This window comes from Salvelinus alpinus, chromosome 9 (assembly GCF_045679555.1).
Source record: "Salvelinus alpinus chromosome 9, SLU_Salpinus.1, whole genome shotgun sequence".
NCBI classification, from domain to species: Eukaryota; Metazoa; Chordata; class Actinopteri; order Salmoniformes; family Salmonidae; genus Salvelinus; species Salvelinus alpinus.
The window spans coordinates 3,620,373-3,692,461 of NC_092094.1; the positions used below are offsets into that span (position 1 = coordinate 3,620,373).

Here is a 72,089-nt window from a genome sequence, read left to right on the forward strand (position 1 = left end):
AGAACAGAGTAGTGATACTTCAGATAGAACAGAGTAGTGATACTTCAGATAGAGTAGTGATACTTCAGATAGAACAGAGTAGTGATACTTCAGATAGAACAGAGTAGTGATACTTCAGATAGAACAGAGTAGTGATACTTCAGATAGAGTAGTGATACTTCAGATAGAACAGAGTAGTGATACTTCAGATAGAGTAGTGGTACTTCAGATAGAACAGAGTAGTGATACTTCAGATAGAACAGAGTAGTGATACTTCAGATAGAACAGAGTATTGATTCTTCAGATAGAACAGAGTAGTGATACATAAAATAGAACAGAGTAGTGGTACTTCAAATAGAACAGAGTAGTGGTACTTCAGATAGAACAGAGTAGTGATACTTCAGATATAGTAGTGATTCTTCAGATAGAACAGAGTAGTGATACTTCAGATAGAACAGAGTAGTGATACTTCAGATAGAACAGAGTAGTGATTCTTCAAATAGAGTAGTGATACTTCAGATAGAACAGAGTAGTGATACTTCAGATATAGTAGTGATTCTTCAGATATAGTAGTGATACTTCAGATAGAACAGAGTAGTGATACTGCAGATAGAACAGAGTAGTGATACTTCAGATAGAACAGAGTAGTGATTCTTCAGATAGAACAGAGTAGTGATACTTCAGATAGAACAGAGTAGTGATACTTCAGATAGAACAGAGTAGTGACACTGCAGATAGAACAGAGTAGTGATACTGCAGATAGAACAGAGTATTGATTCTTCAGATAGAACAGAGTAGTGATACATAAAATAGAACAGAGTAGTGATACTTCAGATAGAACAGAGTAGTGACACTGCAGATAGAACAGAGTAGTGATACTGCAGATAGAACAGAGTAGTGATACTGCAGATAGAACAGAGTAGTGGTACTTCCGATAGAACAGAGTAGTGATTCTTCAGATATAATAGAGTAGTGATACTTCAGATAGAGTAGTGATACTTCAGATAGAACAGAGTAGTGATACTTCAAATAGAGTAGTGGTACTTCAGATAGAACAGAGTAGTGATACTTCAGAGAGAACAGAGTAGTGATACTTCAGATAGAACAGAGTAGTGATACTTCAGATAGAGTAGTGATACTTCAGATAGAACAGAGTAGTGATACTTCAGATAGAACAGAGTAGTGATACTTCAGATAGAACAGAGTAGTGATTCTTCAGATAGAACAGAGTAGTGATTCTTCAGATAGAACAGAGTAGTGGTACTTCAGATAGAACATAGTAGAGGGTACATCTTATTAAAACTAACTTTGCCAGACGAAGTACAAACACTTCTACAGTAAGCCGAACAAGGGGCATAGGTTTTTGAAAGTTGCATTTTAATAAAATAAGCAAGCACAAGTTTCTAAAGTTCCACATTTTAAATATCAGTCATTTAATCTGTTAGCTAAATAACAGCTCTTCGATGCAGGGTACCAACAACAATTGCTCCCCGGACGTCTGTTAAGGCCACCACCTCTTTGGTTCCGCAAAATGTGCAGAAGACACTTTTTGGTTGAATCCATTCAGTTTTGCTATTGACTAGGTATCCCCTTCCCTTGCACACCATTTTTCATCATCCATCACAAAATACCATAAAAAATATCTACTATTGGAGGGAAACACACCATTATAACATTGGTGTAAATTACTTAAGTAAAAGTACTTTAAAGTACTATAGTATTTTGGGGGGGGTATCTGTACTTTACTTTAGTATTCATATTTTTTGCAACTTTTGCTTTTACTTCTCTACATTCCGAAATAAAATATTGTACTTTTTACTGCGTACATTTTCACCCAAAAGTACTCATTACATTTTGACAGGAAAATTGTCCAATTCGCACACTTATCAAGAGAACATCCCTGGTCATCCCTACTGCATCTGATCTGGCAGACTCACTATCCACAAATGCTTCATTTGTAAATGATGTCTGAGTTTTGGAGAGTGCCCCTGGCTATCCTTAAATATATCAAAAATACAATAACAAAAATAATTGTGCTGTCTGGTTTGCTTAATATAAGGTATTTGATAAGATGTTCTCTTTTACTTTAACTTTTGTTACTTAAGTACATTTTAGCAATTACATTTACTTTTGATACTTAAGTATTTTAAAACCCAAATACTTTTAGACTTTTACTCAAGCAGTATTTTACAGGGTAACTTTTACTTTTACTTGAGTCATTTTCTGTTGATGTATCTTTACTTTTACTCAAGTATGACAATTTAGTTATTTTTCTACCACTGCAGAAATCCTACCAGGGTAAACCACCAGAGGGGGACCGCAACGATGATCCACAACCGTGGTCACTTTTATTGTGGGTTGCAACTTGCAGAATCCTTCCAAGGTTGAACCCACCAGAGGGGCACTGTCATGACTCCTGGGTGAGGATCAAAGGCCTCACATCAGGTTGGTAAATAGCTGACAACTACCAGACCCTCTTAACCACAGAAGAGGAGAAGGGGGGGTGGGCCGGTTTTGACACCCTAACACTCGGTTGAAAATTAGGCAGGAGGGGAATCTCTCCCTTTGCTCCTCAGTATTGGGAATTAACTATACCTTTGTTACAGAATGTTTTGCTGCCCAAAAACGTCAACATCCAACAATGAACACTGGGACAATATATTTCAACATTCGAATGGGGGGAATGATGAGAGATGGAATATGGAAAATGTATATTTTGTGATTAAGACGTTATAACGGAAACATTGTAACTTGAAGAGCTTTCACACTGTGTATATTAGGTTTACATCCTTTACGTTGTGTAGGAAATATCAAGGATGAAGAGAATATCTTTTTTAACTTGTTTGTGATAGGGAGCAGCATTTTCACGTTTGGATGAAAAGCGTGCCCAGAGTAAACTGCCTGCTACTCAGTTCCAGTTGCTAATATATGCATATCATTAGTAGATTTGGATAGAAAACACTGTGAAGTTTCTAAAAGTGTTTGAATGATGTCTGTGAGTATAACAGAACTCATATGGCAGGTGAAAACCTGAGAAAAATCCAACCAGGAAGTGGGAAATCTGAAGATTGTAGTTTTTCAACTCTTTGCCGTCATGGATTTTAATCCATGACGGCGGAGTGTTACTAATGGTTTTCTTTGAGACTGTGGTCCCAGCTCTCTTCAGGTCATTGACCAGGTCCTGCCGTGTAGTTCTGGGCTGATCCCTCACCTTCCTCATGATCATTGATGCCCCACGAGGTGAAATCTTGCATGGAGCCCCAGACCGAGGGTGATTGACCGTCATCTTGAACTTCTTCCATTTTCTAATAACTGCGCCAACAGTTGTTTCCTTCTCACCAAGCTGCTTGCCTATTGTCCTGTAGCCCATCCCAGCCTTGTGCAGGTCTACAATTTTATCCCTGATGTCCTTACACAGCTCTCTGGTCTTGGCCATTGTGGAGAGGTTGGAATCTGTTTGATTGAGTGTGTGGACAGGTGTCTTTTATACAGGTAACGAGTTCAAACAGGTGCAGTTAATACAGGTAATGAGTGGAGAACAGGAGGGCTTCTTAAAGAAAAAGTAACAGGTCTGTGAGAGCCGGAATTCTTACTGGTTGGTAGGTGATCAAATACTTATGTCATGCAATAAAATGCAAATTAATTACTTAAAAATCATACAATGTGATTTTCTGGATTTTTGTTTTAGATTCCGTCTCTCATAGTTGAAGTGTACCTATGATAAAAATTACAGACCTCTACATGCTTTGTAAGTAGGAAAACCTGCAAAATCGGCAGTGTATCAAATACTTGTTCTCCCCACTGTATATATTCTTGAGTTTCATTCGGGACATGGTAACTCGTTAACTTCTAACGAGTCAGAAACCCGGATCCGGGAGCACCCCCCACCCCCCACCAGTAAAAAAGCTGAATAGCATAGCTAGCATAGCGTCACAAGTAAATAGTAGCATCTAAATATCATTCAATCACAAGTCCAAGATACCAGATGAAAGATCCACTTCTTGTGAATCCAGCAATCATTTCTGATTTTTAAAATGTTTTACAGGGAAGACACAATATGTAAATCTATTAGCTAACCACGTTAGCAAAAGACACCATTTTTCTTTGTCCACCATTTTTTCTCTCCACCAGTAGCTATCACCAATTCGGCCAAATAAAGATATTGATAGGCACTAACCAAGAAAAAACCTCATCAGATGACAGTCTGATAACATATTTATTGTATAGGATAGTTTTTGTTAGAAAAATGTGCATATTTCAGGTAGAAATCATAGTTTACAATTGCACCCACCATCACAACTCGACTAGAATAAATACAGAGAGCAACGTGTATTACCAATTTACTCATCATAAAACATTTCATAAAAATAGACAAAGCATAGCAATGGAAAGACACAGACCTTGTGAATTCAGACAATATTTCAGATTTTCTAAGCGTTTTACAGCGAAAACACAATAAATCGTTATATTAGCATACCACATGTGCAAACGTTACCCCAGCATGAATCAAAGGCAAGGGGAGCGATAACGTTATGATCACCAAAATATATTAATTTTTTCACTAACCTTCTCAGAATTCTTCCGATGACACTCCTGTAACATCATATTACAAAATACATATAGAGTTTGTTCGAAAATGTGCATATTTAGCCACAAAAAAACGTGGTTATACAATGAGAATACTAGCAAAACTGCCCTGAAAATGTCGGGTGCTATATTTGAGAGTGATCTAGTCTAATCGATAGCTAATCATAAACTTGACAAAAAAATACAGGGTTGACAGGAATCGAAAGACAAATTAGTTCTTAATGCAATCGCTGACTTACATTTGTAAAATTATCCTTACTGTGCAATACCGGGTCCGCCAAGCGAAGCTACACATAACAAAATGGCGACATATGCGTTTAAATTTTTTCTACAGAACAGCGATTTATCATCATAAATAGTTCTTACTGTGAGCTGTTCTTCCATCAGTATCTTGGGCAATGTATCCTTTCTTGGGTCTAATCTTCTTTTGGTCGAAAGCTGTCCTCTTGTCCGTCGAAATGCCCACTAACGTTCGACCGGGACCCCGAAACGTGCCCGGTGCTTCAATGTGCATCACAAAGCAATGCCTCAAAATCGCACTAAACGGATATAAATTGCTATAAAACGGTTTAAATTAACTACCTTATGATGTTTTTAACACCTATAACGAGTAAAAACATGACCGGCGATATATAAGTGGCTAAACCAACGCTTGGAAAGAGAGAGAGTCCGACGTCCATCTTGCGTGAGGCGCAGCAGGAAAAGAACGGTACATCCGGTCTTTTCTGTTTTATACTGGCCCTGATTGCGCAATCGACTCCATTCAAATTGTCACCTCTTACTGACATCTAGAGGAAGGCATGGGCAGTGTTTGTATCCTCATAGGATTTACAGGGACTTTAAAACTGACCTGGGACCAGAGGCCAAAATGTCTGAAATCTCACTCCATATCAGGAAAAGTGCTGTAGAATGAGTTCTGTTTCACTCAGAGACATAATTCAAACGGCTATAGAAACTAGAGAGTGTTTTCTATCCAATAATATCTATAATATGCATATTGTACGAGCAAGAATTGAGTATGAGGCAGTTTAATTTGGAGACGATAAATGCTAATGTTGAAACAGCACCCCCTATATTGAGAAAAGGTTAAACAACTTCTCCCGTGTTGCTACAAATTCCGAATGAGTTAATTGTTGCATGATTAATTTAATTTAGTAACAATTAAACAGGACCATTTGGTAATTATTTGATAAATAACAGTCATCACATTAATGAGAGTCGAGTCACGACATGCGTTACAAATAAAAAAATATTATATTCAAATTCAATATCCTAATAGAAATGCAAAATTGGCCTCCCAAGTGGCACAGCATCGCAGTGCTCGAGGCATCACTACAGGCCCGAGTTCGATCCCAGGATGTGTCGCAGCGACCAGGAGACCCATGAGGTGGCACACAATTGGCCCAGCGTCGTCCGGGTTAGGGGAGGTATGGCTGCAGCCCGACACCGGTACACCTATGACAACATCCAGCTCAAGTGCAGGGCGCGAAATTCAAAATCATTTTTTTTTTTAAATATTTAACTTTCACACATTAACAAGTCCAATACAGCATTTGAAAGATAAACATCTTGTCAATCCAGACAACATGTCCGATTTTTTAAATGTTTTACAGAGAAAACACTACATATATTTATGTTAGCTCACCACCAAATAAAAAAGAGGACAGACATTTTTCACAGCACAAGTAGGATGCAAGTAGCATGCACAAGCCAACCTAACTAACCTAGAACCAACCTAAATAACCTAGAAAAAACTACCTCAGATGACAGTCCTATAACATGTTACACAATAAATCTATGTTTTGTTCAAAAAATTTGCATATTTTAGCTATAAATCAGTTTTACATTACTGCTACCATCATAGCTACAGTCAGAAATCGCACGGGAGTAGCCAGAGAAAATACAGACACCAACGTCAACTACTAATTACACATCATAAAACATTTCAGAAAAATATATGGTGGATAGCTAATGAAAGACAAAGATCTTGTGAATACAGCCAATATTTCCGATTTTTGAAGTGTTTTACAGCGAAAACACAATATATCGTTATATTAGCTTACTACAATAGCTAGCACACAGCAGCATTGATTCTAGTCAAACGGTAGCCATAGCACAGTTCGACAGATATATGAAAAAGCATCCCAAATTGGGTCCTTATCTTTGTTGATCTTCCATCAGAATGTTCTCCAAGGGGTCCTTTGTTCAGAACCGTCTTTATTTGGATCCAGAACGAACGATTTCCCTCTTGAATTAGCAAGCACACTGGCCGTGCGGCACTAACCTCTCCTTCTTGACAAAATTCTTGCGTCGCATCACGTCTATAGTCCAGAATAAATTTCAATAATATAATTAAACTATATTGAAAAAACATACTTTAGGATGATATTGTGACATGTATCAAATAAAATCGAAGCCAGAGATCATATTCACCTTTAACGAGGGTTTTCCAGGAGCCGAGTCCAGGTCCTACTTCGCGCCCAGAAAAAAAAATAAAGTGCGCAACTCTCACTCCAAGAGGTTGTGTTCAATCCCAGGACAAGATAATCAAGTCATTTCTGCTCTCACTTCCGCATGACACCCAGGGGAAGGCGTATGACGTGTTTCTACAGTCCTAAGTGACATGCCCTTTTATAGACAAGCTCTAGAAGAGAGACATCGATTTTGGAAATCTCACTTCCGGATAGGAAATGGGCTGTAAAAAGAGTTCTGTTCCACTTAGAGAAATAATTCAAACGGTTTTAGAAACTAGAGACTGTTTTCTATCCAATAGTAATAATAATATGCATATTGTACGAGCAAGAATTGAGTAAGAGGCCGTTTGAAAATGGGCACCTTTTTCCAGTTTTTCAATACGCCCCCTGCAGCCATAACAAGTTAACCTGCTGGGATGTCCTTGTCCCATCGTGCTCTAGCGACTCCTTGCGGCTGGCCGGGCGCATGCACTGTGATATCAGTCGCCAGTTGTAAAGTGTTTCCTCTGACACATTTATGGAATTCAAATACAATTTCTGTTGACACTAAAACTGCTCCATACTCCTACCTTAATCTACCTTGATCCTGTATCTCCCTGGTCCTGGACCATTGTCACTGTCTTCTCTACCTTGATCCTGTCTCTCCCTGGTCCTGGACCCTTTTCACTGTCTTCTCTACCTTGATCTTGTCTCTCCCTGGAGCTGGACCATTGTCACTGTCTTCTCTACCTTGGTCTTGTATCTCCCTGGTCCTGTACCATTCTTATTGTCTTCTCTACCTTGATCCTGTATCTCCCTGGTCCTGGACCATTCTCATTGTCTTTTCAACCTTCATCCTGGTCCTGAACTCTTCTCACTGTCTTTTCTACCTTGATCTTGTCTCTTCCCGGAGCTGGAACATTGTCACTGTCTTCTCTACCTTGGTCTTGTATCTCCCTGGTCCTGGACCATTCTCGTTGTCTTCTCTACCTTGATCCTGTATCTCCCTGGTCCTGGACCATTCTGATTGTCTTTTCAACCTTGATCCTGGTCCTGAACCCTTCTCTCTGTCTTTTCTACCTTGATCCTGTCTCTCCCTGGTCCTGGACCCTTCTCACTGTCTTCTCTACCTTGATCTTGTCTCTCCCTGTAGCTGGAACATTGTCACTGTCTTCTCTACCTTGATCCTGTCTCTCCCTGCTCCTGGACCATTCTCACAGTCTTCTCTACCTTGATCCTGTCTCTCCCTGGTCCTGGACCAGTGTCACTGTGTTCTCTACCTTGATCCTATATCTCCCTGGTCCTGGACCATTCTCACAGTCTTCTCTACCTTGATCCTGTCTCTCCCTAGTCCTGGACCATTATCACTGTCTTCTCTATCTTGATCCTGTCTCTCCCTGGTCCTGGACCATTATCACAGTCTTCTCTACCTTGATCCTGTCTCTCCGTGGTCCTGAACCGTTCTCACTGTCTACTGTGAGAGCAATATTGCAAGATGATGTTATAATACTGTAATTGCATAAAAGGGTTGTTTAATGCAACAGAATAGAGGGTTCTTATAACTCTAATGTGTCTGTGTGAACTGAACGTGGGCCTCTGGGAGATTTAACACTGACAGGAGATTTACGATATCTTTGGGTGATACCGCAATCCATAGCATGAGTTAATGTTTCTGTACTGGGGTACCAGGGGGAGATGGCTCCAGTATGGAGTTGGGGGCCAGACCCTGGTTTCTACACAATGAGGAAAGTATTTATAGCAGATACTGTTTGCTGTGAATTATTAGTAACCTTGTGACCCATTCCATACATTTGTTGTTTGTCATGAATATCCAGGAGGATGGACTTTGCTATAAAATGCTGTGGCAGTGATCACCTCCAGGGGTGAAATAAAATGCTGTGGCTCAAACCAGCTGGTTGAGTTCTCAGTGATCACCTCCAGGGGTGATTACAGACCAGCTCCATTACTGCAGTAATAAATAATAAAGTTTGATTGTTTTTAAGAAATCTAAAAGTCTCTTCTTTTGATTACAATAATTCCACCACACTTCTCTACCTTGATCTTGTATCTCCCTGGTCCTGGACCATTCTCACTGTCTTCTCTACCTTGATCCTGTCTCTCCCTGGTCCTGGACACTTCTCACTATCTTCTCTACCATGATCCTGTCTCTCCCTGGTCCTGGACCATTCTCACTGTCTTCTCTACCTTGATGCTGTCTCTCCCTGCTCCTGGACCCTTCTCACTATCTTCTCTACCTTGATCCTGTCTCTCCCTGGTCCTGGACCCTTCTCACTGCCTCCACTCTCAGATGTTGCACCTCCATGGCCTGTATGATTGTCTCACACTCACCATACACCCACCATACACCAAACTGTGAACACCCAGACAACTCGACAACACCGTATACTACCCTGCTTGTTCAGGCACGCTTCTCAACACCTTATACCTCCCTATTTTCTTGGCTTCATCCCTCTGCACCATGTCCTTATAGAACACCAGCAAGCTCCCATCTCTCTGCTCCATGTCCTTACAGAACACCAACAAGCTCCCATCTCTCTGCTCCATGTCCTTACAGAACACCACCAAGCTCCCATCTCTCTGCTCCATGTCCTTACCGAACACCAACAAGCTCCCATCTCTCTGCTCCATATCCTTACAGAACACCACCAAGCTCCCATCTCTCTGCTCCATGTCCTTACAGAACACCACCAAGCTCCCATCTCTCTGCTCCATGTCCTTACAGAACACCAACAAGCTCCCATCTCTCTGCTCCATGTCCTTACAGAACACCAACAAGCTCCCATCTCTCTGCTCCATGTCCTTACAGAACACCACCAAGCTCCCATCTCTTAACACTCTAGCATCAACCACTTCCCAATAATTATTTTTTATCAGGCGTCAACCTAATTGGATTCATAGTTCCAACTACCTCAACAAACTTCAGAGTCGGACATTCGTAACAGGGTCAACAGCTCAGCTCGCCTCCGTTAAATCAAATGTTCAACTTGCTATAAACTTTCTCTCCGGCTAAAAATTCCATCTAAATGTCAATAATCAAACAAATATTTAGGTGAAAATTTGCTACATCTTGAAATGACAGACACATTCATGGAGATAGAATTAGCTACATCTTGAAATGACAGACACATTCATGGAGATAGAATTAGCTACATCTTGAAATGACAGACACATTCATGGAGATAGAATTGGCTAAACAAAAGACAGATTTATGTTATTTCTATCAGTGAGAGGATCTCTTGAAATGACAAATAGGTAGCCAGTTTGTTACGTTCAATAACATCCGTTTAGAAAACAGCTCATGGTAAGTTGTCAGTGAGTGACTGCATAAAAATTGTGTACCGTAATTGTTTTTCTAATAATATACTACCCGCTGGGCACACACTGGTTAATTCAACATAGTTTCCACGTCATTTTAATGAAAGTACCCTGAACCAATGTTGAATAGATGTTGAACTAACATATGTGCCCAGTAAGTGTGGTTCTTGTGACATTTTGACATCAATGTATTAGTATAGGTAATCAATGTATTAGTATAGGTAATCAATGTATTAGTATAGGTAATCAATGTATTAGTATAGGTAATCAATATATTAGTATAGGTAATCAATGTTGCAGATTTCAGGGACTAATCTGTTATCGCTACATATATTTCTGGACTTGTAAATTGATAATACCTATTGATTCTTGAAGAATATAACTTAGAAATGCTTAATGAGCTGAGTTCAACTGTCGTAGCCCATCACAACCCAAAATATAAGATTGTTTCATTCCATTGTTTGTAAACCACATAATTGTTAATAAACACTGTATAGCCTCAAAACATGATTAAAAGTATCATTTTGATATCATGGACGGTCAGTCCTTGCATCCATGGCCCTGTCTATGAACTTGAGAGTTGCTACATTTCTCCAGCCCCATCCTTCAGCTTTTTGCCAAAACAGTGGCAGGGTGCCCACTTTGTTATTGTTTGAATTGCAGATTGACCCTTTTCATAGTAACAGTTATGTAATGAATATGTTCTTTATTAAAGACTGTGTACTTTTTACCTAGTCACACATTGATGCACTTGACAATATGAAATAAATCAAGAAAGATAATGACTTCATGCTTCTTCATCAGTTTAATACGTTTGCATAATGTCTATGATCGTGTAGACAGAAAGGACATACAGTTCATGAAAGTAGACATTATGATAATGAGACAGACCCTATTGGTTCCCTTTAGATAAAACGATTTAATATTCCATGCAGTTAATGTAAATAAGAACATTTCAAAAGACTTAATTCTTCAAGGCCTAATCTAAGTGGTTCTTCTTGTCAGAGTCATGACACTCAGAGTCATGACAGCCGCACTTATCAATGTAAATGTAGGACTGCATGATCTTCTTCCCGCCATGGCAGATCATCTCCACCTTCCTCTCACTGGTAGACATCTCCTGACAGCAGGAGCAGGAGTGCATCAAGGTGTTTTTCTCTGCAGAGTACCTAGCAAACAGGACACACAAACAACACTGTTAGAAACAGTACCACATTTATTCTGCCGTAGGTCAACTCCCATTGAATTCTCACCCTTCAATCCAATTCCCCACTTACAAATTTCTGCAAGACCCAAATGCATGTTGAGTTTGTTTCTGTGTGCTTTTTTGGCATGTGTGTTGTGTTCTTATTTAGAGTTTGTACTCACATAGAAGATGTTCCACAGGATCCCCCGCAGGCTGAGATTTCCACCGGCACAGTAGACTTGCAGTTATTCACCTCTAGGTAGGTGGTGGTGTTCTTCACATCACAGTGACTGCGTAAAGCACCTGTGTAGGTAGACAGAGTTAAGGAGGACATTTTAAAGTGTTGAGTTTCTTATGTTCATAAGAGGTCAGGTTCATAAGAGGTCAGGTTCATAAGAGGTTAGGTTCATAAGAGGTTAGGTTCATAAGAGGTTAGGTTCATAAGAGGTTAGGTTCATAAGAGGTTAGGTTCATAAGAGGTCAGGTTCATAAGAGGTCATGTTCATAAGAGGTCAGGTTCATAAGAGGTTAGGTTCATAAGAGGTTAGGTTCATAAGAGGTCAGGTTCATAAGAGGTTAGGTTCATAAGAGGTCAGGTTCATAAGAGGTTAGGTTCATAAGAGGTCAGGTTCATAAGAGGTCATGTTCATAAGAGGTCATGTTCATAAGAGGTCAGGTTCATAAGAGGTCAGGTTCATAAGAGGTCAGGTTCATAAGAGGTCAGGTTCATAAGAGGTCTGGTTCATAAGAGGTTAGGTTCATAAGAGGTCAGGTTCATAAGAGGTCAGGTTCATAAGAGGTTATGTTCATAAGAGGTCAGGTTCATAAGAGGTTATGTTCATAAGAGGTCAGGTTCATAAGAGGTTATGTTCATAAGAGGTCAGGTTCATAAGAGGTTATGTTCATAAGAGGTCAGGTTCATAAGAGGTCAGGTTCATAAGAGGTCAGGTTCATAAGAGGTCAGGTTCATAACAGGTCAGGTTCATAAGAGGTCAGGTTCATAAGAGGTCAGGTTCATAAGAGGTTAGGTTCATAAGAGGTTATGTTCATAAGAGGTCAGGTTCATAAGAGGTTATGTTCATAAGAGGTCAGGTTCATAAGAGGTTATGTTCATAAGAGGTCAGGTTCATAAGAGGTCAGGTTCATAACAGGTCAGGTTCATAAGAGGTCAGGTTCATAAGAGGTCAGGTTCATAAGAGGTTAGGTTCATAAGAGGTTATGTTCATAAGAGGTCAGGTTCATAAGAGGTCAGGTTCATAAGAGGTCAGGTTCATAACAGGTTATGTTCATAAGAGGTCAGGTTCATAAGAGGTCAGGTTCATAAGAGGTCAGGTTCAAAATAGGTCATGTTTGACTAGTAGATCTGATGTATAAACAAAAAATACAACTTTACACAAATCATGAATATTTAGAAATGAATCAGTCTGTTGTTTTAACTTACATGTTGTGCAACATCCATTTGCATCAGTTTTCTCAGTTCCCTGTCAAAAAGAATAGTGTACAGCTCAATTTGGATATGACTAGTTACAGTCTATTGAGCTAGAGAACACAGTATAGATGTTATAATGGAAAACTATGATCATCTATGAATATGTTACTCGGGTGTAAATTCAATATAAACTACAAGTTACTATCAAATGAAGCAACCAGTATATTTAGGTATAGTTACTTTACTTCAAACAAACACATTCAAGCAGTTTCCTCATCTACTTACAGGGACGCAGTCCTCTGGACGGAACACTGGGCATTTCAATTTGGATTCCACAACGATGAACTGGTTGTTTGTCTTTGTGCATTCATACTTCACACAGCGGTCACTAGGGGGCGACCAAAGCTTCCCAAGCTGTCAAGTAGAAAAAAATGAACCTTGGTAAATTAATACTGTACGTTATAAAAACTTCAATAAATAAGCATTGATAAATCATTTATAAACCTTTCAGAAATAAGTACTTTGTTATTTGAAAATGTAAACAAGAATTACAATTCTTAAGCATTTACACCTTTAACATTTATGATAATTTATGATGAAGTTATGAACATTTGTAAGCATTTATATGTTCTCGTTAGTGATGTCATTCGTCCCTTTGAGATATCACAAAGATATCTGATATTAAAAATAATCTAATTTGGTTGCATTATCTCATCAATGTCACCTGAATGATGTGAGATGTGGCATCTGGGAGAACTAGAACACAGTCCTTCTGGACACACGTTCCACAACATTTCTCAGGGACGACTTCATACTCATAACCCTGGAGAAGAGTCAACATGGTGACATCATTAGTGGATTTCCTTCATATATACCTGGATTATTATACTGTATAGCCAACCATGTAAAATGTTTCACTTATGTTTAACCGAGTTTGCCATTATCCTGAGTACAGTACCGTTGGGCAGGTGGTGATACAGTTGATTTGGCCACACTCAACAACATATAGCTTGGAGACTGGATCCTTATTAGGGCCACACTTGCACTCCTCACAGGTGCCTTTGGGAACATTTTCACCAAGCTGGAGAGTGCAAGCAAGAGTTAGTATCATGTACTGAAGCAAAAATTAAGCTTGGGGCCACAGTGGCTCTCAGGATTACTTAAAGGGGCAATCTGGGATTGGTACATCAATATTTAGGTTTATTTTATACAAAATGTACAAATTATTTACCATAATAGTGCTCTGAGTTATATCAAAAAAGTGTTACTTCTCACCGTGTATTCGGTATTATTGTGGACACAAACAGGTTTGGGCACTGAGAGAAGACACAATACAAGGGTCAGGCAATGGTTGAGACATAACAGTTGTTGAACGGTTAAGTTAGTCACAATTCCTGCACCATGTTACCATCACGATATCACGAATGACATTATGTCACAGTGTTATGGCACATTTATGAACCCTTTATAAAGCATGTTATAGATGCTTTGTAACACATTTATGTAGTGCTTATGAAGGCTTTATGAAGTAGCTAGAGTGAAGACCTGTTTGGTGCTAACATTCCATACCTTGTACTCCTTGTCATATGCCAAACATTTAGCACAAACAGACTTGTACCCAGGTAACCTGGTGGAACGTTAAAGTGCCTCTATCCGGTCTAAACTCAAATCCTGTCTCTACTCACCACATGTATTTATCTGACAGCAGTCCACCGTCTTGTTGACCAACACCTCACCGTACTTCTTACAGGTAACAATTTCTTGGGGCGGACATTTCACTGGTTCACACTGGACACTCAGTGTGTCACCATTACACGTGCACTTCTGGCAGTTACTGTACCAAGTCTGACCAAACTGTGTTGGGACAAAACAAACACTGTTAGCAGAGACTTCAAACTTATTAAGACAAGGACTGGCCACCCCTCAGAGCCTGGTTCCTCTCTTGGTTTATTCCTAGGTTCCTTCCTTCTAGGGAGATGTTCCTAGCTACTGTCTTTCTGCCTCTGCATTGCCTGCTCTTTGAGGTTTTAAGCTGAGTATCTGTAAAGCACTTTGTGACCACTGCTGATGAAAAAAGGGCTTTACCAAATACATTTGATTGATTGATAATAACAATAGGGCTCCAGCCTCTTCAGGGCTTGGACCACTTACAAACCCCAATGAAACTAGTAAACAGCTTAAAATAATTGGGGTTCTATACAGAACCTTTTTGTGGGCCGTAATGTGAAGTGAGCTGTTGAACCATTTCTTCTGACAGATTCATTGTGGTATACATCTACATTATTACCTGTTTGGGTTTTCCATCAGGTCCTGTGCATCCTTGAAGGAGAAAATAAGATCTTAAGTCATATAACGGTGTTACTTTGAGACACAATTAAACAATGTATTCCTCAAACGGTCACATCCTTACCACAGTCACGAACACAGGTGTCAGAGAATGTGTTGAACAAGATGGTACCCTCAGGGCAGAAACAGCCCTCCATGAATGAGTCACATACAACGGCAAGGCTCCTTTGTGCTCCCTGACATGAATGCACATATTTTTCATTGTATCTATGATAAGAAAAAACAATTCATTACAGACTAGAAACGTTGGAATATAATGGAAACCTTTAAGAAAGCATGTACATTAGGTAGTGGTGTAAAATAATGAGATGGGAATGAGATGGGAATGAGATGAGATGAAAATGTGGTGGGAATGAGATGGGAATGAGATGAGAATGAGACTAGAATGAGATGAGATGAAAATGAGGTGGGAATGAGATGAGAATGAGATGAGAATGAGATGAGATGAAAATGAAAATGAGGTGGGAATGAGATGGGAATGAGATGAATGAGATGATGAGATGGGAATGAGATGAGAATGAGATGACAATGAGATGGGAATGACATGAGAATGAGATGGGAATGAGATGAAATGAAAATGAGGTGGGAATGAGATGGGAATGAGATGGGAATGAGATGAGATGGGAATGAGATGAGAATGAGATTGGAATGAGATGGGATGGGAATGAGATGAGATGGGAATGAGATGCGATGAGAATGAGATGGGAATGAGATGCGATGGGAATGAGATGGGAATGAGATGAGATGGGAATGAGAATGAGATGGGAATGAGATGCGATGGGATTGAGATGGGAATGAGATGAGATTGGAATAAGAATGAGATGGGAATGAGAATGATATGGGAATGAGATGAGATGGGAATGAGATAGGAATGAGATGAGATGGGAATGAGATGGATGAATGAGATAAGATGAGAATCAGATGGGAATGAGATGAGATTGGAATGATATGAGAATGAGATGGGAATGAGATAAGATGGGAATGCAATGAGATGGGACTGAGATGTGATGGAATGAGATGGGAATGAGATGAGATTGGAATGAGATGGGAATGAGAATGATATGGGAATGAGATGAGATGGGAATGAGATAAGATGAGAATCAGATGGGAATGAGATGAGATTGGAATGATATGAGAATGAGATGGGAATGAGATAAGATGGGAATGCAATGAGATGGGACTGAGATGTGATGGAATGAGATGGGAATGAGATGAGATTGGAATAAGAATGAGAATGAGAATGAGATGGGAATGAGATGAGATGAGAATCAGATGGGAATGAGATGAGATTGGAATGAGATGAGATGGGAATGAGATGAGAACGAGATGAGAATGAGATAGATACCTTGAATTGCATGTTGGCTGGATAGTAGAGCCACATGCCTTATACACTTTGGTCTTAGGGCATGTCAGTTCTGTAATATGGTCAAGATGGAATGAAAGACAAAACAGTAAGTACACAAATTGTAAAATACAAAATACAATTAAAGTTATTAGAATTATTAAAAATCTTATTAACATCTTGGGTGCATCCCAAATGGGATCCTATTCCCTACTTAGATCACTACTTTTGTCCAGAGCCTGGTCAACAGCAGTGCACTATGTAGGGAACAGGATCCCATTTGGGACACGGAACCTTATTTTATATGGATGTCCTTCCCTACCACATTTTCCTTTAGTTGACTTCCTCCAGTCGATACAGACTCCAGCTGCTGCACACCTCACGGCGTAGGCTTCCAGGCTGGAGCAGCCGATTGAGATATTTGGCATGTGGCAGACATCAAACTTACAGGCCTCGAAGAAGGGTTGTCGTGGGATAACGTCATGGCATTGCTTAAAGACCCTTCCAAAATAAAGAACCCATTTATGTTATTATATATAGGCCCAACCCAAATGGGGCATATAACATGTCACGACAGATTTCCTACAAACATTGATTACTGTATGCCTTACACGCTACTTTATTTGTGAAGCATTTATGAAGTTCTTATGAATATGGCATATTTTATACGGCATAAACAGTCTGTAAGATAAGTTTGGTTCTAAGTTATGGAACAACAACCCATGCCTTTAGCGGAACGTTTACAGACTTTTATGTACACAGTGTCATAGCAACCTCAATCAGATTCCCTTGTCTTTGTAATATAGCTGTCTCTCTGTGTTATTACAAGGTTACATGTCTTACGGGCTAAGTATGATGTCACAGATTGATGTCTTTCCTGACGGGCAGGTTGTAGGCGTAGGGGTAGGTGGGGTAGTAGGTTGCCGTTTACAGTAGGGTTTTTTATCATCAGGAATCTTCCATTCATGAGCCATCCCAGGACATGATGGGTCAATCTGACCATTCGGTAATTTGCAATCGTTTTTCCGGTTATTGTCACAGGTACCTTTATAAAGGTCAAATAAATATGGGAATGAGAAATAAACACAACTTCTTTGATGTCAGAAACAGCTGCTCATAACTTTAAGCCTACCTACAGTATCTTTTCATTGGTTATGCTATCATTGTAACTGTACAGTGAACTCTAATGCCATTGAAATGCAATAACATGCAACAAAATATCATCAAATCATTGCAACTATAATGTTCAGTTTACTCACAGAGTACTACAAGCTGTTCTTCTGATTCATACTTAAAGTGTTTTTGGTCAACATAATGCGAGCATCCCAAATGGGACCCTATTCCCCCTGGTTAAAAGGAGTGCACTACAATGGGACCCTATTCCCCCTGGTTAAAAGGAGTGCACTACAATGGGACCCTACTCCCCCTGGTTAAAAGGAGTGCACTACAATGGGACCCTATTCCCCTTGGTTAAAAGGAGTGCACTACAATGGGACCCTATTCCCCCTGGTTAAAAGGAGTGCACTACATTGGGACCCTATTCCCCCTGGTTAAAAGGAGTGCACTACAGTGGGACACTATTCCCCCTGGTTAAAAGGAGTGCACTACATTGGGACCCTATTCCCCCTGGTTAAAAGGAGTGCACTACATTGGGACCCTATTTCCCCTGGTTAAAAGGAGTGCACTACATTGGGAACAGTGTGCCATTTGGGATACAGTAAAGCCTACATACTTACCACACTGCCCCTCTGTGTTGTTGTGGAATAGGGAGTTTGGCAGGGTTACACTGAACATAAGGGACTTAAACATCACTGTTGCTTTAATGGCAGGGATCTTCAACAGTAACTCTACTCCAGTGCTGGTGATCATGAGGTCTTCATTAGAAAAGGTCGGGAAGATCTGATTTCCATTGATGTAAACCTTGTGAATGATAAGTAAAAACATTACGTAAGGAATGAGAATAGAGAACAGAATAACATTACAATACAGTAGATAAGATTTGAACGGTTTCCAGAACTATATCAAGTCACAAGAAGAGTTGGTAGTCTGTCAATCTTTTGTCAATAAAATGTAATTCTTTGAAATGTCATGGGACTGTTTCAGATACCTTGATGATGGTTTTGAGTTAACGTGATGGCATCCTCAAAGTGGTTAACCAATATGTCATGTTGTTAAATAACTATTTGTAACTAATGTAGTGTAGTATTGCAAATTACACTTGTCGTAGTCGGCAAGATCAGATATTCCTATTAATCAATACCCCCACGTTAACAAAAAGTAAATAATACATTTGAAAATATGAAGCTAGATTATTTTAAGTCTTAAAGTGGTATGAGAATGTCTCTCTCAAATCATGTATGTATCAAAGGTCTGTATCAAAGAATGTCTACATCAAAGTGCACTTTTGTAAGTGTATAAATGTGTACAAAAGCACAGTTATAATTACCACATTTGTTGTCACGTTTAATCTCTTCGGCGTAAGAACAATTGTATAGGACTTGTAATAGACAATCAGAGACTGAGGGCAGGTCGCATGTCCAGACGGATCACAGTTATAGTTGTCGATGATGACACTGAAGTTTTGTCGAGGAACTATTTCTTTAATCAAAACGTAGGTGCAGTTTTCCTGGAAACTGTAATATTGGCCATCAAATGTGACGTAGTGAGGGTCTCCCCATCCATAGCATATACCTGAGAGATAGAACAGAAAAAAGTAGCAAATAGATAGATCACGCATCAATACAAGAGCTTAAAGTCCTACTCCAGTCTCCTTTTCACCTCATTTAACACCTGATTTACTGAACACAACAGGTGGTCTAGGTATCCTCATGAAATGGAACAAGCTGATAACATCACAATGTCACTATCAGATCAGAGGGTGCAACTTTCACTGGGGACAGGGGGGTGGACGGGGGCATGTCGCCCCCACATTCTGAAATTGCATTTTTGTTCCCCCCCAGTTTAATCATTGGAATGTGATACGAAACAAGGCAACACTGTGCTTTAGGACCATGCGGACGCCTCCGAGCGGTCGAGTAGGCTGTTTGGAGTGTTTATCCGACTGGATAAAAATAATTATAATAATTATGTCCCCCCCACTTCTAAAACCAAAGTTGCACACCTGGATCAGACCAACTCCTTGAAGTTTGCAGTTGTGTCCAAAAAACACTATTTTGTTCAAAACATAGTATTTCTTTACCCTTTAGTGTACGGACTTTACTGTATTTATACTTGGGATATCAGTTTCCAACAGGAAATGTTCTAAAATCACTGGAGGACGTCTTAAAAACAAGTACACTTGGAGATAGAAGTATGTGTAGAAGGAGAGAAAATAATTAAAAACATTACGTTTTGAACTTACATTCACATTCGTAGTGATAGCAGCAACCCGATTCGTTATAGACTTTCACTGGTGGGTATCCATTTTCACACACAGGCTTTTCTACAGACTCACAGACCACAAACGTTGTGGTAATTACACCCCTGTGGCAAGTTTGAGTAGTGCAGTTGTCTGGCTTCCAAGTCTCACCATCCTAAAGTTGAAAATGAATGTTTTAGTCCTGAAAGTAAACACACTACGTACTACACAACACTATAACTACACAACACTATAACTACACAACACTATGAACTACACACTATAACTACACAACACTATAACTACACACTATGAACTACACAACACTATGACTACACAACACTATAACTAAGAAACACAATAATTCTGTTAACTTCATTACCTTTCTTGGTGGATTGACATATTCACAGTCCATGTAAGGTGTAGTCGGGGACGATGTAGATGTTCTAGTATGTGTAGCTTCTGTTGTTGTTGAGACAGTTCTGACTGTAGCTGAGACAGTGCTGACTGTAGCTGAGACAGTGCTGACTGTAGCTGAGACAGTGCTGACTGTAGCTGGGGTCGTAGAGGGACATGGTCTGGCTTGTTTCTCAACAATACAACTTGAGTTACAGTAGGAGGTGAAACACCAGCCTGCCCCGTCAGTCTCATTATATATCAAGGAACCTAAACAAAAACATATTATTAGTAATGAATAGATATGACATGAAGTATATGAATGCATTATGTAGTCAGAATTGATCATTTTAATGAAGGAAACTTACTAGCAGGGAAATGTCGATTTTTGTATGTGCAAAAACATAATGTGGTAGGGGTATTGGTAGTGATAGTGGTTGTGGTAATGCTAGGGGTAGTGGTAGTGATAGTGGTTGTGGTAATGCTAGGGGTAGTGGTAGTGGTAGGGGTAGTGGTAGTGATAGGGGTTTGGGTAATACTAGGGGTAGTGGTAGTGGTAGGGGTAGTGGTAGTGATAGGGGTTGGGGTAATGCTAGGGGTAGTGGTATCGATAGGGGTTGTGGTAGTGATAGGGGTAGTGGTATCGATAGGGGTAGTGGTAGTGGTAGTGGTAGGGGTAGTGGTAGGGGTAGGGGTAGTGGTAGTGATAGGGGTTGGGGTAATGCTAGGGGTAGTGGTATCGATAGGGGTTGTGGTAGTGGTAGGGGTTGTGGTAATGCTAGGGGTAGTGGTAGTGATAGGGGTTGGGGTAATGCTAGGGGTAGTGGTAGTGATAGTGGTTGTGGTAATGCTAGGGGTAGTGGTAGTGGTAGGGGTAGTGGTAGTGATAGGGGTTGGGGTAATGCTAGGGGTAGTGGTATCGATAGGGGTTGTGGTAGTGATAGGGGTAGTGGTATCGATAGGGGTTGTGGTAGTGGTAGGGGTTGTGGTAATGCTAGGGGTAGTGGTATCGATAGGGGTTGTGGTAGTGGTAGGGGTTGTGGTAATGCTAGGGGTAGTGGTAGTGATAGGGGTTGGGGTAATGCTAGGGGTTGTGGTATCGATAGGGGTTGTGGTAGTGGTAGGGGTTGTGGTAGTGGTAGGGGTAGTGGCAGTGGTAGTGGTAGGGGTTGTGGTAGTGGTAGGGGTTGTGGTAATGGTAGGGGTAGTGGTAGTGATAGTGGTTGTGGTAATGCTAGGGGTAGTGGTATCGATAGGGGTTGTGGTAGTGGTAGGGGTAGTGGTAGTGATAGTGGTTGTGGTAATGCTAGGGGTAGTGGTATCGATAGGGGTTGTGGTAGTGGTAGGGGTTGTGGTATCGATAGGGGTTGTGGTAGTGATAGTGGTAGGGGTAGTGGTTGTGGTAGGGGTAGTGGTAGTGGTAGTGGTAGGGGTTGTGGTAATGGTAGGGGTTGTTGTTGGGGTAATGATATGAGTTGTTGTTGTGGTAGTGGTAGTGGTTGTGGTTGGGGTAATGATAGTGGTTGTGGTAGTGGTAGGGGTAGTGGTATCGATAGGGGTTGTGGTAGTGGTAGGGGTAGTGGTAGTGGTAGGGGTAGTGGTAGTGATAGGGGTTGTGGTAGGGGTAGTGGTATCGATAGGGGTTGTGGTAGTGGTAGGGGTTGTGGTAGTGGTAGGGGTTGTTGTTGGGTTTGATGTAGTAGTTTCTTTCTGTGTTGTCAAAGTTGAGTTTTGCTTTTGAGTTGCTATTGTTGCTGTTGTGTATGGTGGATATGTGACTACAGTGAAGTCTGTTGTTATGGTAGATGGTTTGGTGGTGGCTGTTTCCTCAGAGGTAGTCCTCATCTGAGTTGTTGTTGTGGGTGTTGTTGATTCAGGACCAGTTGTAACTTCATCTGTTACTTTTGTTGTTATGGATGGAGTTGTTGACATAGTTGTGGTTGTTGGACTTTCTGTTGATGTTGTTGTTGTTGGGATAGTTGTTGTTGTTGGACTTTCTGTTGATGTTGTTGTTGTTGGGGTAGTTGTTGTTGTTGGACTTTCTGTTGATGTTGTTGTTGTTGGGATAGTTGTTGTTGTTGGACTTTCTGTTGATGTTGTTGTTGTTGGGATAGTTGTTGTTGTTGGACTTTCTGTTGATGTTGTTGTTGTTGGACTTTCTGTTGTTGTTGTTGTTGTTGTTGGACTTTCTGTTGATGTTGTTGTTGTTGGAGGGATAGTTGTTGTTGGACTTTCTGTTGTTGTTGTTGGGGTAGTTGTTGTTGGACTTTCTGTTGTTGTTCTTGTTGTTGGGGTAGTTGTTGATGTTGAACTTTCTGTTGTTGTTGTTGGGGTAGTTGTTGATGTTGTAATGGTTGTTGTGGGCCTTTCTGAGGTGGTAGTTGTCTCATTGCTACAAACATCAACACAACATCTGACTCTGATCTCGTAGTTGTAGCATATTGGTGGGGTGCCTTGATCCTTGTTGTGGCATATCAGTCCAACTGAGGGATTGCATTCAACATTTTGACCTAGTTCGGCCAAAGGAACATGGATGTTGTCTTTGGCTCTGCATTCTACATCCTTAGGTTGGCTACAAATATCAATGCCAGATTTCCTTATATTTTCTATGGTTTCATAATCTCCTTCTTCTGGTCCAAATGAAGGATAGTGATTGTCAATCCAGTCTGACCAATCACAGACAGTCTTGGTCAGGCAGTGTGGAGTAGTAGTGGGTGAAGTGGTTGTTGGTGAAGTAGGGGTTGTTGTGGGGGTGGTAGGGGTTGTTGTGGGGGTAGTGGTAGGGGTTGTTGTGGGGGTAGTGGTTGTTGTGGGGGTAGTGGTAGGAGTTGTGGTAGTGGTAGGGTTTGTTGTTGGGGTAGTAGTAGGAGTTGAGAAAACAAATACTGTTGTGGTCGGTGCTTGAGTGGATATCTGTGTTGTTGTAACTCTTGGTGTAGTTGTTGGAGTTGGGGTGGTGGAACAGGGATTCATAATCCGGACAATGGTTCCGTTCTCTTTGCAGATGGCGGTAATACAGGTCCCATCACCGTCAGATGTGTGATATATGGTCGCTCCATACGGGTATGTTCTGCCGTCGTATAAACAATAGCAAGCTGCAATAGGATTTTCACGGGGAACACAAGTTATTATCATGTAATCATCTTGTCATGTTACCTTCTTGGTAATCATGTAGGCTAATGTTTCAGTTTGTAGTGGTTTTCTTTACCTTGGACATCATAGCTGCAACTGGCCTCAGTTGATGAGCAACGACTTGACAAAGAAAGAAGGAGGTTACAGTACTTTTCAAAGTCGAATAAGATATTAAGAGCTGTTTGTTATGAAGTACAAAACAATGTTATATGTTATATTCACAATAAGGTATTAACAGGTCAAATCACAATAAGGTATTAACAGGTCAAATCCCAATAAGGTATTAACAGGTCAAATCCCAATAAGGTATTAACAGGTCAAATCCCAATAAGGTATTAACAGGTCAAATCACAATCTTTGAAAAGCAAAATCAATGAAATGGTTGGTTAACCTCTTTGCAGGTGGACGATTGCCATTGCCTTATCTCACCAGAAATACAGGCTACCTTAAGGCTTATACCAACCATATTAAATCCTATGTAATGTAAATACAGTATCTATGTATATATCAAAATGTTGATCTGAAAACATACCAACTCTGACAGTTCTCCTTGGAAGGTATAACCTCTCCCTTGTTGTAATGAGTTCCATTTCCATCGTAGCAACCACAGTCCACGATACGGACACACTTCATGGTACTTTCTTCCAAATAAGGCGTGGCCGGAGGACATTTTGGATAGCAACCTTTAAGATATAAACAGTCAATTTAATCCAGGACACCTGCGCAGATTAGATCATCCTCATGGTATCTACTTCTAACACCAAAGCTGTAATGGATATGATATTTCTAGATTTGTATTTAGTTTTCAGTATAGATGGACAAGGGAGGGGGGAGTCATTACATATTTTATACTGTACATGTGTTGAACAACTTGGAATGTAAATAGTCTAAATCAAACGGCCAAACTGTTATGAAGGGATATTAGTTACCTTCCAGCGCAGGGATCTGACTGGAGCATGTTCCTGAGGGATTCTTGCAGGTCTTCATACAGGGGTATCCACACGGATTATAATGCCACTCACACTCACCAATAGGGTTGTAGAAATCACAGAACAGAGCTGGTGAAATTAAAAACATGTCACATTTTAACTTAACCAGGGTCCTAAAAGAGGATTGATTGAACAGTTACACATACAAATCATCAATTGGTATTTTGTCCCGATAGCAAAACAATCCCACCTATCCATCAATCAATTGTCCCACTCAAAGCAAATGACTCACGGCAGATATCTGGTGTTCTCCACTTGATACAAGCCCCTGCCTCGTTACAGGCCTGGGCGTAGGCTGCTACAGCTGTACAGAAACACTCGCAGTCTCCCCCAGTGTCACAGGCACACGAGTCCCTCACACAGGCATCATGGAATGGCGTGGGGTCCACCTTATAGGAAGATGTATTAATCCATCATTTATTTATTCAATGCATTGCCCAGCTTGTTGAAGAGACTACAGATGAACTATTGACAATGATTATTATTGGGTTGGATGGTTGACTTTATGTTTTTGATATCTGTTTAGTACTACTTTTGTTGTTGTCTTTTATGGTGACTTTGTGGACATTCACATGATTATTGACAAACCAATTGTATTAGAAAGATTGCCATGTACCATCATGCAACTCTGCTTGTCATTGTGTGACCTTATAGAAAACCTGTTAGCCTCAGACTTGTGCTCCAAAATGATCGGTTGTTATAAATTCCACCATATGACTGTTATTATGACCCTGAAGCTGTGAGGTAAATTAACTATTGTTGAAGCCTTAACCATATTCTTGTACTTATGCACTTCCACTTTGGCGGCGTTTACACAGGCAGTCCAATTCAGATCTTTTACCAATTCTTTTCATATTTAATACCTATCTGATCTTGTTCTTAATGTGTAAACAGCAAATTAAAAACACATGGAATCTGATCTTTACCACTTCCATTGTGGATCTCAATCCTGTTTCAAATCCTATTCTCCATGTGATCTCTTTCTGGATGCTCAGATCTGATGTTTTTTTTTTGCACATGACCTGCCATTACCATGACAACCTTCCATTACCATGACAACCACCCCAAATGTAAAGGACAGGAAATGAGCATTGCATCGGTGTGCTACTTCAGAGCCTACAACAGTGTGAAGGAACCAATCTGATATGGGCCACATGTAAAACTACGTGTGGACAGTCAGAAAAAAAGATTGGATATAAAAAGAAAATCAGATTTAGGTTGTTAGGAGATGTAAATACAACGTTTAAGGCCTAGATTCAATCCGTGTAATAGCGCGACTGAGCAAACAAATGCAGCGTTTACCATGAATGTGGTCTCCACAAACATGGAAATATAGCTTTTTAAAGGTGGATAGCCAAAAAGGGAATCTAGCCCTTTTAGAGTTGAGCCCTCAGTCTGCTGACTCACATCTCAGCTCCAGAGAGCTTACAGAGAGATATTTGATAAATAAGTATTCCGTTTTAATGATGCCAAAGACACGACACCACTCTATGGAAAGGGGAGACTCCTGTGAACAAGATGGTGACGGTAACCCACACAAACGAATGGAAGTATGGAGGGAGCTTTCTGCCAACAAAAATAAGGGGTTAAATATGTCCCCCAAATAAATGTATTCCTGAGCTTTCTTAAATCTCCTAAAAATACGACAGACACTTCAAAATCATATTCCTTATGATTTATTTTTGACTGTCTTTTTCGCCATTTATGAATGTGATGTTATGGCCTGTAGTAGTAAAGGCCAAATTCAATATTTTAAATGTTTTCTTTCTATATATATATTTTTGGAAAAAAAAGGGATCCTAAAATGTTAAATGAAATATCTAAATGATCAATAGTATGACTATCTTAACTTCTTATGGCTGGGGGGCAGTATTGAGTAGCTTGGATGAAAAGGTGCCCAGAGTAAACTGCCTGCTACTCAGGCTCAGAGGCTAAGATATGCATATTATTAGTAGATTTGGATAGAAAACACTCTGAAGTTTCTAAAACTGTTTGAATGATGTCTATAAGTATAACAGAACTAATATGGCAGGCAAAACTCTGAGAAAAAAATCCAACCATTAAGTGGGAAATCTGAGGTTTGTGGGTTTGCCTATCTAATATACAGTGGGATATTGGTCGCTTTGCACTTCCTAGGGCTTCCACTAGATGTCAACAGTCTTTAGAACCTTGTTTGATGCTTCTACTGTGAAGAATGAGGGAAGGAAAGCTCTTTGAGTCAGGTGTCTGGCACGAGCTGAACATGCTGCCACGTGAGAGCGACCTGCGTTCCATCGCATTTCTGAAGACAAAAGAATTCTCCGGTTGAAACATTATTGAAGATTTATGTTAAAAACATCCTAAAGATTGATTCTATACATCGTTTGACATCTTTTTACGACCTGTAATGGAATTGTTTGACTTTTCGTCTGACCTGCGCCTTATGAATGTGGATTACTGGACTGAACGCGCGATCAAAATGAAGGTATTTGGACATAAATGATGGACTATATCAAACAAAACAAACATTTATTGTGGAACTGGGATTCCTGGGAGTGCATTCTGATGAAGATCATCAAAGGTAAGTGAATATTTATAATGATATTTCTGACTTCTGTTGACTCCAAAACATGGCAGATATCTTTATGGCTTATTTGGGCTCTGAGCACTGTACTCAGATTATAGCATGGTGTGATTTTTCCGTAAAGTTTTTTGAAATCTGACACAGCGGTTGCATTAAGGAGAAGTTTATCTAAAGTTCCATGTTTAATACTTGTATCTTTTATCAATGTTTATGATGAGTATTTCTGTAAATTGATGTGGCTCTCTGCAAAATCACCGGATGTTTTGGAGGCAAAACATTACTGAACATAACGCACCAATGTAAACTAAGATTTTTGGATATAAATATGAACTTTATCGAACAAAACATGCATGTATTGTGTAACATGAAGTCCGATGACCTCCCCCCCCCCAACGGTTTAGACTTTTAAGAGAAAATATATTTTCACCAAATGTAAATATCAATGTAGCCAAGATACACAAGCGGTAGCCTCTGTTCATACAGCTTGTTTTAACCTGCCGACTGCATGTATCTGCTGTAGGCTCTATTGAATGTACCTGCTGTAGTCTCTATTGAATGTACCTGCTGTAGGCTCTATTGAATGTACCTGCTGTAGTGTCTATTTAATGTATCTGCTGTAGTCTCTATTTAATGTACCTGCTGTAGTCTCTATTGAATGTACCTGCTGTAGTCTCTATTTAATGTACCTGCTGTAGTCTCTATTGAATGTATAGGTTATGCAAATGAAAGTATTTATATGTGTGTCTTGTTGTCTTTGTTTATATCAGCTGCACTACGTCAACTTCCTAACAACTTTGGTTGGTATGGCAATAAAGTATTGAATCTATATTGACTAGTATCTGCTGTGTACTGTACCTGTGAGTGGCAGGCTGAGAAAACGTGACTGGTGATGATGCTGCAGCGTTTCTGAGACCACGACTTCCTGTAGGATCTTAAAGTGCATGGGTTTTCTATGACATCAGCGTTGGGGCAACTGGGTGACACTTTCCAGCTGTTCCCAAACTCCAGAGCTTCAACAACCACTTCCTGGTTTCTGGACGTGAAGTCGTTCTTTCCATTACCGTCGTAGTTTCCACACAGACCACACACTTGGCCCTGGAAGGATTTAAAAAAATAAATAATAATAACTTGAAGTAGCTAATGAAACATTTATAAAAATGGTATGCCAATGCAACTGCTAAACAAAGATACAGTGCAATCACTGGTTCAAAATGTCCTATTCTAGTCACTCACCTGGAAGGTAGAGCTGAGTTTGATGAACAGGCTATTCTTCTTATCCCACATGAGGATCAGGCCATTTTCAGCCTCAACAACAACATAGATACCGATAGAGTGGACCTGGTATGGCACGTCAACCCCCTTCTCTTGTTTGATCACTTTTACAGATTCATCTGCTAGTATGATTTCATTGCTCTGAAAGACAGAAACAGAAAGTGTTAATTGATAATGTAATACTAGTAGACAGCTTATACACTGTGGTGGTGCTGGGTTTTACACTGTGGTGGTGCTGTGTTTTACACTGTGGTGGTGCTGGGTATTACACTGTGGTGGTGCTGGGTTTTACACTGTGGTGGTGCTGGGATTTACACAGTGGTGGTGCTGGGATTTACACTATCCAGGGTTACACTGTGGTGATGCTGGGTTTTACACTGTGGTGGTGCTGGGATTTACACTGTGGTGGTGCTAGGTTTTACACTGTGGTGGTGCTGGGTTTTACACTGTGGTGGTGCTGAGTTTTACACTATCCATGTTTACACTGTGGTGGTGCTGGGATTTACACTATCCAGGGTTACACTGTGGTGGTGCTGGGTTTTACACTGTGGTGGTGCTGGGTTTTACACTGTGGTGGTGCTGGGTTTTACACTGTGGTGGTGCTGAGTTTTACACTATCCATGTTTACACTGTGGTGGTGCTGGGTTTTACACTATCCAGGTTTACACTGGGGTGGTGCTGGGTTTTACACTGTGGTGGTGCTGGGTTTTACACTATCCAGGGTTACACTGTGGTGGTGCTGAGTTTTACACTATCCAGGGTTACACTGGGGTGGTGCTGAGTTTTACACTATCCAGGGTTACACTGGGGTGGTGCTGGGTTTTACACTGTGGTGGTGCTGGGTTTTACACTGGGGTGGTGCTGGGTTTTGCACTATCCAGGGTTACACTGTGGTGGTGCTGAGTTTTACACTGTGGTGGTGTTGGGTTTTACACTGTGGTGGTGCTGGGTTTTACACTGTGGTGGTGCTGGGTTTTAAACTATCCAGGGTTACACTGTGGGGGTGTTGGATTTTACACTGTGGGGGTGCTGGATTTTACACTGTGGTGGTGCTGGATTTTACACTGTGGTGGTGCTGGGTTTTACACTATCCAGGGTTACACTGTGGTGGTGCTGGGTTTTACACTATCCAGGGTTACACTGTGGTGATGCTGGGTTTTACACTGTGGTGGTGCTGGATTTTACACTGTGGTGGTGCTGGGTTTTACACTGTGGTGGTGCTGGGTTTTACACTATCCAGGGTTACACTGTGGTGGTGCTGGGTTTTACACTGTTCAGGGTTACACTGTGGTGGTGCTGGGTTTTACACTGTGGTGGTGCTGGGTTTTACACTGTGGTGGTGCTGGGTTTTACGCTGTGGTGGTGCTGGGTGTTACACTATCCAGGGTACACTGTCATGGTGCTGGGTTTTACACTGTCCAGGGTTACACTGTGGTGGTGTTGGGTTTTACACTATTCAGTTTGTACACAGATACAACATGTCGATTTGAAATTCTACTGTCCAAAAACATAGATAACCCTAAACCCAAATACATAGGGGTGATTTTTGTGCTGCTTTCAAATCTGCCCAACAATAGTTCTAAGCAGACAATCTAGCAATCTGTCAATCTAGCGTGCTAACAAAACGCATGGGGGGGACGAGATCAGTGCATTACAGAGGTCAGCATGCAATTCCACTCACAGCCACCGGTGTCGACATTGAGTCAAATGTCCAGACTTGTCTATTGTACCTTTAATGCATGTATGAAGCCGTTTATGAACAGTAGTTCCTACCCCCAAGAAGAGCTTGATGGCCTTGGAACAGGTGGTGCCAGTGGTTCCACAGGGAATGTTCTCTGAGATCACTCTGAAGGTTCCGTTTGGATTGTTGCTGCAGTAGTCCTGCAGGATGTATTCAAATACACCATCAGAAAACCTTTGCCTCTTAGTTATTATTATTACGTCAACTTAATCATAATTAGAAAATATGTGCATCATACATAAAGTAGGGGTTTTAATAAAAATACAAATCAAATCATAAATACAAATGATTATTGCCCTACCTGAGTAAGAGTGTATTCACAATTTCCATTGAAAGTGAACCTTTCCTCGTCAAAAGTGATGAAATGCCCATCTCCATATATGGCACACATCCCATCACACTGCGTATTGGTACACTGCCATTTTCTGCCTTCGCAAGTGCTACAATGATGCAAACATAATCACATGGGGAGATTTTAGAAGGAAACATTTGACAAATCCAAAGAAGATGAAGAAGAAGAGGGGTAGAAGTTGACTTTACCAGGTATTGCAGTCTACTTTGAGCACATGTCCAGGTTGGTAGTAGACTCCATTGTGAGAACAGGGACATAGGTCTTCCTTGACGCATCCTCCGTTTCCATCAGACAGCAGACCATCAGGACATACACAGCCTGACATACACTCTGCACTGATCTATAACACACAATGAAATAGGGAAGGACTGACATGAATTTAAGTTGGACATTATGTGCCTGTATGTCCCTCCACCATCCAGGGTATAAGATGTGGACATTATGTTCCTGTATGTCCCTCCACCATCCAGGGTATAAGATGTGGACATTATGTTCCTGAATGTCCCTCCACCATCCAGGGTATAAGATGTGGACATTATGTGCATGTATGTCCCTCCACCATCCAGGGTATAAGATGTGGGCATTATGTTCCTGTATGTCCCTCCACCATCCAGGGTATAAGATGTGGACATTATGTTCCTGTATGTCCCTCCACCCTCCAGGGTATAAGATGTGGACATTATGTTCCTGTATGTCTCTCCCCCCTCCAGGTTATAAGATGTGGACATTATGTGACTGTATGGCTCTCCCCCCTCCAGGCTATAAGATGTGGACATTATGTTCCTGTATGTCCCTCCACCCTCCAGGGCATAAGATGTGGACATTATGTTCCTGTATGTCCCTCCACCCTCCAGGGCATAAGATGTGGACATTATGTTCCTGAATGTCCCTCCACCCTCCAGGGTATAAGATGTGGACATTATGTGTCAAATGGATCAATTGATCAAGTGTTTGAAAAGACACAAGGATCACTTTTAAATATGATCTCCTGATGTTCATGGAGATCAGGTTCTCTGTAAACGTTACAGATGTCTGCTCAAACAGAAACCCTCTAAAAAGTCAATCTCATCAGAGGATATCGTTTGGATCCTGGGTCTAGCTATGTCCAAGGTAATAAATAATTAGATCAATCTAATTACAAGGACATTGTCCTTGTATGTTTTTATTAAAACGTGTTGCAATATATGTTTTTAATAACGTGTTGTAAGGCATGTTTTTATTAACGTGTTGTAAGGTATGTTTTCATTAACGTGTTGTAAGGCATGTTTTTATTAACGTGTTGTAAGACGTGTTTTTATTAACGTGTTGTAAGGCGTGTTTTTATTAACGTGTTGTAAGGCATGTTTTCATTAACGTGTTGTAAGGCGTGTTTTTATTAACGTGTTGTAAGAAATGTTTTTATTAACGTGTTGAAGGGATGTTTTTATTAACGTGCTGTAAGGCATGTTTTTATTAACGTGTTGTAAGACATGTTTTTATTAACGTGTTGTAAGACATGTCCCATTGTAGACTTACACAGTGACTGTCCAGTGTTTGACAGCTCTTCTGGCACTCTGAGCCCTTGGCTCCGGGCCCTGCACTAGAACAGTTGAAGAAACCCATTGGTTCTTCACAGGCTGTAGGGAACAAAAGTAGGTTTTATAGGTTAGTAGGAACTAAAGTACAGAGTCTTGGTTGTGAAGTGATTTGCTGTATTTGTCAAATAAAGATGTGTTCTGAATTTCAGAGTACTCACATAGATGTTGTGGTTCTCCAGTACAGCTTAATTTCCCTTGTCTGCAAGAGCTGGGTGGTTAAGAGGGGTACAAGAGGAGGGGGTTAAGCATGGTTTAACATGCTTCTTGAAGTAAACCAAGACTTCAGAAGAAGACCGTCCATTTCTAAATATTTTAGTAGAGCCACAACAGAAAAGACCATCAGATTTTCAGAGATTTTCTTTCACACGCCAACCAAGTCCTCACCAAGTAGCCCCATAGATCCTGGTGACCTCTCCAGAGGGTACTACTGTGCCTCCATGGTAGCAGGTGCAGCGTGAGGCAGGGACACACTCTCCCTGGTCGTTCAGGTAGGTTCCCTCGGCACAGCCACAGCCGTCCACAGACACATGGTCTGACTGTTCAATTAAATTAAAAGTGTTTTATCCTTGAAGGGAAATTACTTTGGGCATATTTGCAACAACAACAACATCCACAACAACAAGAAGATACGCAACAACAACAAAACAGCAACAACAAGACAACAACAACATCCACATCCACAACAACATCCACAACAACAACAACAAGACAACAACAAGAAGATACACAACAACAACATACACAACAACAACACACACAACAATATACACAACAACAAGACAACAACCTTTTCTCAATAGGGGGGGCGCTGTTCTCACTTTGTATAAAATCGTTCCCAAATTTAACTGCCTCGTACTCAATTCTTGCTCGTACAATATGCATATTATTATTACTATTGGATAGAAAACACTCTCTAGTTTCTAAAACCGTTTGAATTATATCTGTGAGTAAAACAGAACTCATTTTGCAGCAAACTTCCTGTCAGGAAGTGAGAAATATGAAATCGGGGGCTCTGTTCCAGGGTCAGCCTATCAATTTGCATGGAATCTATGGGTCTACATGCACTGCATACGCCTTCCACTAGATGTCAGTAGGCAGTGAGAATTGGAATGGGGTGTATAGCTCTATCTGAGGCCGAACAAGAGCTCTTGGAACCGTGGGTGTAGTCTTTTCACCGTTCGTCTTGGTGCGACAAACAGACCTCAGGATTGCGTTCTGAAAGCTTTCGTTATAGGCGTTAGATATATCCGGCTCTGATTTTATTTGATATATGTGTTAAAAACATCTCCACTAGTTATATTAAACCGACTTATATCAGTTTATATAAGTTTATTCCGATTTTCGATATTTTCTTTGTTATGCGTTCTGGTGAGTTGGACACTTCCGCATGGCTATCGTTGGCTAGCGTTCTACAGATGAAGACGACATTCTACAACCGAACAACGATTATTCTGGACAAAGGACAACTTGTACAAGATTCTGATGGAAGCTCATCAAATAGTAGGAACGATTTATGATGTTTTCGTATTTCTGTCGAAAATGTTTAGACGTAGTTTGGGCGCTGATTTTGGGCGCTGTCTCGCTATAACGTAAGCTGTATGTCGTACTAAAGTTATTTTTAAAAATCTAACACAGCGGTTGCATTAAGAACTAGTGTATCTTTAATTTGCTGTCCAACATGTATTTTTTAGTAAAGCTTATGATTAGTTATTTGATTAGAATAGGTGCCTCTCCAAGATTTCTCCGGACAATATTTCTGCATTATCACTACGTATTCACCTTGTTCAACCACGATTTGTGCCGCTAAATATGCACATTTTCGAACAAACCATATATGTATTGTGTAATATGATGTTATAGGACTGTCATCTGATGAAGTTTATGAAGGTTAGTGAAATAATTAATATATTTTGCTGGTTTTGTCGCTATCGCTAGCGTTGCCTTGAATCAATGCTGTTGTGTGGTTGGATATTGTAGTAAGCTAATATAATGCTATATTGTGTTTTCGCTGTAAAACACTTAAAAAATCTGAAAGATTGGCTGGATTCACAAGATGTTTGTCTTTAATTTGCTGTACACCATGTATTTTTCATAAATGTTTTATGATGAGTATTTAGGTAATTCACGTTGGTCTCTGTAGTTATTCTAGCTGCTTTGGTGAGATTTTGTGATGGTGGCTGCAATGTAAAACTATGATTTATACCTGAAATATGCAAATTTTTCGAACAAAACATATGCTATACAATAAATATGTTATCAGACTGTCATCTGATGAAGTTGTTTCTTGGTTAGTGACAATTTATATCTTTATTTGGTCGAATTTGTGATAGCTACCTATGCGGTAAAAAAATGGTGAAAATATGCGGTTGAGTCTTTTGCTATGGTGGTTAGCTAATAGAAATACATATTGTGTTTTCCCTGTAAAACATTTTAAAAATCGGAAATGATGGCTGGATTCACAAGATGTGTATCTTTCATCTGGTGTCTTGGACTTGTGATTTCATGATATTTAGATGCTAGTATTTACTTGTGGCGCTATGCTAGGCTATGCTAGTAAGCTTTTTTACTGATGAGGGTGCTCCCGGATCCGGGATGAGTACTAAGTAGAAGTTAATCAAATGAATAATATTAATAATAATAGCAAACAAATATAATAGAAATGAGATGTCCATGTAAATGTACCTGGCAGGTAAAGTCTGTCTGGCTCAGTGAACGACAGGTGCGGTCACAGCTGGTCATGGTGTAGTCATAGACCATCGTGTCAGGGCAGCTAGAGGAGTACTTCCCTGTGGATGGGTGGTGATTCAACATTTAATTACATGTTTTGGGGAATTTTGTTTTTAAAATAGAGGGTAAATCCTGAACACCGTGGGTTAATAGGAGGGTAAACCCTTGACACCGTGGGTAAATAGGAGGGTAAACCCTGAACACCGTGGGTAAATAGGAGGGTAAACCCTGGACACCGTGGGTAAATAGGAGGGGAAACCCTGAACACTGTGGGTAAATAGGAGGGTAAACCCTGGACACTGTGGGTTAATAGGAGGGTAAACCCTGGACACTGTGGGTTAATAGGAGGGTAAACCCTGGATACCGTGGGTTAATAGGAGGGTAAACCCTGAACACTGTGGGTTAATAGGAGGGTAAACCCTGGACACCGTGGGTAAATAGGAGGGTAAACCCTGGACACCGTGGGTTAATAGGAGGGGAAACCCTGATCACCGTGGGTTAATAGGAGGGTAAACCCTGGACACCGTGGGTTAATAGGAGGGGAAACCCTTCATTAATTAATCAATAAATTCAGTATCTCTGATGTTTATCTTACCACAGGTGGTTTTTCTCCATCCACTGAGCAGGATGCCTGCAGCAGCACATGCATGGACGTAGGAGGAGACCGCAGCACACATGCACTCCTCACTCCTCTCACAGTTACAGCTGTCATACATGCAGATCTATAGGGAGAGAAGAAGAAACAGAAGAAGAAGAACGTTCAGTTATGAGATGTGTTAATGAAGAAAACTACTGTTTTCTGAAATCACACACAAGCACAGGACAATAGTATTATAAAAATCTGATTAGATGTTTTGAGATATTTTTATTAAAATTTGATAATTTTGATATAGAACTTCTTAAACGATCGTTTAAAAAAATATATATTCTTAGAATTTTGAGATAAGGCTGTAATTAAAAAGCATTTGACAAATTAAAATTTCGTACTTACTTCCTTGTAGTAATTTGGGTTGACCTCAGTGTGGCATTGGGAAAATATTCCTTCACGATCTGACAGCATCGAGCACCAGTGCTTGGCATATCTCTCTGTAAAACATATGAGATATTAACAACATTTCACAAATAAACAAAGAGGTTTTATCTAGGCTTTACTGTGCATCTCAGTAGACATACGTCAGTGTAATCCCCAAGAAGTATTCCAAGGCTCTGATAAAGGCTCTCTATGCCGAAACATAATGAAACAATTTAAATGGTTAGTTAGAAAATATACTCAGATCTATGCACAGCGTGATCCCTTTTCTACTACTAGTAAGGAATAGTTTTGTTATTATCAAATCCCTCAGTCGGGCAACTGATTCCCTTTTTGTTCAAGCTGGGCTGAAGTGCGGTTGGGTATTGTTTCATTAGACCAGGGGTTCGCAAACTTTTTGTCCCACGACCCCATTTAGAAAATTCTCGCGAAGGCAACCATGTGAAAAAAATATGTAATTAACAGACAGTGTTAACCTTTTTATTTGAGGCTATGATGGCAGTCAATTGAAAAACATGAACAGTATTTCTGATTGTCTTCTCAACTCAAAACACGACATCTGTGGCATTGTGTTTTGTCACAAAACCTCACATTTTCGAGTGGCCTTTTTTTACCCTAGCACAAAGGTGCACATGTGTAATTGTCATGCAGTTCAATCAGCTTCTTGATCTGCCATACCTGTCAGATGGATGGATTATCTTGGCAAAGGAGAATTGCTCACTAAAAGGGATGTAAATAAATTTGTGCACAAAATTTGAGAGAAATTAGCTTTTTGTGCGTATTGAAAATGTCTGGGATCTTTTATTTCAGCTCTTGAAACATGGGACCAACACTTTACATGTTGCGTTTATATTTTGATCACTGTGTATATTTTTTGCTTATGGTAGAGAAATTAACATTTAAATATCTGACTACGGCTCTGGTGGATCCTGCAGTCAGCATGCCAATTAACATAACATGTCCTTGTATGTTTTTATTAAAATGTGTTGCAATATATATGTTTTTATTGGGTATTATTGGGTATTTTGTAAATGCAAAATGCTAACAAACAGGGATGTAAACAAATTTGTAAATATATTTTTTGGTATTTTGGAAATTCGCCCGTGACCCCATTTTCATATAAAGTGACCCCACATGGGGTCGTGACCACAAGTTTGAGAACCGCTGCAAAAGACATATGTTAGTGTTTTTAAAGTAGTTGAAGGAGTACCGTTCTCTACACTCAGACTGCATGGGATCTCAAAGCTCTGTGCCACATCAGGACAGCTTGCTTTGTTCTTCCACGTGTTGGCGAACGTCACAGCGGTTCCTTCCACCAGTCCATTGATGGTTCTGAAGTCGTCAGCTTGGACGCTGTTAAAGTCTCCACAAAGACCTGGATAAGAGGTACAAAACATTACAACAGGTGGTTTGAACTAACAATGACTAAAGATGCAATGCATCAAGTATCATTAGTTTACTAATAATTGTTTCAGGTGAGGTTTGACCGAACCCCTCAAACAACTAGTGACACACGTTACATTAACAATAGTTTGATAACAAATCATCTTTTATAATAATAATGCATGAGATTTATATAGCGCTTTTCAAAGACCCAAAGACGCTCATCTTTCCACAAAGACGTTAACCTTTTGTCAATAGGGGGAGCTGTTAGCATTATTTTTTTTTTTACATTTCCAAATTAAACTGCCTCGTACTCAATTCTTGATCGTACAATATGCATATTATTGTTATTATTGGATAGAAAACAGTCTATAGTTTCTATAGGAGTTGAAATTTTGTCTCTGAGTGGTACAGAACAATTTCTACAGCACTTTTCATGACAGGGTTCAGATTTCAGAAATTTTTACCTCTGATCTGGGGTCTGTTTTTAAGGCGACAGTGAATGCTATGAAGAAACCGACACTGCCTACGTCTTCCTCTGGGTGTCTGTACGTCATCACGTTTTCAATGGAATCGATGGGACGTTCACAGCCATTATAAAAGACGAAAATGTACAGAGACCACCCTTTCTCAACGTGCGCCTGAAGCGTAAAGGACATCGGACCTGCCTCGTTCCAAATCGTTTTCTAACCAGCAGTATTTCTCCGGTCATGTTTTCAGTCGTTATAGTTGTTAAAAACATCATAATGTAGTGAATTTTAACCGTTTTATATCAATTTATATCCGTTTAGTGCGATTTTGAGGAATTTCTTTGTCGTGCACTCTGAAAGTTTGGACACGCTTTAGGGTGTCGGTCGTTGGTGATGGACATTTCGAAGGACAGAGGACATCTATCGACCAAAAGACGTTTATAACATAGAAAGGATACATTGCCCAAGAATATGATGGAAGATCAGCTCAAAGTAAGCAATATTTAATATGATAAACCGTGTTTCTGTCGAAATATTTTAAACGCATATATCGCCATTTTGTTTGGTATAGCTTCACTTGGCCAACCCTGTATTGAAAAGTAAGGATAATTTTAAAAATGTAAATCAGCGGTTGCATTAAGAACTAATTTGTCTTTCGATTCCTGTCAACCCTGTATTTTTTAGTCAAGTATATGATTAGCTTTTAATTAAACTAGATCACTCTGATAGATGACGTCAGACATATTGAGGCTTGATTTCCTAGTATTTTCATTGTGTAACCACGGTTTTGTATGGCTAAATATGCACCTTTTCGAACAAACTGTATATGTATGTTGTAAAATGATGTTACAGGAGTGTCATCGGAAGAATTCTGAGAAGGTTAGTGAAAAAATTAATATCTTTTGGCGGTGGTTACGTTATAGCGCTCTTTGGCTGGAATCGATGCTCTGGTAACGTTGGAACATGTAGTATGCTAACTTATCGATTTATTGTGTTTTCGCTGAAAAACGCTTAGAAAATCTGAAATATGGTCTGAAATCACAAGAACTGGGTCTTTCCATTGCTATGCTTTGTCTATTCTTATGAAATGTTTTATGATGAGTAAATTGGTCATACACGTTGCTCTATCTAGTAATTCTAGTGGATTTGTGATGGTCGGTGCAATTGTAAACTGTGATTTCTACCTGAAATATGCACTTTTTTCTAACAAAAACTATCCTATACCATGAATATGTTATCAGACTGTCATCTGATGGTTTTTTTTATAGGTTATTGGCTATCAATATCTTAGTTGAGCCGAATTGGTGATAGCACCCGAAGGAGTAAGAAACTGATGGAGTTAGAATAGTGGTGTATTTTGCTAACGTGTTTAGCTAATAGATTTACATATTTTGTCTTCCCTGTAAAACATTTTAAAAATCTGAAATGGTGGCTTTATTCACAAGATCTGTATCTTTCATCTGGTGTCTTGGACTTGTGATTTAATGATATTTAGATGCTACTATCTACTTCTGAAGCTATGCTATCTATGCTAATCAGTGTGTGGGGGGTGGGGGGTGCTCCCGGATCCGGGTTTCTGAGGCAGTAAAAGTTAAATGAACAGAGAGAAACATACCCTGGGTGTTGTCTTTGTGTGAACTGCTAGCTACGATGTAGACCTGCATTGTAGGTGTTAGCTGCACCTCTAGACGGAGCCCATAAGAGGTTTGCACAACGATGTAGAACGTAGAGGGCTGAAAGATCCTTACATCCGCTGTGGAAAATATACACAAGTTCAGGTCACAATCTGGTTTACCATTAACTTTTAGCTCCCACTTCCCCATTGTGGGATGCTTATGGTGTTACACGCTGCTAGACAAGGAGAGAAAGACGAAGAAAAGAGACAACTTCTGGTACAGTACGTACTGCATGGGAAGGGTTTCAAACATACGTTTATACTGATTAATGACTACAAACAATTAGACAGATATCACATTTCTGTATCCCTTTTCTCAAGCAGCCATCAATCAGTCACTCACCCATGAAAAGCGGCAACTGAGAAAACATCTTGTTGACATAGACCCTTCCACTGGCCTCGATGACGATCATCTGCAAGTGATCAAATTACAACTTGAATAAATGACACTCCCCTGGTGATAAGGAGTGTGGAACAGGGTTGGAGTCAATTCCAGTCGATTCAGAAAGTTAACCTAATTATTCCAAATGTTCCTCACTGAAAAACAATGAAGAGCATTGGAATTGGAATTCAGTGGACTGCCTGAATTGACTGGAATTTAAATGCAATTTACTCCAACCCTGAAGTGGTGATATGAGTCACTGGTAGCAGCAGAAGTCTCAACATTGAGCTTTTTCCCCCTGAACATACACAACATGGTTTGATGTTGATATATTTTAATACGACACTATCATGTGGGTGTGTCACTGCAGAAAGGCTAACTTACCATGGACTCTGGAGTCACCAGGGATACAGATCTTAGGCAGGTCTCAATGTCCGTCTTCCCACATTTCACTATGTCACCCAGGACTGTGAAAGCAGTCTCGTTGGTTTGCTGGGGACAATTGGTACAAGGTATGACAGTAAAGTTAAGGTATGACAGTAAGGTTAAGGGAACACATATTTTGTAACACACTACTTACTACTTGCCTACTTTCGGTTCTAGGGAACTACAGTTCCTTCAGGAAGTATTCACACCCCTTGACTTATTGCACATGTTGTTGTGTTACAGCCTGCATTTTAAATGGATTAAATATTGTTTTTCAAACAATAACGTTGAAAACATCGTGAAAACATGTTTTTAGAAACGTTTGATAATTTATTGAAAATGAAATACAGAAATATCTTATTTACATTAGTATTCACACCCCTGAGTCAATACATGTTAGAATCACCTTTGGCAGCGATTACAGCTGTGAGTGCTTCTGAGTAAGTTGCTAAGAGCTTTGCACACCTGGATTGTACAATATTTGCAATTTTTTATTTTTGTACATTCTTCAAGTTCTGTCAAGTTGGATGTTGATCATTGATAGACAGCCATTTTCAAGTCTTGCCATAGATTTTAAACTAATTTAAGTCAAAACTGTAAATTGGCCACTAAGGAACATTCAATGTCATCTTGGTAAGCAACTCCAGTGTATATTTGGCCATGTGTTTTAGGTTACCGTCCAGCTGAATGGTGAATTTGTCTCCCAGTGTCTGATGGAAAGCAGACTGAACCAGGTTTTCCTCTAGGATTGTTCCTGTGCTTAGCTCCATTCTGTTTACCTTTTATACTGAAAATCTTCCCAGTCCTTAACGGTTACAAGCATACCCATAACATGATGCAGCCATAACATGGTACAGTCACCACTATGCTTGAAAATATGAATTAGTAATTAGTTTGCCACTGTCTTTTGCAGTATTACTTTAGTGCCTTGTTGCAAACAGGATGCATGTTTTGGAATGTTTTTATGCTGTACAGGATTCCTTCTTTTCACTTGTCAATTAGGTTAGTATTGTGGAGTAACTACAATGTTGTTGATCCATCCTTAGTTTTACTCCTTTCACAGCCATTAAACTCTGTAACTGTTTCAAAGTAACCATTGGCTTCATGGTGAAATCCCTGAGTGGTTTCCTTCCTCTCCGGCAACTGAGTTAGGAAGGACACCTGTATCTTTGTAGTGACTGGGTGTATTGATACACAATCCAAAGTGTAATTAATAACTTCACCATGCTCAAAGGGATATTCAATGTCTGCTTTTTAATTTGTACACATCTACCAATAGGTGCCCTTCTTTGCAAGGCATTGGAAAACCTCCCTGGTCTTTGTGGTTGAATCTGTGTTTGACATTCACTGCTAGACTGAAGGACCTTACAGATAATTGTATGTTTGGGGTACAGAGATGAGGTAGTCATTCAAAAATCAAGTTAAACACTATTATTGGACATAGAGTGAGTCAATGCAACGTATTATGTGAATTGTTAAGCAAATGTTTACTCCTGAACTTATTTAGGCTTGCCATAACAAACAATACTTATTGATTCAACATTTCAGATTTTTATTTTAAATAAATTTGTTTAATTTTGAAAAAAATATATATGACTATGGCATTATGGGATATTGTGTGTAGGCCAGTAACCCCCCCCCCCTAAAATCACTATTTAATACACTTTAAATTCAGGCTGTTACACAACAAAATGTTGGAAAATTTAAGGGGCGTGAATACCTTCTGAAGGCACTATATATTATGGTTCAACTTGATTGAAAAGTATTTATGAGATTAATATGGATAGTGATAGCAATGGTATGTATAAGCACCTCCAATGCAAGTGGCTGCCAGCTGTCAGCCGCAATCTATGCCGGATGTGGCCCGTTCGTGGGCCAGTACATGTTCGCTAGCGAGTTAGGAGTTAAATCTACTAAACATACAGTATGCGTCAGCATGGAGTCATATTAGTGCCAAATGACATGGAATCTGAATTGAATCACTTTGAATTTGTATGAAGAAATCACATTTTTGTTCAATATTTCTGTTGGCACTAATATCACTCCATACAGTAGGTTAGATCCCTACCTTGGACAGGACATATGAGCAGTCTCCATACAGTAGGTTAGATCCCTACCTTGGACAGGACATATGAGCAGTCTCCATACAGTAGGTTAGATCCCTACCTTGGACAGGACATATGAGCAGTCTCCATACAGTAGGTTAGATCCCTACCTTGGACAGGACATATGAGCAGTCTCCATACAGTAGGTTAGATCCCTACCTTGGACAGGACATATGAGCAGTCTCCAGACAGTAGGTTAGATCCCTACCTTGGACAGGACATATGAGCAGTCTCCATACAGTAGGTTAGATCCCTACCTTGGACAGGACATATGAGCAGTCTCCATACAGTAGGTTAGATCCCTACCTTGGACAGGACATATGAGCAGTCTCCAGACAGTAGGTTAGATCCCTACCTTGGACAGGACATATGAGTAGTCTCCATACAGTAGGTTAGATCCCTACCTTGGACAGGACATATGAGCAGTCTCCAGACAGTAGGTTAGATCCCTACCTTGGACAGGACATATGAGCAGTCTCCATACAGTAGGTTAGATCCCTACCTTGGACAGGACATATGAGCAGTCTCCATGGAAGGTGTAGGCTTTCCCATCGTAAGTGGTGATGTGGGAACCTCCCACTATGGAGCAGGTAGCTGGGCAATCTAGATCCATACAACTCCACTGACCTTGGATACAGGTACTAACGGAGAGAGACATTCAGTTTAGCCTCAACACATCCGGATCAACACACACAATATTTCAGTGTATATAAACGCAATGCAGCTCTTACCATTTATGGCATGTTCTTGAGAATGATTGTCCAGGCTGGTAAGATTGTCCGTTGTGGAGACAAGAGCATTGGTTCACAGCTACACAGCCAGTCTGAGTGATGTCATCAAACACGGTTCCTATGAGAAAGACATTTAGCCAGCTGATCCCATGAATTACATTCAATACATTACATTTAGCCAACTGATCCCATGAATTACATTCAATACATTACATTTAGCCAGCTGATCCCATGAATTACATTCAATACATTACATTCAGTCAGCTGATCCCATGAATTACATTGAATACATTTAGCCAGCTGATCCCGTGAATTACATTCAATACATTCAGTCAGCTGATCCCATGAATTACATTCAATACATTACATTCAGTCAGCTGATCCCATGACTTACATTCAAAACATTACATTTAGGTCACCTGGTTCCATAATAACATTCATTACATTTAGTCAGCTGATCCCATAAATGACATTCAATTAATTTAGTCCTTCCTTATCTCATAAAATACATTGATCCATGTAGTTCAGTATCTTAATTACTACGGTACATCTGTTGCAGAACTTTTGTTTAAGTAATGAAATCTCCAGTCCTACAGTAAGGCTACTCTTCCAATCTATGTAACCTTTTCCTGGTTTAAATAGCCACATAACCAATATGAGTTTTAATACAGTCTTCCTGGTTTAAAATCCAGGGATGTGGACTCCAGTCATATTGCAACTTGAGACTTGACAAAAAGTAAAACACTTCCCACTAGACTTCGACTTGAGCATCTACGACTCGTGATTTAACTTGGACTTGAGCTGTATGACTCGATGTGTCATCTTGCGCATGTAAACCTATCTGGTATTTTAAATCAGAGTGCTGCAGGTTCTGTGCATTTTGTTCTGTGTCTTGACCAATCAGATTTACGGAAATCACAGGTTGCGCACGCTGGGCGCAATCACATAATCTATCAAAACGCGCTCTGCTCCACTTTCCTCCGGTATGTATTTAGTAAACATGATAACACATCACTCCCTACATACCCAAGCAAGAACTCTTCACGGAAATGTTTCAGCAGCCTACACTTAAACTGTATGGGAAGAAAACTAGAGGATTTCTCAGTCTGACTATGTTACTGATAACAACCGCAGCCTGGAGCTGTATAGTCTACAGCCAATGCGCCCTGTCCCCTCTGGCCCTCTGGCCAGGGTAAACCACATGGTAATGTTGTGCAGCCTATTTATAGTGCATTTATTTGTTTTAAGAGAAAATGTCTAGGTTATATTCAAACTTGGTCTGGCTGGCTGGCTGGCTAGGCTACCTTGACCTTTTCAATCCAAAAGGATTAAATGAAATGAATCAAACACAATACTGATTACATAAATATACTGTGTGAGTTACTTTTTAATTGCAGGGTTAGGGTTGGGAATTGCAGTTGTAGGCCTATATGATGCTAACCTGCATAAAGCAAGCTCAGCCCTGTGAGTTCTGTTGTCCAATCGCTGTGGTTGTGTCTATGTACAGGAAAGTTGTTTTAAAATATATTTCATATTAATTGCAAGGTTGCTTCAGTTTGACAGGGTTTTCATCCTCCCGAAGGCCAGGAGTTTTTCCAGAATTTCTTTAAAACCATGTGACCTGTTTAGAAAATATATACCTGTATACCTAGGCGGCAGGTAGCCTATTGGTTAAGAGCATTGGGCTAGTAACTGAAAGGTCAATGGTTTGAATCCCTGACCTGATCAGGTGAACATTTTGTCAATGTGCCTTTGAGCAAGGCTCTTACCCTAACTGTTCCTGTAAGTCGCTCTGGATAAGAGCATCTGCTAAAAATGTAAATCTGGTCCAACTCCCATCATTGCCCATATAAATACCTTTTCACAACTACTAATTAATCATATAATGTTATACTCAGCTACTTTAAAATAGTTATATAGCTGACATATGATGTTGTACTCAGCTACTTTAAAATAGTTACATAGCTGACATTTAATGTTGTACTCAGCTACTTTAAAATAGTTATATAGCTGACATATGATGTTATACTCAGCTACTTTAAAATAGTTATATAGCTGACATATGATGTTGTACTCAGCTACTTTAAGATAGTTACATAGCTGACATATGATGTTGTATTCAGCTACTTTAAAATAGTTATATAGCTGACATATGATGTTGTACTCAGCTACTTTAAAATAGTTATATAGCTGACATATGATGTTGTACTCAGCTACTTTAAGATAGTTACATAGCTGACATATGATGTTGTATTCAGCTACTTTAAAATAGTTACATAGGTACATATGATGTTGTACTCAGCTACTTTAAAATAGTTATAAAGCTGACATATGATGTTGTATTCAGCTACTTTAAAATAGTTATTATGCTGACATATGATGTTGTACTCAGCTACTTTAAAATAGTTACATAGCTGACATATAATGTTGTACTCAGCTACTTTAAAATAGTTACATAGGTGACATATGATGTTGTATTCAGTAAATGAGTGCATGTACCAGCAGGACAGAAGCATCCGTCGGTGCAGTGTTCCTCACAATGCTGGTTCCTCTTTGGGTTGGAGCAGGTATCAGTGCAGGGACTACCACACTCCTGGTACTGCATGCTTAAAGGACACGTCTTCACTGCTCAACACAGACAAATAACCCTGGTCACAAATCTGTTTCTGAGTCTTCATTACTTCACAAGTTCACGTATTCTTCTATTGACATCATTGCAATTGAAAATCTGGATTTGCTCCTCAGTTTTCAGTCACATAAATGTAAATACTAGCATGTCAAAGAAGAAGACACTGTCGATTACCTAAGGCAAAGCATTATTGCATGTCAAAAGTGTTTACTTTGAGGTACAACATAACTGTGGCTGAGGATTGTTTTTGTACCTACATCCAATCTACCAACAGAGCAATACAAACAAACCATCCAAAATAAAACAAAAAGGATATGCAAAACAGTGATGCAAAAAAGATTCCCTTACAGCAGAAGTGGTCGGTCTTCCACTCTTGGGGTTTCCCCCCTGCGTGAGCACACTGGCGGGAGTACTCTGACATGGTGGGGCAGGCACAGCTGGCACTGCTGCTGCTGTTGCCACAGTGACACACGTCTTCTGCACAGGCCTTGATGAAGGAGTCTGTGGCAATCAGGTCCTTACAGCTACTGAAGGCAAGATTGGTGAGAAGCTGCTCACAAAGTTTGGTCTGAAAGGATGAAGAAGAAGAATTACTAGAGGCAACAGAGGGATTATATACTGATCAAATGTCAGCAATGATGATGTTGATATTAATATTTTAAACTAACAATCATGTTTAAATGTAATGAATAAGAAATGTTAAATGTTCAGCTCAGCTCTAATCTTGTAAGTACCTGGTCTTCACACTGCTCAGTGTGACCAGGGATTTCTGTACAGGTCTCAGTTGGGCCATTCATCTTCCAAATATCTCCATAGTCGATTGTCTTCAGATAATCACCTGTGGATGAATAAACAGTTTCGTTTTACCAGTTTCATTCCCCTTACAAACAGTCTCTCTGTCATCATGTGTTTTGTGTTTTTGTTAACCCTTTCATATAATGGTACCTAGAAATATACTTTATAACCCCTTCCTAACCCATAGATTGAACCCACACATTCATAAACAGAACAGGAGCGTAATCCGCCCCTCTAAGACATTTGGTGGTTTTGTTTACCATTCCTAATGAACTCGTCGTAAATCTGGACTCCGTTGAAGTCTCCACACAGCCCACAAGTCTGATTCTGGAACTTTGAGTCCAGCTCCACCTATAACACCAATGGAAGACGACTGAGGGTTAATGCATTGCAAGCTAGCTGTTGAAGTGCCTACAGCAGTTCATATATACCTACATTTCACATACAGCTAGCTGTTGAAGTGCCTACAGCAGTTCATATATACCTACATTTTACATACAGCTAGCTGTTGAAGTGCCTACAGCAGTTCATATATACCTACATTTTACATACAGCTAGCTGTTGAAGTGCCTACAGCAGTTCATATATACGTACATTTTACATACAGCTAGCTGGCCATGCACATACAGCAGTTCATATATACGTACATTTCACATACAGCTAGCTGTTGAAGCACTTACAGCAGTTCATATATACGTACATTTCACATACAGCTAGCTGTTGAAGCACCTACAGCAGTTCATATATACTGACATTTCAGAGGTTTCAACTGTTCTCGCCTGGGTACCAGTCTGTTTATGGTAACATTCCACTCCTTGTTCTAGCCTGGGTACCAGTCTGTTTATGGTAACATTCCACTCCTTGCTCTAGCCTGGGTACCAGTTTGTTTATGCTAACATTCCACTCCTTGTTCTAGCCTGGGTACCAGTTTGTTTATGCTAACATTCCACTCCTTGTTCTAGCCTGGGTACCAGTCTCTTTAGGCTAACATTCCACTCCTTGTACCTGTGGTACAAGCATTTCACTACTTCCACAATAACATCTGCTAAATATGTGTATGCGACCAATAGAATTTGATTTGATATAGCTATGTTTGGCATATGACACTGAGTACAAGAAGTGGGATGTTAGCACAAAACAGGCACTGTACTTCAGGTTAGGTATGTACAGATAGGATCAATACAGAGCATTAGGCTACCTAAAAAAAATACAAAATTGTGCACAGAACTTTGCTAATATTGTTTAATGTTTAATGTACTGTATACCCAAGTGGTTATTCATTAAAGTGAATTATGTGGATTAGGGATCATGTCTACAATATATCTACAATAGGTTTCACTGTAGTTTTATTCTGGTCTGATATGAAATGGATAGGATCTGAACAACAATACCAAATACATTCACTGTATGAATCTTCACAACTATTTGTTTCTCCCTTTTAATAATCAGGATTCTATTTTCTGTTGGTTTGTGTTCTATAAACATCTGACAGGGGGAGGTGTCTTACAATCCCCTCTGACTTTACCTCTACTGCACATGTACTCTTCCCTTTAAAACCTTTTAAACTCTCATCATGTTGTTAAAACCTTTTAAACTCTCATCATGTTGTTAAAACCTTTTAAACTCTCATCGTGTTGTTAAAATCTTTTAAACTCTCATCGTGTTGTTTTCTATTTTCTTGCGTGCATTTAAAAAAAATGAATAAAATGAAGCATCATATTTGTTATGTTTTGGTCATTAAATTGAATGTGAGTTGTCTAAAAACTGGTCCGTCTGCTTTGCAAGTTAGTTTAAGTCTGAGGTTATGATGTCTGAGTACACTGGGATTATTTATGTACACACGAAGGGGAACGATGATACATACAGTATTTACTCAGTACAATGTCAATAGATATTGAGACAATATTGTGACTTCTGATCAAATCAAACTCTGTGAAGTGATTAAACTAATAAGTTCTTCCATACTGGCCCCCCAAATGGCACCCTATTTCCTATATAGGCCTATATAAAAGTAGTGCACACAAAGTAGTGCACTATAAAGGGAATAGGGTGCCATTTAGGACAACCTTTTTCTGAGTTTTTTCACTGAAGCCTAGATGATGAAAAGGGTTGTTGGAGGAAGTAGATTGGCCCACATCCTTGATTGGAGCAAAGCCTATTGTAATGTCACTTCACCTGCCATTCTGTGGCCCTACTAAAGAGACCACAACTGTTTGTATGATCATTAGACTGAAAAAATCTACTTTTAATGTAAGAATGTTGTATGTAACCGTGCAGAAATATAACCCAGGAGGTAGATTGATGATTGGGCTGCCCTGTCCCATTAGAGGTTAACACTCTGTTCCCACTCTTATCCCAACAGTTCCTCTAACACTGATGTTCCCACTCTTATCCCAACAGTTCCTCTAACACTGATGTTCCCACTCTTATCCCAACAGTTCCTCTAACACTGATGTTCCCACTCTTATCCCAACAGTTCCTCTAACACTGATGTTCCCACTCTTATCCCAACAGTTCCTCTAACACTGATGTTCCCACTCTTATCCCAACAGTTCCTCTAACACTGATGTTCCCACTCTTATCCCAACAGTTCCACTAACACTGATGTTCCCACTCTTATCCCAACAGTTCCTCTAACACTGATGTTCCCACTCTTATCCCAACAGTTCCTCTAACACTGATGTTCCCACTCTTATCCCAACAGTTCCTCTAACACTGATGTTCCCACTCTTATCCCAACAGTTCCTCTAACACTGATGTTCCCACTCTTATCCCAACAGTTCCTCTAACACTGATGTTCCCACTCTTATCCCAACAGTTCCTCTAACACTGATGTTCCCACTCTTATCCCAACAGTTCCTCTAACACTGATGTTCCCACTCTTATCCCAACAGTTCCTCTAACACTGATGTTCCCACTCTTATCCCAACAGTTCCACTAACACTGATGTTCCCACTCTTATCCCAACAGTTCCTCTAACACTGATGTTCCCACTCTTATCCCAACAGTTCCTCTAACACTGATGTTCCCACTCTTATCCCAACAGTTCCTCTAACACTGATGTTCCCACTCTTACCCCAACAGTTCCTCTAACACTGATGTTCCCACTCTTATCCCAACAGTTCCTCTAACACTGATGTTCCCACTCTTATCCCAACAGTTCCTCTAACACTGATGTTCCCACTCTTATCCCAACAGTTCCTCTAACACTGATGTTCCCACTCTTATCCCAACAGTTCCTCTAACACTGATGTTCCCACTCTTATCCCAACAGTTCCTCTAACACTGATGTTCCCACTCTTATCCCAACAGTTCCTCTAACACTGATGTTCCCACTCTTATCCCAACAGTTCCTCTAACACTGATGTTCCCACTCTTATCCCAACAGTTCCTCTAACACTGATGTTCCCACTCTTATCCCAACAGTTCCTCTAACACTGATGTTCCCACTCTTATCCCAACAGTTCCTCTAACACTGATGTTCCCACTCTTATCCCAACAGTTCCTCTAACGCTGATGTTCCCACTCTTATCCCAACAGTTCCTCTAACAATGATGTTCCCACTCTTATCCCAACAGTTCCTCTAACGCTGATGTTCCCACTCTTATCCCAACAGTTCCTCTAACACTGATGTTCCCACTCTTATCCCAACAGTTCCTCTAACACTGATGTTCCCACTCTTATCCCAACAGTTCCTCTAACACTGATGTTCCCACTCTTATCCCAACAGTTCCTCTAACACTGATGTTCCCACTCTTATCCCAACAGTTCCTCTAACACTGATGTTCCCACTCTTATCCCAACAGTTCCTCTAACACTGATGTTCCCACTCTTATCCCAACAGTTCCTCTAACACTGATGTTCCCACTCTTATCCCAACAGTTCCTCTAACACTGATGTTCCCACTCTTATCCCAACAGTTCTTCTAACACTGATGTTCCCACTCTTATCCCAACAGTTCCACTAACACTGATGTTCCCACTCTTATCCCAACAGTTCCTCTAACACTGATGTTCCCACTCTTATCCCAACAGTTCCTCTAACACTGATGTTCCCACTCTTATCCCAACAGTTCCTCTAACACTGATGTTCCCACTCTTATCCCAACAGTTCCTCTAACACTGATGTTCCCACTCTTATCCCAACAGTTCCTCTAACACTGATGTTCCCACTCTTATCCCAACAGTTCCTCTAACACTGATGTTCCCACTCTTATCCCAACAGTTCCACTAACACTGATGCTCCCTACAGTCACTAGCAAACTACAGACCATTTTCATCAGGACCAGAATATTGCAGCAAAGCATCACATTTACATTTGACATTTAGCAGAGACTCTCATCCAGAGTGATTTACAATCCGTGTATTGAACCAAAGCAGCTGAAACAACCACATATCACTGTAGTGTAACAGAAGACGTATGGAAATGAGTCAGCATACTAAACACATACCCAGAGGGAGTCATCTTCATTCCACATGACGACCAACCCCAGCTTAGCTGTGATCTTCACATAGGAAACGGTCCTCTCAATGAAGACGTTAAACTGACCAAACGGTATGGTGACCCTAGGGGGACAAAACAATAGTGTTCATCAGAGAGGAGAGTCGGTATTCCTACAAGGGTCAAAATTGTCCTTTAAAGTATTTTCTTTGTATTTTTCTTCCTCCCCTGTTGAGACTGTACTAGGTAAACATGTCTGTATAGGATTTCATCAAATGGAATTTCAGCTTGGTAACTTTCATCTGTAAATGCACATCAACTAAACTTCAGAATAAGAGTTTTATCTCTGAATGCTTTTAGATCACTTATGAACTCACTGTTGCCCGTTGAAAATGACATTATGTAGATTATGTTAAAACAGCAAAAAGTTGATCTCAAGATGAGTTAAATGATGATGCATTTTTTTTTAACTTATGAATTTTACCTCAAGTCTTTGCACAAAAGTAGCAACTGAATGCAGGTGAGGTGAAAATAAAATTATTTCCAATCGTTTAAAAAATAAAAAAGATTGATCTCTGAATAAAATGAATACCATTGGATGTAGTTAAGTGATTACAAACCCCCGTATCATTTACTTTCTGTATTACAATGTATTTTACACATCTAAGAGCCCATGGTTTTACACATCTGAGATCCGTTGTTGACTAGACTGGGAACTCACTGTAATCCGTTGACGCTGACGTTACCGTTGGCCAGCTCCACGAAAGTTCCATCCAGCTTCAAAGAAACCTTAATAAAATAATAGTAGGACATTTTATTTGACAGATGCCTTTCAGGACCCTCAAGGTCACCTTACATTAAGATCATAGAGCAATAAAAACAATGAATCAATAGCACAATTTAAAACAATTAATCAATAGTGAAATTTAAAGCAATTCATCAATAGCGCAATTTAAAACAATTAATCAATAGTGCAATTTAAAAACAAAGAACTGATCAAAAAGGAATACCTTGGTGATGGTGGGCAGCCCATCTACCTCCCCACGCTGCAACTGAATGTTAAAGGCCTCGTAGCCGCTGCTGCTCTTACACAACGACGACAGTACGTAGTTACAGGTGTAGGGCAGCTGGAAGAAGTCTCCATCGTAGGTTTTGTAGTGGTAGTTACCCCATGTGCTGCAGACCTGCCCGTTATGAGTGGGACTCACTCTTGCTGCATGGGGAGAAATGTACAGTATAGTTGTGCCATTCATGTCTGAATATAAGATGTATAATATAACAGTAAAGTAGAATATAGATATTTGAGTATTTGGTGACATATATTCAACAACACAAATTACCTGATAAGATTTGCAGTTTGGAATCATATAGACTCCCAATGGAAGTCATATCTGGAATCATAACTGGAAATAGACAGGGAACAAGTCTTATTTTGCTTCTAACCCAGCTCCTCTTTAGTTCCTAAACTATGCTACATGGGTTATCCTAAGGTGATATTAAATTGTCTTACCAGTCTCAGAATGTGCAGCAGATAGTCCGAAGACGAGAGCGATCCACGGCTTCACCCATTGGAGTGCCATGATGGTTCTTCTAACGAGTCGTCCTGGTCCACCTGAACAGGTACTCTTCCTTTTCTTACTGATACCGTGAGGCACCTGGTGCCTGCTTTTAAACTGCTACACTCAAGGAAGTAACTACACTCAAGGAAGTACCTTGATGATGCTGGGATAGTTGATTCTGTATCTAAGGAGGGGACTGATCAAACTTTAGGTGTTACCATTGTTCTGTTTGTCTGTCTGTCAGAGGTAGGATTACCTTTCCTGTAAGTGACATTGTGTAATGTATTAATCCTAATAATCCCTAGGTAACTATCGATTTTCATGATATGTAGGGTACGTCCCAAAAGTGCTCCCTATTCCCTATACAATGAGTGTACATAACATTAAGACTCCAGGTGAAAGCTATGATCCCATGATTGATGTCACCTGTTAAATCCACTTCATTCAGTGTAGATGAAGGGTAGGAGACAAGTTAAACAAGGATTTTTAAGCCTTGAGACAATTGAGACATGGATTGTGTATGTGTGCCACTCAGAGGATGACTGGGCAAGACAAAAGATTTAAGTGCCTTTGAACGGGGTATGGTAGTAGGGGCCAGGTGCATCGGTTTGTGTCAAGAACTGCAACGCTGCTGGGTTTTTCACACTCAACAGTTTCCCGTGTGTATCAAGAATGGTCCATCACCCAAAGGACATCCAGCCAACTTGACACAACTGTGGGAAGCATTGGGATCGACATGGGCCAGCATCCCTGTGGAACGCTTTCGACACCTTGTAGAGTTCATGCCCTGACGAATTGAGGCTGTTCTGAAAGCAAAAAGGTGGCGTGCAACTCAATATTAGGAATGTTTTGTACACTCAGTGTATAGTGCACTACCTTTGAACAGAGTCCTCGTGTATGGTATAGGGTATAGGGTATGGGGTATAGGGTATAGGGTGCCATTTGGGCACATATTGATTACAGTAAACCCTTATCTTAACTGTGATGAATGGACAGACTCATCAACATTCTACAGAATCCTAGATTGTTTCATTAATCTTTAAAGGGCCAGTCTGTGATATTTACAGCCATTTATGCCATAGACATGTTTGAGTGGTTACGTTTCTCCAGCCCTATCCTTCAGCTTTTATAGCAAACCAAGTGACGGGGCTGTCGTTTAGTTCTTTTTCAAATGAAGGAGTGGGCCTGTGTATGACTAATGGATGATGCGCTGTCCATCTGTTTATACTGATTATATGGTTTTACCTGGTTTATTACACATTGTATGACATCACATGTTATGTACGTTCTGCATATGTACAAAGATGTTCAAATAAACCTTTAAAACCTGATGGGATCAATGTGTTTGAACTTCAGTGTTTTATAACTTCAATTGTGGTTTACTACTTGTCATGTTTCATGGCCTGTTATTGGAAAAGAGGGAGGAAAGTTTGTGTTAGTCTTATTATGGACACAGTCTGCTTCACAGCCAGGACTTACCACTGGAACACAAAGTTGTAGGATCAATTCCAAACGGCACCCTACTCACTAGCCCCCATAGGGCTCTGGCCAGAAGTAGTGCACCATATAGGGAATAGGGTTCTATAGGGCTCTGGTCTAAAGTAGTGTACTATATAGGGAATAGGGTTCTATAGGGCCCTGATCTAAAGTAGTGCACCATATAGGGAATAGGGTGCCATTTGGGACGCTGTCATAGATGTCCTACAGTTGTTCAAGCTCTGGGTTGTGTCTACAGATTATTTGTTTTTGGTTGGAGGAAACGTTGTAACATCGACTCCACCGTTCAGTCATTTCCAAGTACTCAGATCTCTAATGAAGCATTAACAGGACATGACTAAATATTGACTTAGCCACTTATTTACAATTCATCATCAGCTTTTGGTGAACACACTACACAGTCACGCAGTAGAAGATGAGGTGTCAAGCTCAGCTCAATTATAATTCACTGAAATATTTCAGGACTATAGTTGAACTAACAGGATGTTTGTTGTGTTAGCACACAGTAGTGATTCTTCAGATAGAACAGAGTAGTGATACTTCAGATAGAACAGAGTAGTGATACTTCAGATAGAACAGAGTAGTGATACTTCAGATAGAACAGAGTAGTGATACTTCAGATAGAACAGAGTAGTGATACTTCAGATAGAACAGAGTAGAGATACTTCAGATAGAACAGAGTAGTGATACTTCAGATAGAACAGAGTAGTGATACTTCAGATAGAACAGAGTAGTGATACTTCAGATAGAACAGAGTAGTGATACTTCAGATAGAACAGAGTAGAGACAGAGTTTGTCTCTAATCCAGTCCGGTCCCGGGTCCTGGAATTGGCTCATTCCTCAGACTGACCTGTCATCCAGGGTCCCTAGCCATCCTCCGACGACGTTTCTGGTGGCCCTCAATGGTCCCTGACGTCTCTGCCTTCGTCGCCGCATGCACAGTGTGTGCTCTGAAGAAGACTCCACGGCAAGCTCCTTCTGGCCTTCTTCAGTCACTACCGGTTCCTCATCGTCCCTGGTCTCATATCTCTGGACTTTGTCACCGGGCTCCCTCCATCTGATGGCAACACTGTCATTCTGATGGTAGTCGATCGGTTCTCCAAGGCTGCCCATTTCATCCCTCTCCCCAAACTACCTTCTGTCAAGGAGACGGCCCAGCTTATGGTGCAGCATGTCTTCCAGATCCATGGACTCTCCATAGACATGGTCTCCGATCGGGATTCTCGTCTCAGTTCTGGAAGGCATTCTGCACCCTTATTGGGTCGTTGGCCAGTCTGTCATCCGGATTCCATCCCCAAACTAATGGTCAGTCGGAACGAGCCAACCAAGACCTGGAGACCACCTTCAGGTGCCTGGTCTCAACCAACCCCACTACCTGGAGCCGTCAACTGGTCTGGGTGGAGTATACCCAGAACACCCTTCCCAGTTCTTCCACGGGACTTACCCCTTTCAAATTCTCCATGGAGTATCAGCCTCCACTCTTCCCTGAGCAGGAGGTCAGCGTACCCTCGGCCCAGATGTTTGTCCGCCGCTGTCGACGTACCTGGAGAAGAGCCAGGGCGGCTATTCTCAAGACCAACTCCAGGTAACGTTGACAAGCGGACCGTCGCCGGACCCCAGCTCCCAGCTACCGCATTGGGCAGAGAGTATGGCTTTCCACTCGGGATCTGCCCCTTCGGGTAGAGTCCCGCAAGCTGTCTCCCCGGTTCATTGGTCCTTTTCCCATCTCCAAAGTCCTGAGTTCCACTGCTGTCCGTCTTGTGTTACCCCGTACCCTCCGTATTCACCCTACCATCCACGTGTCTAGGATTAAGCCCGTGTCTCACTGTCCTATGTCTTTTGTATCCAGGCCCATCCCACTCCCCGGGTTATTGGTGGGCAGCAGGCATGAGACGCCTCCTGAAGGTTTGACCATGGGTCAGGGGTTTCCAGTACCTGGTTGACTGGGAGGGTTATGGCCCGTAGGAGAGGTGCTGGGTCCCGGCTAAAGACATCTTGGACCCAGCCCTCATTTCCACCGGTGACACCCCGGTCAGCCAGGTATGCACCAAGGGAGGACGCCAGGTGTTCTGCCTGCCTTGACCATGAGCCTCTCTGCCACTCTGCACCTCCTGGACTCTGATCTGGTTTTGACCTTTTTGCCTGTCCACGACCATTCTCTTGCCTACCCCTTTGGATTATTACACATAGTAAGACTCCAACCATCTGCCTCCTGTGTCTGCATCTGGGTCTCGCCTTGTGCCTTGATAATCGCCCCATTTCAAGACTACCTTGTTCAGCTAAGATTCTTAAATCCTTGGTTAATGTACAACTTTGTTCCTTTTTATCTGATAATTGTATTCTTAATATAAACCAATCAGGGTTCAGGCCTGGGCATAGTACTACCACCTCTGTACCACAGCAACCACGCTAGTTGTTAATGATCATGTCAATGCCTTGGATGCTAAAAAGAGCTGTGCTGCCTTGTTCATTGACCTGTCAAAGGTGTTCGACACTGTTGATCATTTTGTTTTATGGAAGAAATTATCAAGAGTAGGCCTGGGATATACAGCCTGTTTATTGTTTCAGAATTATCTTAGCGACAGAACTCAGGCCATCTTGGTAGATGGGGTTGAATCTGAATTTCTTGAGATTCAAAAAAGTGTTCCTCGGGGTTCGATTTTTTGGTCCATTATTGTTCCCTTTGTATAATGACATAGGAAACACTTAATACTTTTAACAATCATCTCTATACAGATGACACAGTTTTCTATTCCTGTGCCACCTCAGTGCAGCAGGCCATTCGTGAACTTCAGCATGACTTTGATCCATTTCAGAAATCACTTACAGATCTTAAATTACTGTTAAATAGAAGTAAAACCAAGCTCATGCTTTTCTCTAGGTCACAAAATGTTGACCCTGAGGACATGGGTATATTTGCGCTATAAATGGAGCACAAATTGAGCTTGTTTGTCAATATAAGTACCTGTGTGTCTGGATTGATGACAAGTTGTCCTACGTAAGGCATATAAAAAATCCAACTAAGAAGCTAGGATCCAAGATCGTTTTATATACAGAAATAAATCATGCCTTAGTACTAAAAATAGGAGAGAGATTGTTCAAGCAACGCTACTCTCTGTATTAGATTTTGTTGATATTGTTTACATGCAACAACCTCTGTTTTAAAACCCTTGGACACAGTCTACCATTCAGCAATACGTTTTATCACAGCGGACAATTTTAGGACTCATCATTGCAGTTTGTACAAAAATGTGGGCTGGACCTCTGGATATTTCAGTCTGTAGTTATCTGGATATTTCAGTCTGTGGGCTGGACCTCTGTCTGTAAGAAAAAAGCTGCATTCTCTTGTATTTATTTACAAAGTAATCTTACAGAAACTCACTCTATATGTAACGTCATTAATTAAGATACAAATCATAAGTTACCAAACCCGTTCACAGGATTGGAACTACACTAGAGGACCCTCCAGTCTCCACAAAGAAAATGTATGCCCCAAATTTGTGGAACAATTTGCAGAGTTCACTGCAGTTAGATGTGCTGGTCTCACTCAGCAAGTTTACATTATTGATTAAAGACCTCTATGTAGTTGAATGTGATTGCTTTTATTAAATGTTTTTTTCTTTCTTATTTTTATTGTGCTGAATTTTGTTTTATACACATGTGTATGTTTTAATATTCTGTTTTTATTGTAATGTGTACAGGTGTAATGTCTCTCGTCGGAAGGCATTGACCAAAACGGTAAGTGTTCATGATTCTTTATTACTCAAAAACACTCTAACAAAATGAAAAATCAAAAACAGTTCTGTCAGGTGCAGACACTAAACAGAAAAGAACTACCCACAAAACCCAACGGAAAAGGACAACTTATATATGATCCCCAATCAGAGACAACGATAGACAGCTGCCTCTGATTGGGAACCACACAAGCATAGAAATAACGAAACTATAATGCCCACCCTAGTCACACCCTGGCCTAACCAAAATAGAGAATAAAAGCCTCTCTATGGCCAGGGCGTGACAACAGGGCTGTCTTGTAACATAGATTTTCATCTCAATGTGACTCCCTGTTAAATACAGGTCCAATAAAATAATATGTTTCATGGCCTGTTCTTGGAAAAGAGGGAAAAGTTTGATTTGAAAACAAATTTTTTAGGTGGTAGATCAGCTTTAAAATTGCAGATTGTAGCTTCCATCAATGTAATTGTCACTTCAAATCCCCCATATATTTTTTCAAAATATATATATATATACACACACACACACATACATACACATATAAATACATACTTTTATTTTTTATTTTTTTATTTCACCTTTATTTAACAAGGTAGGCTAGTTGAGAACAAGTTCTCATTTACAACTGCGACCTGGCCAAGATAAAGCAAAGCAGTGCGACAAAAACAACAACACAGAGTTACACATGGAATAAACAAACGTACAGTCAATAACACAATATAAAAAAATTATGTCTATATACAATGTGTGCGAATGGCGTGAGGAGGTAAGGCAATAAATAGGCCATAGTAGCGAAGTAATTACAATTTAGCAGATTAACTTGTTATGGCTGCAGGGGGCGTATTGAAAAACTGGAAAATATGTGCAAATTTTCAAACGGCCTCTTAATCAATTTTTGCTCTTACAATATGCATATTATCATTACCATTGGATAGAAAACAGTCTCTAGTTTCTAAAACCGTTTTAATTATTTCTCTAAGTGGAACAGAACTATTTTTACAGCCCATTTCCTATCCGGAAGTGAGATTTCCAAAATCGATGTCGCTCTTCAAGCCCTTGTCTATAAAAGGGCATGTCACTTAGGACTGTAGAAACACGTCATACGCCTTCCTCTGGGTGTCATGCGGAAGTGAGAGAAGAAATCACTTGATTATCTCGTCCTGGGATTGAACACAACCTCTTGGAGTGAGTGTTGCGCAGTTTATTTTTCTTTCTGGGCGCGAAGTAGGACCTGGACTCGGCTCCTGGAAAACACTCTGTAAAGGTGAATATGATCTCTGGCTTCGATTTTATTTGATACATGTCACAATATCATCCTAAAGTATGTTATTTCAATATAGTTTAATTATATTATTGAAATGTATTCTGGACTTTAGACGTGATGCGACGCAAGAATTTTTTCAAGATGGAGAGGTTAGCGTCGCACTGCCAGTGTGCTTGCTAATTCAAGAGGGAAATTGTTCGTTCTGGATCGAAATAAAGACATTTCTGAACAAAGGACCCCTTGGAGAACATTCTGATGGAAGATCAACAAAGATAAGGACCCAATTTGGGATGCTTTTTCATATATCTGTCGAACTGTGCTATGCTACCGTTTGCCTTGAGTCAATGCTGTTGTGATGTTAGCTATTGTAGTAAGCTAATATGACGATATATTGTGTTTTCGCTGTAAAACACTTCAAAAATCGGAAATATTGGCTCTATTCACAAGATCTTTCTCTTTCATTAGCTATCCACCATATATTTCTCTGAAATGTTTTATGATGTGTAATTAGTAGTTGATGTTGGTGTCTGTATTTTCTCTGGCTACTCCCGTGCGATTTCTGACTGTAGCTATGATGGTAGCAGTAATGTAAAACTGATTTATAGCTAAAATATGCACATTTTTTGAACAAAACATAGATTTATTGTGTAACATGTTATAGGACTGTCATCTGAGGTAGTTTTTTCTAGGTTTATAGGTTGGTTCTAGGTTAGTTAGGTTGGCTTGTGCATGCTACTTGCATCCTACTTGTGCTGTGAAAAATGTCTGTCCTCCTTTTTTATTTGGTGGTGAGCTAACATAAATATATGTGGTGTTTTCTCTGTAAAACATTTAAAAAATCGGACATGTTGGCTGGATTGACAAGATGTTTATCTTTCAAATGCTGTATTGGACTTGTTAACTTCTTGGAACTATAGGGGGTGCTGTTCCGCATTAGCATATTTGGGTCTCCAAATTAAACTGCCTCGTGCTAAATTCTTGATCGTACAATATGCATATTATTGTTATTATTGGATAGAAAACACTTTCTAGTTTCTATAGCCGTTGGAATTTTGTCTCTGAGTGGTACAGAACTATATCTACAGCACTTTTCATGACAGGGGTCAGATTTCAGAAATTTTTACCCCTGATCTGGAGTCTGTTTTTAAGGCGACAGTGAATGCTATGAAGAAACCGACACTGCCTACGTCTTCCTCTGGGTGTCTGTACGTCATCACGTTTTGAATGGAGTCGATTGCACAATCACAGCCACTATAAAACAAGAAAACGTGGAAGTACCACTCTCTTTTCTTCGCGCGTCACAAGCAGGATGGACATCGGACTTGCCTCATTCCAAATCGTTGTTTAACCAGTAATATTTGTCTGGTCATGTTTTTACTCGTTATAGTTGTTAAAAACATCATAATGTAGTTAATTTGAACCGTTTTATAGCAATTTATATCCGTTTAGTGCGATTCTGAGGAATTTCTTTGTCGTGCACTTTTAAGCTTTGGGAACGTTTCGGGGTCTCGGTCGTTGTTAGTGGACATTTCGAAGGACAGAGGACATCTATCGACAAAAAGAAGTTTATAACATAGAAAGGATACATTGCCCAAGAATCTGATGGAAGAACAGCTCAAAGTAAGCAATATTTAATATGATAAATCGTTGTTCTGTCGAAATATTTTAAACGCATATTTCGCCATTTTGTTTGGTATAGCTTCACTTGGCGAACCCTGTATTGAAAAGTAAGGATAATTTTAAAAATGTAAGTCAGCGGTTGCATTAAGAACTAATTTGTCTTTCGATTCCTGTCAACCCTGTATTTTTTAGTCAAGTATATGATTAGCTTTCGATTAAACTAGATCACTCTGAAAGCTGACGTCCCTCATTTTGATGCTTGAGTTGTGACTATTTCCATTGTATAACCACGGTTTTGTATGGCTAAATATGCACATTTTCGAACAAACTGTATATGTATGTTGTAAAATGATGTTACAGGAGTGTCATCGGAAGAATTCTGAGAAGGTTAGTGAAAAAATTAATATATTTTGGCGGTGATTACGTTATAGCGCTCTTTGGCTGGAATCGATGCTCTGGTAACGTTTTCACATGTGGTATGCTAACTTATCGATTTATTGTGTTTTCGCTGTAAAACGCTTAGAAAATCTGAAATATTGTCTGGAATCACAAGATCTGGGTCTTTCCATTGCTATGCTTTGTCTATTCTTATGAAATGTTTTATTAAGAGTAAATTGGTCATACACGTTGCTCTCTATAGTAATTCTAGTCGTCTTGTGATGGTCGGTGCAATTGTAAACTGTGATTTCTACCTGAAATATGCACTTTTCTCTAACAAAACCTATCCTATACCATAAATATGTTATCAGACTGTCATCTGAAGAGGTTTTTTCTTGGTTAGTGGCTATCAATATCTTAGTTTAGCCGAATTGGTGATAGCACCTGAAGTAGTAAGAAACTGATGGAGTTAGAAAAGTGGTGTATTTTGCTAACGTGTTTAGCTAATAGATTTACATATTTTGTCTTCCCTGTAAAACATTTTAAAAATCTGAAATGGTGGCTTTATTCACAAGATCTGTATCTTTCATCTGGTGTCTTGGACTTGTGATTTAATGATATTTAGATGCTACTATCTACTTGTGAAGCTATGCTAGCTATGCTAATCAGTGTGTGGGGGGGGGGGTGGGGGGTGATCCCGGACCCGGGATAGAGGCTCGTTAGAGGTTAATGTGTGAAAGTTAAATATTTTAAAAAAATAGATTTTGAATTTCGCGCCCTGCACTTGAGCTGGATGTTGTCATAGGTGTACCGGCGTCGGGCTGACGTCGGGCTGCAGCCATAACAGGTTAACACTGGAGTGATAAATGAGCAGATGAGGATCTCCAAGTAGTGATAATGGTGTGCAAAAGAGCAGAAAAGTAAATAAAAACAATATGGGGATGAGGTAGGTAGATTGGGTGGGCTATTTACAGATGGACTATGTACAGTTGCAGCGATCACTTAGTCGCTAAGATAGCTGATGTTTAAAGTTAGTGAGAGAAATGTAAGTCTCCAGCTTCAGCGATTTTTGCAATTCGTTCCAGTCACTGGCAGCAGAGAACTGGAAGGAAAGGCGGCCAAAGGAGGTGCTGGCTTTGGGGATGACCAGTGAGATATACCTGCTGGAGCGCGTGCTATGAGTGGGTGCTGCTATGGTGACCAGTGAGCTGAGGTAAGGCGGAGCTTTACCTAGCATAGACTCATAGATGACCTGGAGCCAGTGGGTCTGGAGATGAATATGTAGCGAGGGCCAGCCGACTAGAGCATACAGGTCACAGTGGTGGGTGGTATAAGGGGCTTTGGTAACAAAACGGATGGCACTGTGATAGACTGCATCCAGTTTGCTGAGTAGAGTATTGGAAGCTATTTTGTAGATGACATCGCCGAAGTCGAGGATCGGTAGGATAGTCAGTTTTACTAGGGTAAGTTTGGCGGCGTGAGTGAAGGAGGCTTTGTTGCGAAATAGAAAGCCGATTCTAGATTTGATTTTGGATTGGAGATGTTTGCTATGAGTTTGGAAGGAGAGTTTACAGTCTAGCCAGACACCGAGGTATTTATAGTTGTCCACATATTCTAGGTCAGAACCGTCCAGAGTAGTGATGTTAGTCGGGAGAGCGGGTGTGGGCAGCGAACGGTTGAAAAGCATGCATTTGGTTTTACTAGCGTTTAACTTCTTCTTAATAGGGGGCGCTGTTTTCACTTTGGGAAAAAATCGTGCCCAAATTAAATGGCCTCGTACTCTGTTCTAGATCATAGAAATACAAAAGAAATAATAGAATACATATTGTGTTTTCGCTGTAAAACATTTTGAAAATCGGAAATGATGGCTGGATTCACAAGATGTTTATCTTTCATTTGCTGTATTGGACTTGTGATTTCATGAAAATTATATTATATGATATCCCTGTCCCGTTAGGCTAGGCTATGCTAGTCAGCTTTTTTGATGAGGAGGATCAAAAAGGGTGATGAAAAAAGAGGGTGATGAAGTAGAGGTTAAAGGCTTTAATTGAATCAAGAAGTTCCTCCTCTGAAATCCAGCCTTCACATGAGTCTCTCTGTACAGCTATTAATTTTACATTATTAATATTTAAAAAAATGGATAGAGGAGATGGAGGAGACTGAAAAAAAACATATGCTTTAAGTTCTTTGCTTCCTCTTTTAAAATATAATTTGAAACAAGTTTCAGTTAATTATTTTCGGTAGCATATCTATGCTGAAGATTACAAAAAGAAAATTGGCAAATTTTTCCCAATTTTCCATCCAGTTGGCTTCATTATTAGAATATATTACACTCTTTTTGTTTTTCCTTATTCTGAGCCTCTATATTACAGTTTTTATTGCTATCTATCTATTCTGTTAGACCTTCTATTTCCTTTATTAGTATGGACTCCTTTGACCTAAACTGCCTTTGTTTTAGAGATGAGTACTGAATTGCATTGCCTCTAAAGGCACATTTAAAAGTGCCCCATACAGGAAGCGGATTTGCTATACCTATGTTATGTCAGAAAAATGATGTTATAAATTCCTCTGTCCTAGTTAACCTCTAACGAGCCTCTACCCCGGGTCCGGGATCACCCCCCACCCCCCCACACACTGATTAGCATAGCTAGCATAGCTTCACAAGTAGATAGTAGCATCTAAATATCATTAAATCACAAGTCCAAGACACCAGATGAAAGATACAGATCTTGTGAATAAAGCCACCATTTCAGATTTTTAAAATGTTTTACAGGGAAGACAAAATATGTAAATCTATTAGCTAAACACGTTAGCAAAATACACCACTTTTCTAACTCCATCAGTTTCTTACTACATCAGGTGCTATCACCAATTCGGCTAAACTAAGATATTGATAGCCACTAACCAAGAAAAAACCTCTTCAGATGACAGTCTGATAACATATTTATGGTATAGGATAGGTTTTGTTAGAAAAAAGTGCATATTTCAGGTAGAAATCACAGTTTACAATTGCACCGACCATCACAAGACGACTAGAATTACTATAGAGAGCAACGTGTATGACCAATTTACTCTTAATAAAACATTTCATAAGAATAGACAAAGCATAGCAATGGAAAGACCCAGATCTTGTGATTCCAGACAATATTTCAGATTTTCTAAGCGTTTTACAGCGAAAACACAATAAATCGATAAGTTAGCATACCACATGTGAAAACGTTACCAGAGCATCGATTCAAGCCAAAGAGCTATAACGTAATCACCGCCAAAATATATTAATTTTTTCACTAACCTTCTCAGAATTCTTCCGATGACACTCCTGTAACATCATTTTACAACATACATATACAGTTTGTTCGAAAATGTGCATATTTAGCCATACAAAACCGTGGTTACACAATGAAAATACTAGGAAATCAAGCCTCAAAATGTCTGACGTCATCTTTCAGAGTGATCTAGTTTAATTGAAAGCTAATCATATACTTGACTAAAAAATACAGGGTTGACAGGAATCGAAAGACAAATTAGTTCTTAATGCAATCGCTGATTTACATTTTTTAAATTATCCTTACTTTTCAATACAGGTTGCGCCAAGCGAAGCTATAGCAAACAAGATGGCGACATAAACGTTTAACATTTATCGACAGAAACACGATTTATCATCATAAATTGTTCTTACTGTGAGCTGTTCTTCCATCAGAATCTTGGGCAAAGAATCCTTTCTTGGGTCTAATCTTCTTTTGGTCGATAGATGTCCTCTGTCCTTCGAAATATCCACTAACGATCGAACGGGACCCCGAAACGTGTCCAAAGTTTCAGAGTGCACGACAAAGAAATTCCTCAAAATCGCACTAAACGGATATAAATTGCTATAAAACGGTTCAAATTAACTACATTATGATGTTTTTAACAACTATAACGACTAAAAACATGACCGGAGAAATATCACTCTCTAAACAACCATTTGGAAGGAGGCAGGTCTGATGTCCATTTTGCGCATGACGCATGCAGGAAGAGAGCGGTACTTCTACGTTTTCGTGTTTTATAGTGGCTCTGATTGCGCAATCGACTCCATTCAAAACGTGATGACGTACTGACACCCAGAGGAAGACGTAGGCAGTGTCGGTTTCTCCATAGCATCGACTGGCACCTTAAAACCGATCCCAGATCAGGGGTAAAAATTTCTGAAATCTGACTCCCTGTCAGGAAAAGTGATGTAGAAGTAGTTCTGTACCACTCAGAGACAAAATTCCAACGGCTATAGAAACTAGAAAGTGTTTTCTATCCAATAATAACAATAATATGCATATTGTACGATCAAGAATTGAGCACGAGGCAGTTTAATTTGGAGACCAAAAAATGCTAATGCGGAACAGCACCCCCTATAGTTGCAAGAAGTTAAAAACAAGTTATCGTCCAATAGGCTTTGATTAACCTGTTGAGGACAAGGGGGTGCTGTTTTCACTTTTGGAGAAAATCGTATGATATTTAAACGGCCTCGTACTCAATTCTTGCTCGTACAATATGCATATTATTATTACTATTGGATAGAAAACAGTCTCTAGTTTCTAAAAGCGTTTGAATTATTTCTCTAAGTGAAACAGAACTCTTTTTACAGACATTTTCCTATCCGGAAGTGAGATTTCCAAATGCGAAGTCTCTCTTTAAGACCTTGTCTATAAAAGGGCATGTCACTTATGACTGTAGAAACACGTCATACACCTTCACCTGGGTGTCATGCGGAAGTGAGAGCAGAAATCAGTTGATTATCTCGTTCAGGGGTTGTATACAACATCTTGGAGTGAGAAGTGCGCACTTTAATTTTTTTTGGAAGGCGCGAAGTTGGATCTGTACTCGGCTCATGGAAGAACCTTTTTAAAGGTGAATATGATCTCTGGCTTCGATTTTCTTTGATACATGTCACAATATCATCCTAAAGTATGTTTTTTCAATATAGTTTAATTATATTATTGAAATTTATTCTGGACTTTAGACGTGATGCGACGCAAGAATTGGTTCAAGAATGAGAGGTTAGCATCGCACGGCAAGTGTGCTTGCTAATTCAAGAGGGAAATTGTTCGTTCTGGATCGAAATAAAGACGTTTCTGAACAAAGGACCCCTTGGAGAACATTCTGATTGAAGATCAACAAAGATAAGGACCCAATTTGGGATGCTTTTTCATATATCTGTCGAACTGTGCTAACGCTACCGTTTGACTAGAATCAATGCTACTGTGTGCTAGCTATTGTAGTAAGCTAATATAACGATATATTGTGTTTTCGCTGTAAAACACTTCAACAATCGGAAATATTGTCTATATTCACAAGATATTTGTCTTTCATTAGCTATCCACCATATATTTGTCTGAAATGTTTTATGATGAGTAATTAGGTAGTTGACGTTGGTGTCTGTATTTTCTCTGGCTACTCCCGTGCGATTTCTGACTGTAGCTATGATGGTAGCAGTAATGTAAAACTGATTTATAGCTAAAATATGCAATTTTTTTGAACAAAACATAGATTTATTGTGTAACATGTTATAGGACTGTCATCTGAGGTAGTTTTTTCTAGGTTATTTAGGTTGGTTCTAGGTTAGTTAGGTTGGCTTGTGCATGCTACCTGCAGCCTACTTGTGCTGTGAAAAATGTCTGTCTGTCTTTTTTTATTTGGTGGTGACCTAACATAAATATATGTGGTGTTTTCTCTGTAAAACATTAAAAAAATCGGACATGTTGGCTGGATTGACAAGATGTTTATCTTTCGAATGCTGTATTGGACTTGTTAATGTGTGAAAGTTAAATATTTCAAATAATTTTTTTTTTGAATTTGCCGCTCTGCCTTTTCAATGGAATGTGGGAGGAGTGCCGCTAGCGGCACCCCTGGCCTAAACAGGTTAAATTTCCAATATCCTCGCCCACGTGGAAATTCATTAAGAGTAATGTATATGTCAATTATCTGATGGTCCGACCGCATTCTATCCCCCATCAACAATTTTTTTTCACTTTTGGTGCCAATGTAAGGGAACACCCCCCTGAAATGGACAAAAATGAATGGGAAGTCATTGGCACCGTCCAAAACATATACACGATGTACAATACCACTCAATTCGGTGTCGTTTCATCCAAAACTGATTGCAAATGCCATATGGCAAATGCCAATTGTAACACTCCAAAAATCCTATAGATGGCGAGTGCGCTTTACCGTAACTTTTCATATTGCAAATGTAACACAAGTCAAGACCCAAGAGTACATTTTTTTAAATGTGAACATTTTTGCTAAAACCTTATCACCCCCTTAAACAAGTGCTCTCAGGACTGTTTTTCGAATTTTTATGTCAATTACACATGTATAAGAACTGTATGAACATACTTTAGTCAAATTTTATTATCATCATTTTTTTTTGAAATTTTTACTTGTCCATACGGCATATGTTTTGTACATTTGCAATATGATCTCATAGGAAGTCAAAAGTCAAAAGTCGAAATGTGAAAAATTAGAATTATCACCCCATTTAAAAAGTGCTTTCTGGACTGTTTTTCGAAATTCTTTCGATTTTTATGTCAATTCCACATGTATAAGAACAGTATGAACATACTTTTGTCAAATTTTATTATCATAATTTATTTAAAAAAGTACTTGTCCATAAGGCATATGTTTTGTACATTTGCAATATGATCTCATAGGAAGTCAAAAGTCAAAAGTAAAAAATGTGAAAAATGTGAAAAAACGTATCACCCCCTTTAAAAAAGTGCTTTCTGGACCGTTTTTCGAAATTCTTTCGATTTTATGTAAATTACACATGTATAAGAACTGTATGAACATACTTTTGTCAAATGTTATTATCATAATTATTATTTTAATTTTTACTTGTCCATAAGGCATATGTTTTGTACATTTGCAATATGATCTCATAGGAAGTCAAAAGTCGAAAATTTGAAAAAATTTGAAAAAACTTATCACCCCCTTTAAAAAAGTGCTTTCTGGACCGTTTTTCGATATTTTATTTGATTGATTCTTAAGTCAATTTCACATGTATAAGAACTGCATGAACATACTTTTGTCATATTTTATTATAATTTTTATTTTTTTTACTTGTCCATAAGGCATAAGTTTTGTCCATTTGCAATATGATTTCATAGGAAGTCAAAAGTCGAAAATAACGATAAAAAAAGGCCAAAATGAAGCATTTAAAACCGTATTGAAAATCGTGCCTGGTAACCCAAAACATGAAACAGAATATTTTCGAGAAGAAAAAACAGAATATTTTAGACTTTTTTTGAAAACCTCCATAAATCACTCAGGCCAGCACCCATTGATTTGGGGCCGTAGTATAGTGCTCCCATAGCGGGCATGGAAGTCTGGATGCCCCCTAAAAGCATATACAACTGTTTTGAAAATTGTGCCTGGTAACCCAAAACATGAAACATAGCCTAAAATACTGCAGAAATGAAAAACTGACTGGCCTGATGAACTCGGGATGACCGGGCAGTGGTAGTAGTTCCTCTCCATCGCTCGTTGTGTTGATTTCATCATGTCCATTTGGTGATGTTTTTTCACTGTTGAATCATATTGCAAATGTAACATGCATTTGCAATATGTTTCAATGTGTTTCAATGACCAATTACCAATTACTGTGCATTTGCGATATGTTTCAATATGTTTCAATTACCATCACGAACTTGACATGCTCAAAAACACTGCAGAAATGCAAAATTGACTGGCCTGATGAACTCGGGATGGCCGGGCAGTGATAGTGGTTCCTCTCCATCGCTCGTTGTGTTGATTTCATCTTGTCCATTTGGTGATGTTTTTCACTGTTGAATCATATTGCAAATGTAACGTGCATTTGCAATATGTTTCAATATGTTTCAATTACCATCACGAATTTGACATGCTCAAAAATCCTGCAGAAATGCGAAATCGACTGGCCTGATGAACTCGGGATGGCCGGGCAGTGATAGTGGTTCCTCTCCATCGCTCGTTGTGTTGATTTCATCTTGTCCATTTGGTGATGTTTTTCACTGTTGAATCATATTGCAAATGTAACCTGCATTTGCAATTACATCATTTAGCAGACGCTCTTATCCAGAGCGACTTACAAATTGGAAAGTTCATACATATTCATCCTGGTCCCCCCGTGGGGAATGAACCCACAACCCTGGCGTTGCAAACGCCATGCTCTACCAACTGAGCCACACGGGCAGTGATAGTGGTTCCTCTCCATCGCTCGTTCTGTTGATTTCATCATGTCCATTTTGGTGATGGTACCTCACTGTTTAAACATATTGCAAATGTACAAAAGTCAACTAGCAAGTCAGTGTCCATCAGTCAATTAGATATTTTCAGACATCAAACTGATACCATCTGACACCAAACTCTGTAACGCTCGTCTTCCTCCTTTTCTGAGGAGGAGTGGTAGGAAGGATCGGAGGACCAAGATGCAGCGTAGTGAGTACTCATATTCCTTTTAATGAAAAGCAAATACTTGAACAAAACAACAAACTAACGATAAACGAGAATAACACGAAACGAAACAGTCCTGTCTGGTGACATACACAGAGACACAGGAAACAGGAACAGGAACAATCACCCACCGCCCACAATACAAAACAGGCTACCTAAATATGGTTCCCAATCAGAGACAACGACTAACACCTGCCTCTGATTGAGAACCATATCAGGCCAAACACATAGAAACAGACAAACTAGACATACAACATAGAATGCCCACTCATATCACACCCTGACCAAACAAAACATAGAAACAAAAAACGCAAACTACGTTCAGGGCGTGACAAACTCACTTTTTCCAACTCGTTTAGAAGCCAACTATCACATATTTCAGAGCAGGCCCATAATTCACAGCGCCTTCAGTTTAAACCATAATAAAAACATCAAACACGTAGTTACGTTCTAGCTGCGGCTCCAGTTCTGACATTATGTGTAGGCCTATGTGAGGCGACCTCAAATCCCAAGTTTTGGCTCGATAGGTAATTCGGTGCCTGAGCAAGACCTTATTTGGTGCTGACAATCCACTGTCTGTCTCTAAGCCCCTCAGTATGACACCCCATCATTTCTGTGTGGGTGTGTGAGTTTTTCTTGGAAATCTGATGGGATGAATGACTGATTTACAGTTCACGAGGGTTGTCTAATCACACATATGAAGTTTTGGAAAGATTTGACTTTTTTAACCCTTCGAAACAGCCCCTTTGACACCAATTATGGCACTTCCGGTTGGCACAGGAAGCTAAAAGTAAACACATATCCTCATTGGAGTGGGCATTTACAGACTCCTGAGTTTTAAGTCTATATGTTAAAAATTCACTGATTTACATAGGGTTGAATGCATTATTTCTCTCAACCTGCAGGTTGGGTATGGCAAAACACTTTTGGGGTAATTTTAACCACTTCCGGTTGCTCCAGGAAGCTTAGAATCAACACAGGTAGACCTCATGGTGGCCTGATGGATTTTCATCGAAGACAGGTTCATAAGACATTCATAACCCACATAGGCTTCAGGTTGAATTTAGGGGAGCAGGCATTGTATTCCTATGGGGAGAGAAGTCAATGCAAACTGTTTGATGTAAACACCTTCTTTTAACTGTTAAGGGTTAATACCACACGGTCAAGGTTAGGCTTGCACAGATCGGGAGGACCTTAGGAACATTCCTGTGTTTGAATTGTCCTTCTAAATCTAACGGTTCCGCCCATGTCCCCCAAAAGCCCCTGAAATTTAGGGCCAGGCTTCATTTTGTGCCTGCTTTATTTCACGGTTGCTGCACTCAGAGCTAGCTACGGTCAAGCGGGGCGTCTCGTTGTACTCGGCACGGCCTGGAGACTATGGTGATGCCATTTTTAGTGTTGATTTCAGAATGCCATTTTGGTGATGGTACATCACTGTTTAAACATATTGCAAATGTACAAAAGTCAACTAGCAAGTCAGTGGTCATCAGTCAATTAGATATTTTCAGACTCCAAACTGATACCATCTGACACCAAACTCACTTTTTCCAACTCGTTTAGAAGCCAACTATCACATATTTCAGAGCAGGCCCAAAATTCACAGCGCCTTCTATTTAACTTCTTCAGGCTGCAAGCCCGACATCGGGATCAATATGACAACAGCCTGTCCAAGTGCAGAGCGCGAAATTCAAAATCTATTTTTGTAAAATATTTAACTTTCACACATTAACAAGTCCAATACAGCATTTGAAAGATAAACATCTTGTCAATCCAGCCAACATGTCCGATTTTTTAAATGTTTTACAGAGAAAACACCACATATATTTATGTTAGGTCACCACCAAATAAAAAAAGACAGAAAGACATTTTTCACAGCACAAGTAGGCTGCATTTAGCATGCACAAGCCAACCTAACTAACCTAGAACCAACCTAAATAACCTAGAAAAAACTACCTCAGATGACAGTCCTATAACATGTTACACAATAAATCTATGTTTTGTTCAAAAAAAATGCATATTTTAGCTATAAATCAGTTTTACATTACTGCTACCATCATAGTTACAGTAAGAAATCGCACGGGAGTAGCCAGAGAAAATACAGACACCAACGTCAACTACCTTATTACACTTCAGAAAACATTTCAGAGAAATATATGGTGGATAGCTAATGAAAGAGAAAGATCTTGTGAATACAGACAATATTTCAGATTCTTTAAATGTTTTACAGCGAAAACACCACATATATTCATGTTAGCTCACCACCAAATACAAAAAGAGAGACATATTTTTCACAGCACCGGTAGCATGCAGCTAGCATGCAGCTAGCATGCAAAGCCAACCTAACTAACCTAGAACTAACCTAAATAACCTAGAAAAAACTCCCTCAGATGACAGTCCTATAACATGTTACACAATAAATCTATGTTTTGTTCAAAAAAAATGCATATTTTAGCTATAAATCAGTTTTACATTACTGCTACCATCATAGCTACAGTAAGAAATCGCACGGCAGTAGCCAGAGAAAACAGACACCAACGTCTACTTCTAATTTCACATCAGAAAAGATTTCAGAAAAATATATGGTGGATAGCTAATGAAAGAGAAAGATCTTGTGAATACAGACAATATTTCCGATTTCTGAAGTGTTTTACAGCGAAAACACAATATATCGTTATATTAGCTTACTACAATAGCTAGCACACAGCAGCATTGATTCTAGTCAAACGCTAGCGATAGCACAGT

The 72,089-nt window shown here is 39.8% G+C and overlaps 1 protein-coding gene across 2 annotated transcripts; it reads right to left on the reverse strand.

Annotated features, from left to right (window-relative positions):
• Positions 1 to 11,141: 11,141 nt before the first annotated feature.
• LOC139584166 (mucin-5B-like) lies at positions 11,142 to 52,455 on the reverse strand. Of its 2 annotated transcripts, XM_071415708.1 has the most exons (48): positions 52,342 to 52,455; positions 52,172 to 52,234; positions 51,842 to 52,044; positions 51,553 to 51,620; positions 50,842 to 50,956; positions 46,652 to 46,742; positions 46,331 to 46,434; positions 45,945 to 46,164; positions 45,467 to 45,592; positions 42,968 to 43,085; positions 42,739 to 42,877; positions 40,090 to 40,197; positions 39,667 to 39,736; positions 39,264 to 39,401; positions 37,006 to 37,170; positions 35,757 to 35,851; positions 35,361 to 35,487; positions 34,721 to 34,824; positions 32,423 to 32,574; positions 32,197 to 32,246; positions 31,977 to 32,077; positions 30,650 to 30,801; positions 30,411 to 30,549; positions 30,142 to 30,249; positions 28,330 to 28,509; positions 27,952 to 28,191; positions 24,766 to 24,922; positions 24,474 to 24,602; positions 24,077 to 24,227; positions 23,621 to 23,664; positions 20,781 to 23,507; positions 20,399 to 20,682; positions 20,020 to 20,191; positions 19,105 to 19,349; positions 18,395 to 18,578; positions 17,502 to 17,703; positions 16,981 to 17,159; positions 16,662 to 16,731; positions 15,381 to 15,523; positions 15,258 to 15,289; positions 14,656 to 14,824; positions 14,246 to 14,286; positions 13,929 to 14,051; positions 13,695 to 13,793; positions 13,256 to 13,384; positions 12,983 to 13,022; positions 11,724 to 11,844; positions 11,142 to 11,524 (listed from the first exon to the last, which is right to left on the reverse strand). In XM_071415708.1, the coding sequence occupies exons 1-48, from the start codon at positions 52,409 to 52,411 to the stop codon at positions 11,335 to 11,337; spliced, it is 8,877 nt and encodes a 2,958-aa protein (XP_071271809.1). In that variant the 5' UTR covers positions 52,412 to 52,455; the 3' UTR covers positions 11,142 to 11,334. The 2 variants fall into 2 exon arrangements, with proteins under 2 accessions (XP_071271809.1, XP_071271810.1); XM_071415709.1 differs by lacking the exons at positions 42,739 to 42,877; positions 42,968 to 43,085; positions 45,467 to 45,592; ... (6 more) ...; positions 52,172 to 52,234; positions 52,342 to 52,455 and adding an exon at positions 42,200 to 42,214.
• Positions 52,456 to 72,089: the final 19,634 nt, after the last annotated feature.

Excerpts from the sequence above, each read along its gene's own strand:
- LOC139584166 (XM_071415708.1), bottom strand. The coding sequence starts at position 52,411 with ATGGCACTCCAATGGGTGAAGCCGTGGATCGCTCTCGTCTTCGGACTA. Across the intron at positions 51,621-51,841 it reads GGCTGCCCACCATCACCAAG|GTTTCTTTGAAGCTGGATGG; the intron begins GTATTCCTTTTT and ends TATTTTATTAAG. Across the intron at positions 39,402-39,666 it reads TCAGTTGCCGCTTTTCATGG|CGGATGTAAGGATCTTTCAG; the intron begins GTGAGTGACTGA and ends TATTTTCCACAG.